General features: G+C 37.2%; 1 pseudogene; it reads right to left on the bottom strand.

Annotated features, from left to right (window-relative positions):
- Positions 1 to 13,892: 13,892 nt before the first annotated feature.
- LOC100686482 lies at positions 13,893 to 64,960 on the bottom strand (annotated as a pseudogene).
- Between the last annotated feature and the right edge of the window lie 7,129 nt (positions 64,961 to 72,089).

Here is a 72,089-nt window from a genome sequence, read left to right as displayed (position 1 = left end):
TATTTATTTATTTATGAGAGAGAGAGGGAGAGGGAGAGAGAGGCAGAGACACAGGCAGAAGGAAAAGCAGGCTCCATGCAGGGACCCCGATGTGGGACTCAATTTCGGGGCTCCAGGATCATGCCCTGGGCGGAAGGCAGGAGCTAAACTGCTGAGCCATCCAGGGATCCCTCTCATTTTTTTTTTACAATGGTGGAAGTTAGTACCTTCTAAAACATGACCAATATACACCCAGAACCAAATGGAACACTGTATTGGTTCATTCTGTGAAATTATATTTTCTCTTCATTCCCATTCTGCTCTCCTCTTTGATCTTGTTTATGTTTTTGTGGTAAATGTTGGAGCTTTCTATAAGTATTGTTGGTTTATATAAATTTGGGATTGAGCATCTTCTAACATACAGAACAAAATACACTCAGAACCAATAGGATCACCCTATAGAACCCCTTGGGTAGACTACATTCTCTCTCCACTACCACTTCCTCACCATCATGACCCCCTCCCTGTTTTTTCCTTTTTCCTCTTTACTTTTTTTTCTTTTTCTTTATTCTTATTCTTTGTTTTTGGTTTTTCACTTTTTATTTTTACTACTTTGTTTTAAAATTTGTTTTTCACTTTAGCGGTCCTGTTGTTCTGTTCTTTATCTTTTATTTTCTGGTCTCTGACATCTTCACAACCATCTAGGGTATGTTTTACTTAGGCTGTGGTTAATATTTTTGACTTAGCCCACTCATACAGCCACTCTGCACTGGACAAAATGACTAGAAGGAAGAATTCACCACAAAAGAAAGAACCAGAAACAGTACTCTCTGCCAGAGAGTTACAGAATTTGGATCTAAATACAATGTCTGAAATTCAATTCAGAAGTAAAATTATAAAGCTACTGGTGGCTCTGGGAAAAAGCATAAAGGACTCTAGAGACTTCATTACTGCAGAATTTAGATCCTAATCAGGTTGAAATTAAAAATAGATTAAATGAGATGCAGTCCAAACTGGATGTTCTAACTGCTAGGATTAGTGAGGTGGAAGAAGGAGTGAGAGACATAGAAGACAAGTTGATGGTAAGGAAGGAAGCTGAAAAAAGAGAAAAACAGTTAAGAGCCCATGAGGAAAGCCTTAGGGAAATAAATGATAGCTTGAGAAGGAATAATATACATTTAATTGGGATTCCAGAAGAGGCTGAAAGAGGGGGGAGGCCACAAAGTATATTTGAACAAACCATAGCTGAGAACTTCCCAAATCTGGGGTAGGACACAGGAATTCAGATCCAGATATAGAGAGGACCCCCTCCCCCCTAAAAATCAATAAAAATGACTTCAACAGATTGACATTTAATAGTGAAACTTGCAAATTTCAAAGATAAAGAGAAAATTCTTAAAGCATGAGAGACAAGAGATTCTTAATTTATATGGGGAGAAATATCAGATTAACAGCAGACCTCTCCATAGAGACCTGGCAGGCCAGAATGGACTAGCAAGATATATTCAGGGTCTCAAATGAGAAGAACATGCAACCAAGAATGCTTTATCCAGCAAGGCTCTCATTCAGAATAGAAGGAGAGATAAAGAGCTTCCAAGATAGGCAGAAACTGAAAGAATATGTGACCACCAAACCAGCCCTGCAAGAAATATTAAGGGGGACCCTGTAAAGGAAAGAGGGAACCAAAAGAAACAACCCACAAAAACAAGGACTGCATAGGTAATACGATGACACTAAATTCATATCTTTCAATAATTACTCTGAATGTGAATAGGCTAAGTTATCCCATCAAAAGACACAGGGTATCGGACTGGACAAAAAAGCAAGACCCCCCCCCCCAAAAAAAAGCAAGACCCTTCTATATGCAGTCTACAAGAGACTCATTATAGACCTAAGGACACCTCCAGGCTGAAAATGAAGGGGTGGAGAACCATTTACCATTCAAAGGTCCTCAAAAGAAATCTGGGGTAGCAACCCTTATATCAGATAAATTAAAGTTTATCCCAAAGACTAGTAAGAGATGAAGAGGGACACTATATCATACTTAAAGGGTATATCCAACAAGAAGACCTAACAATCATGAATATTTATGCCCCTCATGTGGAAGCTATCAAGTATATCAATCAATTAATAACCAAAGTAAAGACATAGATAATCATACACTAATAATGGGAGACTTCAACACAGCACTTTCAGCAAATGACAGATATTCTAAGCAGAACATCACCAAAGAAAAAAGGGCCTTAAAGGATACACTGGACCAAATAGATTTCACAAATACATAAAGAGAACTTTCCATCCAAATGCAACTGAATACACATTCTTCTCAAGCGCACATGGAACCTTCTCCAGAATAGACTCCATACTGGGTCACAAATCAGGTCTCAGTCAATACCAAAAGTTTGGGATTGTCTCCTGCATATTTTCAGACCACAGTGCTTTGTAACTAGAACTCAATCACAAGAAGAGATTTGGAAGAAATTCAAACACATGGAGGTTAAAGAGCATCCTGCTAAAAGATGAAAGGGTCAACCAGGAAATTAGAGAATAATTAAAAAGATTCATGGAAACTAATGAAAATGAAGATACAACCATTCAGAATCCTTGGGATACAGCAAAAGCAGTCCTAAGAGGGAAGTACATCTCAATACAAGCCTCCCTCAAAAAATTGGAAGAAACTCAAATACACAAGCTAACCTTGTACCTAAAGGAACTGGAGAAAGAACAGCAAATAAAACCTACACCAAGCAGAAGGAGAGCATTAATAAAGATTCGAGCAGAACTCAATAAACTAGAGACCAGAAGAACTGTAGAACAGATCAACAAAACCAGGAGGTGGTTCTTTGAAAGAATTAATAAGATAGATAAACCATTAGCCAGACTTATTAAAAACAAAAGAGATAAGACTCAAATTAATAAAATCATGAATGAAAAAGGAGAGATCATAACCAATACCAAGGAAATAAAAATGATTTTAAAAACATATCATGAGGAGCTATATGCCAATAAATCAGGCAATCTAGAAGAAATGGACACATTACTGGAAAACCACAAACTACCAAAACTGGAACAGGAAGAAATAGAAAACCTGAACAGGCCAATAACCAGGGAGGAAATTGAAGCAGTCATCAAAAACCTCCCAAGACACAAAGGTCCAGGGCCAGATGGCTTCCCAGGGGAATTCTATCAAATGTTTAAAGAAGACACAATACCTATTTTACTAAAGATGTTCCAAAAGATAGAAAGGGATGGAATACTTCCAAACTCATTTTATGAGGCCAGCATCACCTTAATTCCAAAACCAAAGACCCCACCAAAACAGAGAATTATAGACTAATATCCCTGATGAACATGGATGCAAAAATTCTCAACAAGATACTAGCCGATAGGATCCAAGAGTACATTAAGAAGATTTTTTTAAAAAAAAGATTTTATTTATTCATGAGAGACACAGAGAAGGGCAGAGACACAGGCAGAGGGAGAAGCAGATCCCCTGCAGGGATCCTGATGTGGGACTCGATCCTGGGATGGCAGGATCACGCCCTGGGCCAAAGGCAGGTGCTCAACCACTGAGCCATGCAGGCGTCCCACATTAAGAAGATTATTCATCAGGGATCCCTGGGTGGCGCAGCGGTTTGGTGCCTGCCTTTGGCCCAGGGTGCGATCCTGGAGACCCGGGATCGAATCCCACGTCGGGCTCCCGGTGTATGGAGCCTGCTTCTCCCTCTGCCTATGTCTCTGCCTCTCTCTCTCTCTCTCTCTGTGACTATCATAAAAAAAAAAAAAAAAGAAGAAGATTATTCATCATGACCAAGTGGGATTTATCCGAGGGATGCAAGGTTGGTTCAGCACTCATAAAACAATTAATGTGATAGATCATGTCAACAAGAGAAAAAACAAGAACCATATGATCCTCTCAATAGATGCAGAGAAAGCATTTGACAAAATACAGCATCCATTCCTGATTAAAACTCTTCAGAGTGTAGGGATAGAAGGAACATTCATCAATATCTTAAAAGCCATTTATGAAAAGCCCACAGTGAATTTCATTCTCAATGGGGAAAAGCTGAGTGTCTTTCCCTTAAGCTCAGGAACAGGACAGTGATGTCCACTCTCACCACCGTTATTCAACATAGTACTAGAAGTCCTAGCTCAGCAATCAGACAACAAAAAGAAATAAAAGGCATTCAATGGTGAAAATTAATAAGACAGGAAACAACAAATGTTGGAGAGGATGTGGAGAAAGGGGAACCCTCTTGCACTGTTGGTGGGAATGTGAACTAATACAGCCACTATGGAAAACTGTGTGGAGGTTCCTCAAAGAGTTAGAAATAGATCTGCCCTACCACCCAGCAATTGCACTGCTAGGGATTTACCTCAAAGATACAGATGCAGTGAAATGCCGGGACATCTGCACCCCGATGTTTATAGCAGCAATGTCCACAATAGCCAAACTGTGGAAGGAGCCTTGGTGTCCATTGAAAGATGAATGGATAAAGAAGATGTGGTATATGTGTACAATGGAATATTACTCAGCCATTAGAAATGACAAATACCCACTATTTACTTCGATGTGGAGAGACCTGGGGGGTATTGTGCTGAGTGAAATAAGTCAATCAGAAAAGGACAAACATTATATGGTCTCATTCATTTGGGGAATATAAAAATTAGTGAAAGGGAATAAAGGGAAAGGAGAGAAAATGAGTGAAAATATCAGTGAGGGTGACAAAACATGAGAGACACCTAACTCTGGGAAATGAACAAGGGGTAGTGGAAGGGGAAGTGGGCAGGAGGTTGGGGTGACTGGGTGACAGGCACTGAGGGGGGCACTTGGGATGAGCACTGGGTGTTATGCTATATGTTGGCAAATTGAACTCCAATAAAAAATAAAGAAAGAAAAGAAAAAAAAAGGCATTCAAATTGGCAAAGAAGAAGTCAAACTCTCCCTATTCACAGATGACATGATACTGTATGTAGAAAACCCAAAAGACTCCACCCTAAGATTGCTAGAACTCATATAGCAATTCAGCAGTGTGGCTGGATACAAAAATCAATGCCCAGAAATCAGTAGCATTTCTATACACTAACAATGAGACTGAAGAAAGAGAAATTAAGGAATCAATCCCATTTACAATTGCATCCCAAAAGCATAAGATACCTAGGAATAAACCTAACCAAAGAGGTAAAGGATCTGTACCCTAAAAACTACAGAACACTTCTGAAAGAAATTGAGGAAGACACAAAGAGATGGAAAAACATCCCATGCTCATGGATTGGAAGAATTAATGTTGTGAAAATTTCTATGCTACCCAGAGCAATTTACATATTCAGTGTAATCCCTAACAAAATACCATGGACTTTCTTCACAGAGTGGGAACAAATAATCTTAAGATTTGTGTGGGATCAGAAATAGCCAGGGGTATATTGAAAAAGAAAATGAGAGCTGGGGGCATCACAATGCCAGATTTCAGGTTGTACTGCAAAGCTGTGATCATTAAGACAGTGTGGTACTGGCACAAAAACAGACACATAGATCAACGGAACAGAATAGAGAACCCAGAAATGGGCTCTCAACTCTATGCTCAGCTAATATTTGACAAAGCAGGAAAGACTATCCACTGGAAAAAAGACAGTCTCTTCAATAAACGGTGCTGGGAAAATTGGACAGCAACGTGCAGAAGAATGAAACTAGACCATTCTCTTACACCACACACAAAGATAAATTCAAAATGGTTGAAAGATCTAAATGTGAGACAAGAATCCATCAAAAACCCAGCAGAGAACCCAGGCAACAACCTTTTTGAACTTGGCCACAGTAGCTTCTTACAAGATACATCTATGAAGGCAAGGGAAAGAAAAGCGAAAATGAACTATTGGGACTTCATCAGGATAAAAAGCTTCTGCACAGCCAAAGAAACAGTCAACAAAACTAAAAGACAACCTACAGAATGGGAGAAGATATTTGCAAATGACATAGCAGATGAAGGTCTAGTATCTAAGATCTATAAAGAACTTATTAAACTCAACACCCAAGAAACAAAAAAATCCAATCATGAAATGGGCAGAAGACATGAAGATAAATTTCTCCAAAGAAGATATAGACATGGCCAACAAGCATGTGAGAAAATGCTCTGCATCACTTGCCATCAGGGAAACACAAATCAAAACCACAATGAAATACTATCTCACAGCAGTGAGAATAGTGAAAATTAACAAGACAGGAAACAACAAATGTTGGAGAAAATGTGGAGAAGGGGGAACCCTCTTGCAGTGTGGGTGGGAATGCAAACTGGTACAGCCACTCTGGAAGATAGTGTGGAATTTCCTCAAATGTTAAAAATAGAGCTACCCTATGACCCAGCAACTACACCACTAGAGATTTACCACAAAGATACAGATGTAGTGAAACACTGGGACACCTACACCCCGATGTTCATAGCAGCAATGTCCACAGTAGCGAAACTGTGGAAGGAGCCATGATTTCCTTCAACAGATGAATGGATAAAGAAGAAGTGATATATAGATCATCAGCCATCAGAAAGCATGAATACCCACCATTTGCTTCAATGTGGATGGAACTGGAGGGTATTGTGCTTGAGTGAAGTAAGTCAATTGGAGAAGGACAATCATCATATGGTTTCACTCATACAGGGAATATAAGAAATGGTTAAAGGAATTATAAGGGAAAGGAGGGGAACTGAGTGCCAAAAATTAGAGAGGGAGACAAACCATGAGTGACTTCTAACTCTGGGAATGAACAAAGGGTTGGGGAAGGGGAGGTGGCGGTGGGTTGGGGTGACTCGGCGGGGGGCACTGAGGAGGGCACTTGATGGGATGAGCACTGGGTGTTATACTATATGTTGGCAAATTGAACTTCAATAAAAACAAATGAAAAAATATGGTCAGTTAAACTTTGACAAAGGAGGAAAGAATATACAAGAAAAACAGTCTAACAAATGGTGCTGGAAAAACTGGACAACTACATGAAAAAGAATGAAACTAGAGCACTTTCTTACACCATATGCAAAAATAAACTCAAAATGGATGAAAGACCAACATGTGAGACTTGAAATCATAAAAATTCTAGAAAATAGAGGCAGTAATTTCTGTAATACTGGCCAGAGCAACATTTTTCTAGTATGTCTCTTGAGGCAAGAGAAACAGAAGCAAAAATAAGCTATTAGGACTACATCAAAATAAAAAACTCCCGTTTTCTTTTTTGAGAGAGAGAGAGAGAGCTCCATGCCCAGCACAGAGCCTGATACAGGGTTCGATCTCATGACCCTGAGATCATGACCTGAGCTGAAATCAAAAGTCAGATGCTTAACCGACTGAGCCACCCAGGTGTCCCCAAAATAAAAAGCTTCAACATAGCAAAGCAAAATATCAGTAAAGCTAAAAGGCAATCTACTGAATTGAAAAGATATTTGCAAATCACATAGCTGATAAAGAATTATAAAGAAGGGATATAACTCAACACCCAAAGGACAATCCAATTAAAAATGGGCAGAGGACATGAACAGGACATTTCTCCAAAGAAGACATTTAGATGTCAACAGACACATAAAAAGATGCTCAACATCACTTATCATCAGGGAAATGCAAATTAAAACTACAATGAACTATCACCTCACACCTGTAAGAATGGCTAATATCAAAACTATCAAAACTACCGGAAACGACATATGGTGGAAAGAATGCAGAGGAAAAAGAATACTCACACTATAGGTAGGAACACAAACTGGTATAGATACTTTAGAAGACAGTATGGAAGTTCCTCAAAAAGTTAAAAATAGAACTACTGCACAATTCAGCAATTGCACTACTTGGTATTTTACCAAAGAATACAAAAACACTAATTCAAAAGGATACATATACCCTGATGTTTATAGCAGCAAAATTTATAATAGCCAAACTATAGAAGCACTCCAAGTATCCATCAATAGATGAATAAAGATATTTTATATATATATATATATATGTATATATGTATACATACAATGGAATAGTGTTAAGCTACAAAAAGAATGAATTTTAGTCATTTGCAAAGATGTAGATGGAGCTAGAATGTATAATGCTAAGAGAAATAAGTCATAGAAAGACAAATATCATATAGTTTCACTCATATGTGGAATTTAAAAAACAAATGAGGGCAGCCCCAGTGGCGCAGCAGGTTTAGCGCCTCCTATGGCCCAGGGCTGTGTTCCTGGAGTCCCGGGATTGAGTCTCAAGTCAGGGCCCCTGCATGGAGCCTGCTTCTTCCTCTGCCTGTGTCTCTGCCTCTCAATCTCTCTCTCTCTCTGTTCTCTCTGTCTCTGTCTCTATGAATAAATACATTTTAAAAAATCTTAAAAAAAATAAACAAAGGGAAGAAAAAGAGAGAAAAAAACCTCCAAGAAACAGACTTTTAACTACAGAGAACAAGCTGATGTCAGAGGGGAGGTGGGGGATGATGGGTGAAATAGGTGAAGGAGATTAAGAGCACATTTATCATGATGAGCACTGGGTCATATGTAGAATTACTGAATCACTATTGTACACTTGAAACTAATGTAACAGTATATGTTAACTATACTGGAATTAAAATAAAAAACTTAATTAAATTTTAAAAAGAAAAAAAATATGGAGTAATAAGTTTTACCCAGAGCTACCGATTTTGAAATTCTGGATTCTGGAGAAAGTGCCTAAGAATCTGCTTACTTGAGACTTCCAAGTGCTTCCTATTCATGCTAGAACTTTAGAACTAGTGAGCTACACAGCAGCCTATGCTAGAGAGTCGCTGAGGAGAAGTGCAAGCCTTCTGCCCCAGTGGCCCTGGAACAAGTGTCAGCATACAGAGAAGTATCTGGAGATGTCTGTTGCAAAGAATCTTAGCTCAGAACCAGGTAGTATTTGTAATCACTTCAGAACATAAACTGGCAAAGTGCAATAGTGGCCTTGGGAACCAGAGGAACATGTTTCAAATGATACTACATTTTTGTGAAAACATAACACACAGAATGTTAAAAACAAAATTCAAAGTGCACAAAATATTACAAGAATTTTCCACTTATTCCAATGCTCCCACTGTCTTTCCCTAGAAACAACCAATGTTTTATATTTCTGTTATTCTGTCCAGAAATCTATGCAAACATGTATACATGTTATTATTCTTCCCTGCCCTGACAAAATAAATTGTACCTTCTGTGACATCTTTTCCCTGAAAATTGTTGCCATTGACACATATAGAGGTTCTTTGTTCTTTATAATGGTTGTTCTCCTGAACTCATCTATCTTAATTTACCTATTTCTGACCATAGAGGTTGCACCTGAGTTTTTGCTATTAAAAGCAATGGTGCAAAAAATATGCTTATCCTTTGATATGCATCTGAATGTATCTGTGGGGTAAATGTCTGCATATAGCACTTGCCACCATGTTTGTCTCAGTCCCTTCATCTAATGATTTCCGGGGGCCATCCTAACTGTGGATTTTAGCTCTCTTCATAGGGCATCCTGCTTCAGCAACATTAGAAGATGCAAACCTTTGTTGCTAAAGAAAACATCTGACTAAATTCATGCCAGCATCTGCAGTGTATCCCCAAGTACCACACAATACAGATCAGGACAAAAAGAGGTGTTTATGAAGTTAGGGAAGGTAAAGTGATTAGCGTAAAATATCCCCAGCCATGGATGATAAGCATTTACATTCCTTTTTTTCCCACATTGCAATTGCTACTTGCTTTTATAAAACCACAAGGGGAAAAAGAAGCATTAATTTTCCCTTCCTGGTGTTGTTGAGCTCCAGGTGTTTCTAAGAGTTCTACATTTCCTCAAGTTTACTTATGGCAAACAAAGTATAGTTGGGTGGTTTCTATTTGTAGGGGTTTTAAAAAAAATAAATGTTTGTGCTTTTTTTTTTTTCCTAGACATGAGCTCACAGCATTCAGCAGGATCTACATATTCACATGTCTATATACTGTCACACACACATCGCCACTGAGATTGTGTGAGAAAATTCCACTACAAGAGGGTTATGGACAAGTTTTTCTTTGCTTCTTGGAAGATGGAAGACTCCCTGACAAGGATTTTATTTTCATTGTAGCGGGCTGTCAGCATGACCATTTATCATAGCCTGAATTAATAAGGAAAGAACAGAAGAAAGATGGCTTGCTGCCAAACAGCTTGGGGATGCTCGGGGCTGCACAGATCAATCAGCTGGACACCCGGACTATTGTCTGCTCATCAATTCATTTTCATTGAGTTTCAGAACAGATAACGCCAGGCCTTTTTCTGAGGCATGATCCTAAACTGACCGCCTATACTTGTTTTCCATTCTAACCTTTTATTCTCATAGGACACTCATCAAGGTGGCATATTGTGTTTAGATTAAATGCCTTCTCTGCAAATCAGCTAGTGGCAGAGCACTGCTCCTTTCCACTGCCCAAATGCACAAAAGTCTTAACAATCTTTTGAAACTAATAAGCAAAAGAGATTCACATCAAGCACATCTGAGATGCAAAGGGAATCCTTTGTACACTTCTGACAGCGTAATAAATTAAACAATAAAACGCTTTCTAAAGTACTAGGAGACACACAGGCCACAGAGGGAAACTACAATATAGACTTTTAGAGGGCTGGGGTAGTGGACATTCTGTTGTTTTCTCAGGATGCATTCCCCTTCTACCAAAAACAGTTTTCTGACTTTTTCTCAGCAAAGCATGCCCTCTGCCACTTTCAGATCTTATGTTTCTGATTAGGCTTCACACTTATTTTTAGTGTTGGATAATTTGAACTAGGTATGGCTCTCATTCCCCAGGTCATGGTAATTCATTCGTGAATGAACGTATGACCCAACAGAGCCAGTGAGACATAAGACATAAGTACAATTTCAAGGATTCTTGGGCATTTCTTTCTTTCTTTTCTTTTTTCTGTTGGTGGCTTCAGGATACTAACTACATAAATGGTGAGTCTCCAAAAGCCACTGTGGTTGAGAACTCCTGCCTACATGGCAGAAGAATGCAATGAGAGACTGAAATCAGTCCTGATAGAACTATTTGAGCAGTCACATGAAACCCCTCCTGAAGCTAGTATGCCTCTAGATTAAGTCAACCAATATTCCTAGTTTTTAAAAAGTCAATTTGAATTGGGTTTCTATTATAATAAAAGGAATCTTAACTAATATAGGCAAAATTTTATTGAATGTAGACCCCTGAATTCTAAAACTGAAATGTCCCAAAAGTTTCTTTTTCGATAGAACCTAATGAGTTTTTCACCAGGAATTCCCTCCCTGAAATTAGTTCTACTTAATGATCTGAAAAGTGAGGAATAGGGACTTTGACTTCTGATAATTATGGGCAGGGCAATAAGAACCAAATATTTTGATGATGATAACTATTAAAGCTACAGAAAAATAAAATAAGGGCATTGGGAGGCTAATAAAGGAGGGAAGATTTATTGGCCCAAAACCTGAGAGAAGGAGGTACTTGAGAGATGCAGTGTAAAGATTTTGCTATTCTAATGGAGGAATCTAAGAGTCTGAGCAGTGCTTCTAGAAGGTTTTGGGAAGGATAAAAGTCCAGGTTTGCAAAGGGGGACGTCATGACAAATTCTTTGAAACTTGTGTTGAGGCCCTGAATGCCTGTAGTGTAGGAGAAAGAATAAATTGGAAGAAAAATGCTTTTCTCATAGGCTGATCTCAGCTAAGATATATGTGGATAATCTAGAAAAATAATCACTTCTGAAACTGAATTAAAGTAATCCCAGATTAATAGAACCACACCACATGGGGCAGAAACAAACAAAAATCTTCTAAGGAGGAAGATAACATCACCACAGACCACAAATTATTGCTGTAATTCTTAGAAACAATGTCGCACACAGGCATAGATAACAAGACATACGAAGAAATTAAATGGCATGAAAGAGCTTAACCGGGGGAAAAAGCAAAAAAAAAAGAAAAAGAAAGTAATCCATAGCATCTTCAGATATTAGAGCTCGACTTTAAAACAATTATGCTTACTATTTCAAGGAGCTACAAGAGAAAATACATTGACAGATACTGAGATACTATATAAATGACAGAGGTGATCTCAAAAGAACCAAATAGAAATTCTAGAATGGAAAAAATGAACTACTGAAATTAAGAACTCAGTGGAACGAATTAACCCATTAGACTCAATTGAAAGGGAAATTAGTGTATTCTGAGGAAAATGATTTTTTAATTTTAATGTAGTACAATTCACAGACATTTTCTTTCTGGTTAGTGCTTTTTGTGTCCTTATTTAAAAAATGATGCCCTTCTGGGAGGTCATGAAGATAGTCATCTAAATTATCTTCTAAGGTCTTTATTGTTTTACCATTTATATCTATATTAGCAATCCACTATAACTGTTTTTTTTGTGTGTGTGTATGGTATGGGATAGAAGAGGTTTTTTAGTCCCACATTGTATCCAGGTATTCTAGCACTACTATTGAAAATAACATCTTTCCCTATTTGCAGAATAATTACTGCAAAGATCACTATCACTCAGATCACTATCTCCATGACTTCAGAGAAGAGGATTACCATGGAGTAGTAGAGGGTATTTTTAAAATATATAAATGAGGGCAGGCCGGGTGGCTCAGAGGTTTAGCGCCACCTTCAGCCCAGGGTGTGATCCAGGGGACCTGGGATCGAGGCCCATGTCAGGCTCCCTGTGTGGAGCCTGCTTCTCCCTCTGACTGTGTCTCTGCCTCTCTCTTCCTGTCTCTCATGAATAAATAAAATCTTAAAAAAAAATAAAAAAGAATATATATATATATATATATATAAATGAGAGGCACTTGGGTGGCTCAGTCAGTTAAGCATCTGATCCTTATTTTAGCTTAGATCATGATCTTAGGGTCGTGAGACCAATCCCCACATTGGGCTCTGCACCCAATAGGGAATCTGCTTGAGATTCTCTCCCTCTTCCTCCGCCCCTCCCGCCACTATCTTTCTCTCAAATAAATAAATAAATAAGTCTTTAAGATATATGTATATAACTGAAAAAGGACTAATATATAAAATGAGTCTCAGTCATACAACAATAGACAACACAATTTAAAAACTGTGCAAGATACTTGAAGAGGAAATTGACAAAAGAGGATAGCCAAATGACTCTGAATATATGAAATACTACTCAGCTCATTATTAATAATAAAAACCACAGTGAGCTACTGCTAAACAATTTGTCAGAGTGGCTAAAATTAAAAAGAATACTAATTAATGTATAGTATGAGAAATTCTTAGATACTGCTGGTAGAAATATTAATTGGTATTACTACTCTGGAAACAGTTTGGTGATATCTACCGAAGCTGAAGAGATGCAATTCTATAGATCCAGCAATTATACTTCTAAACATATCCAACAGAAATTCATGGATGTGTGTAACAAGTGACAGAGGCAAAGATATTCATGGCAGCATATTTTTAAGTCTTTAACTGGAAATGGTCCATTAACAGTGGAATAGACAAATACATGGTAATAGAGATCTACAATGAATATATAGCCAAAAAAATGACCAGCCTAGTTACATGATCAAAAACTAGATGAATCTCTCTTCAAAAGAAGTCATAAAAATAATATATGCTGACTCCATTTACACGAAGTTCAAAAACAAGAATACCTAATCTACACTGTTTAGTTGATGCAATTTTACATGGTAAAACAATTAAGATAATTACAATAAATGTCAGGATAGTGATTATCTTGGGTAGAAAAAAAAGTGGAAAGAAAAGGGCTTCTGGAGTAGTGGCAATGTTCCATTTCCTTTTTTTTTTTTTTTTTTTTTAGGGTTTCAAAAGTACTTTATTGCTTCAATCATGCCATATTTTAATGGATACACAGTACTTTTACTTGGCATCAAGTAGGAGTTGGTTTTAAAACAATTCAGTTTTATACCATCTGGGATGATTATTGATTTCTCCATTCCTTTGGGGTGACTCTGCCAACAGGGACAGGTTCTATTCTGCTTCAATATGTGTTGTTGTGTATGCCCACACAGCAATACAGAAATGGCTCTGCTAGCTTATACAGCATTACCATATTTGTCAGGGAAATCAGTTGTCTATTTCTGTTGGCTCTGCCTTGCCATTGTTTGCTGAATGTCTAAGAGACAACTTAGAGCATTTTTGGCCATGGGAAATATCGTGAAGCTAAAGACAGAACAGTGGCAACTGCAGCTGTTGATTTGCTACAACTTCATGCCAAGTTCTCTTGCAAAGAAGCAGTGATCCATTTCTTGATGTAGGTAGCAGGTACATGAACTTTTCCTGTATGATAGCTTATTAATCTTAATTATTTTTATGAATTTTCAATATATATGTTATATATCACAATTAAATACATTTCAAAATTATAGCAAATGTCAACTGATCTATGCAACCTAATGCCATAGGTAAACACCCTGTAGCATCCCAGAGAGAGGTCTCTAGAGTCAGAAGCCTGGGTTTAAATTCGAGGTTTTTGCTATGAGATGTGTGGACATAGGTGAATTTTTTTTTTTTAAAGTAGGTTCCATGTTAGGCAACATGGAACTCAAACTCACGACCCTGAGACTAAGACCTGAGCCAAGATCAAGAGCCAGATGCTTAACCAGCTGAGCCACACAGGCACCTCAAATTTAACATTTTAACTTTATTTCTCAATGTGTTGGAAGGGTGAAATTAAACAAATCATACAAAACACTTAGCCTGGTACATCAGGTAAATTCAATTTTTAGTCATTCATCTAGAAAAATGTTCCAAATGTGAGTCAAATTCGTACCTGGGCATGACTGGTTTTATTTCACACCATTCTCTGACCAGTGCTTGCCTCTTTAATACTGCTGTCTAACATGGACAGTGACAGAAATGGAGATAATCATAGTTATATAAAATGAAAGTTGTGGGTGCTTTATAGTTTCGCAGTCACTGCTCAACAGATGGGCCCCTAGATCACTTGGCTTTGATAGCCAATAGGGCTTGCAGCCATGAGCCCCACAGTATTATAAGAAACAAAGAAAAAGACATTAATAGGCACAGGAGCACCCCCCTGTAGGTATTCACACAGGCCCATCACGGAGACAGACAAAAAGTGCATCTCTGAATTTCTTCCAGGAAAGGCCCTAACTGTACTCTTCCAGCAGCTGCTTGAAGATCCATTTTCCAACCAGCCTACATCTACGTTCTGAATGTGAACCTCCCCTTTGGGACAAAGACAGATTTCAGCATACTTTCAAATACTAGGAGTTACTAATAACAAAGAGTGGCTTAGAAAATCACAAAGGTTTGAGGGACAACCAAGAACTCAGGCTGAACTGATAGATAAGGTTAATATCCTACATGAGAACACTCTGTCATTACTGAGAGAGTGAATGTTCAATCTAACACATAGAAATCAACCCAGAGAAGTCAAGGAAAAAGAAGGAACAGAAAAATATGTCTTCCAAAAAGGGACAAGAGAAAAATCTAGAAACAAACCTTAATGAAATGAAAATAAGTGATTTGCCTGACAAAGAGTTCAAAACAATGGTCATAAAGATGCTTTCTGAGATAAGAACAACACATGAACAAAGTGAGAATTTCAACAAAGAGGTGGAAAATATAATAAAGTATCAAAAAAAACCATAGAAATGAAGAATTTAATAACTGAGCTAAAAAATTCAGTAGAGGGATTCAACATTAGACTATATCAAGTAGAAGAAAGACAGTGAATTTAAAAACATGGCAGTAGAATTCACCCAATCAGAGAAGCAAAAAGAAAAAGAATGGAAAGAGAGAAGATAGCTTAAGGCACTATGGGACACCATAAAGCTGACCAACATTTGCATTATAGAGGTCCCAGAAGGAGCACAGAGAATGAGAGGGGAAGAAAGCATACTCAAAGAAATAATAAGCATACTCAAAGAATTCCTTAACCTTGAGAAAGACATTCAGATCCATGAATCCTCGAGAGCTCCAAATAAGATGACTCCAAAGAGACCCACACTGAAGCACATTGTAATTATCAAAAGTTATGGCCAAGGAGAGAATATTAAAAGTAGTGGGGCAAAAAAAGAACTTGTTATATACAGGGGAATCCCTATGAGACTCTCAGTCAATTTTTCAGCAGAAACATTGCAGGCCAGAGGGAGTAGCATGAGTGCTTGGGAGTAGCACCAAATGCTAGAAGAAAAATAATGCCAACCAAGAATCTTTGATCCAGTAAAGTTGTCCTTCAGAACTGAAGGAGAGACAAAGAATTTTCTAGACAAACAAAAGCTGAAGAAGTTCATTACCAATAGACTGGCATTACAAGAAATGTTAAAGGAAATTCCTCAGGTTGAAATAAAAGGGTATGAATAAGTAAGAGGAAAAAAATAGAAGTATAAATCTCACTGGTAAAGGCAAATAGACAATGAAATTCACAATATTTTAATGCCATAACGGTGGTGGTTAAATCACTTATAAAGGCAAAAGTATTAAAAAGATCTATAACTACAATAAGTTGTTAGTGGAAGCACAAGGTAAAAGATGTAAATTAAGATATCAAAATATAAAATATGGGGGCAGGTAGTAAAAATTTAGAAATTTAATATGCATTCAAAATTAAATTGTTATCAGCTTAAAATAAACTATTATAAATAGAGAATATTTTATCTAAGCCTCATTGTAACCATAAAACAAAAACCTATAGTAGATATGCAATAAATAAAGAGAAAGCAGTCTAAGTAGTATGCCACTACAGAAAACCATCAAATCAAAAAGTAAGAGACAAACAGAAGAGAGAAGGGAACTAGATGACCATCAGAAAAGATGAAAAAATGACAACATTAAGTTCACATGTATCAATAATTATTTTAAGTGTAGATGGACTAAATTTACTAATCAAAAGGCAGAGAATGGATACAAACAGTGGCCCCAACTAATGTTGCCTATAAAAAACTTACTTCAACTTTGGGAAACATATGTACCCTAAAAGTGAAGGAATGGAAAAAGAAATTCTTTGCAAATGAAAACCAAAATAAAGCAGGGATAGCTATACCTTTATCGGACAAAATAGACTTTAAGACAAAAACTGTAAAAGATGGTCATTATGTAATAATGAAGAGGTCAATCCAGCAAGAAGAAATAATGTGCAAATATTATTTACATATTATTTAGGAGAACTTAAATATATAAAACAAATATTGACAGATCTGAAAACAGAAACAGCAATACAGGGGACTTTAAAACCCTACTCTCAACAAAGAATAATCAACCAGGTAGAAAATCAATAAAGAAGCATGTCTTAAATGACACACTAGATCAGACAGACTTAATAGATATTTACAGAACTTTCCATCCAAAAGCAGCAGGATACACATTTTTCTCAAGTGCACATGGAACATTCTCTAGGACAGATCATGTGTTAGACCACAAAACAAGCCTTAATAAATTTAAGATTGAAATCACATCAGGCGTCTTTTCTGACTACAATCATATGAAACTAAAAACCAGTTATGAGAATAAACCTGAAATGTTCACAAATATGTGGAGATTATACAAATTACACAATATACCAGTGGACAAACAAGTCAAAACAGAAATCAAAGTGAAATAGAAAAATATCTTGAGATAAATGAAAATGAAAATACAACATACCAAAACTTATGAGATGCAAAACAAAAACAAAAACAAAAACTGTTCTAAGAAAAAAATTTACAGCAAAAGTATCTACATTAAGAAAAAAGGCTGTTTCTATAATTTGGATATTGTAGGTAATGCTGCTATAAACACCGGGGTGCGTGTATCCTTTTGTATTTGGGTAAATACCTAGTAGTGCAATTGCTAAACTGCAGGGTAGTTCTATTTTTAACTTTTTGAGGAATCTCCATACTGCTTAGCCCAAGTGTCCATTGACCGGTGAATGGATAAAAAATTAGTGGTATATGTATATATATATACAGAAGAATATCACTCAGTCATAAAAAAGAGTGAAATCTTTCCATCTGCAATGACATGGGTGGAGCTAGAGGGTGTTACTGTACACGAATTAAGTAAAAGACAAATACCATATGATATCACTCATATGTGGAATTTAAAAAACAAAACAAATGAGCAAAGAGGGGGAAAAAGGAGACAAAGAGGCAAACCATGAAACAGACTCATTTTTTTTTTTTAAAGTCATTGATCAGGCCATATTTTTTTTAAACTTTTTAAAAATTTATTTATTTATTATAGTCAGAGAGAGAGAGAGAGAGGCAGAGACACAAGCAGAGGGAGAAGCAGGCTCCCGGTGCAGGGAGCCCGAGGTGGGATTCAATCCCGGGTCTCCAGGATCGCGCCCTGGGCCAAAGGCAGGTGCCAAACCGCTGCGCCACCCAGGGATCCCAGACTCTTAACTATAGTGAACACATTGATGGTTACCAGTGGGGAGGGTGGTGGGGGATGGGTGAAACAAATAATGGGAACCAAAGAATACATTTGTAATGAGTATCAGGTGTTATATGGAAGTTCTGAATCACCATATTGTACATGTGAAATTAATATTACACTGGTATGTTAACTAACTGGAACTTAGATAAAAACTTAAAAAAAAGAAAAGAAAAAAGAAAGCTCTCAAACAACCTAACTTTACACTTGTGGGAATTAAAAAGAACACACTAACTAAAAATCAGAGCAGAAATAAATGAATTAGAAATTAAAAAAAAAACAGTAGAAAAGATCAATAAAACTAAGAGCTAATTTCTTGAAAAGATAAACAAAATAGACAAACTATTAGCTAAAATTCCCAAGGAAAAGAAAGGAAAGTCAAATAAAATTAGAAATGAGAGAGGAGACATTACAACACATCTGCAGGGAAGTCCCCGTTGGCGCAGCGGTTTAGCGCGGCCTTCAGCCCGGGGTGTGATCCTGGAGACGTAGGATCGAGTCCTACGTCCGGGTCCCTGCATAGAGCCTGCTTCTCCCTCTGCCTGTGTCTCCGCCTCTCTCTCTCTCTCTCTCTCTCTCTCTCTGAATAAATAAAAAAATAATAATCTTAAAAAAAATCTGCAAAGGATCATATGGGACCAGTATAAACATACAAACTACCAAGATGAAATCATGAATAGAAAATATGAACAGATCAATTACCTGTAAGAAGATTGAATTAGTAATCAAAACCCTTCCAACAAACAAAAGTCCGGGAGCCCATGGCCTTACTGGTGTATTCTACCAAAAATTAAAAAAAAAATTAATAACAATCCTTCTCAAACTTTTCCAAAAAATAGAAGAGGGAATACTTCCAAACTCATTGTACTAAGCAAGAATTAACTTGATATTGTATATCAAAATCTATATCTATCTATCTCTAAGAAAATAAAACCGGGATATCAAAGAGATATTTGTACTCCTATGTTTATTGCAACATTATTCCCAATAGCCATATCAGATAGATATGGAAACCAACCAGATAGATATGGAAACAGTCAATATGTCTGTCAACAAATCAATAGATAAAGATGTGACATATAGAATATTATTCAGCCATGAGAAAGGAGGAAATTCTGCTATTTTGCCAACATGGACCAATCTTGAAGATAGTACACTAAATGAAATAAATCAGAGAAAGAAAATACTGCATGATATCACTTATAAATAGAATCTGAGGGATCCCTGGGTGGCGCAGCGGTTTGGTGCCTGCCTTTGGCCCAGGGCACGATCCTGGAGACCCAGGATCGAATCCCACGTCGGGCTCCCGGTGCATGGAGCCTGCTTCTCCCTCTGCCTATGTCTCTGCCTCTCTCTCTCTCTCTCTGTGTGACTATCATAAACAAATAAAAATTTTAAAAAAATAGAATCTGAGAAAAAGTAAAATTCAGAAAGAAAAAGTGGAAGAGTAGTTGCCAGGGGCTGGTGGAGGTAAATAGGGAGAGTTTGGGAAAATGGTACAAAATGCAACTATAAGACAAAGTCTGAGAATCTAGTGTATAAGATGGTGACTATAACTGATAACACTACACGGTGTAGTTGAAATCTGCTGAGAACTTCTATTGCTCTCTCACACACATAAAAAGATAAATATATGAGATGATGGATGTGTTAACTAGATTAGAGAATCCTTTTCAATGAATATATAAATGTATCAACTGTGTACCTTAAGCATCTTACAATTCTATTAATCACTTGTATCTCAATAAAGGTGAAAAATTTTAATGTCAGATGATATTGTGATACTATTCTTCAAGAGATAATAAGTTATATGTCTTATTATTAAATTGTTGTTCTGGGTACAATATGTTGACCAAGGTGCCTTTGCTAACTTGCTAACCTTTATAAGCAAAGAAGTTCTATAACTCTCATGGAGTGTATTAGCTCAATTTAAAAGCAGCTTAGAGGGATCCCTGGGTAGCGCAGCAGTTTAGTGCCTGCCTTTGGCCCAGGGCAGGATCCTGGAGACCCGGGATCAAATCCCACATTGGGCTCCCGGTGCATGGAGTCTACCTGTCTCTGCCTCTCTTTCTCTCTCTCTCTCTCTATCATAAATAAATAAAAATTAAAAAAAAAGCAGCTTAGAAATTTATCCTTGACCCAAGAAAAAAGATATTTATCTCCTTAATCTAGAGTAAGCAAAATCCTTATATTGGGAGTATACCTATGGATACAGCATGCAGGGCTATAGCCTTATTTCATGGCAAAAGATGTAAGTTCTCAGTATTTTTTTTTTTAATTAAAGAAATCAGAGATACATTATAGACTGGGTATAAAGTCCCTGACTTTTTTTTTTTTTTTTTTTTTTAGATTTTATTTATTTATTCCTGAGAAACACAGAGAGAGAGAGAGAAGCAGAGACACAGACAGAGGGAGAAGCAGGCTCCATGCAGGGAGCCCGACATGGGACTCCGTCCCGGGTCTCCAGGATCAGGTCCTGGGCCGAAGGCAGCGCTAAATTGCTGAGCCACCCAGGCTGCTCAAGTCCATGACTTTTTAAAATGAAATAGATACTGTCAAAGACATTTCAGATTTATGCTAGCCAACTGTAAGCTAAGTCTCCAGAACTATGAGAAGTAATCAATTCTTTGGGCTTTTTTGTTCTTACAGACTATTTGGTGAAGAAGTTTGAGATGTGGTAGATAAATGATCAAAAGAAACAATCCCAAATGGTACAGACTAAATCAGAAAAACAGGAAGGTTCTCCTTCATGAACTCAATATTGCCATTCTCCTGTTGTGTTGATCATTTGCTTCCTGATGTTGCAATACAGGGAAGAGTGTTGCCCTGATGGGGGATGGCTCCCAGTCAGCTGTTCTGGCCATTTGGAACAATACTCATGATACAAAGCAGCAGCTCCTAAGTAATGAGAAGGCAAGATGGGTAATGCTCCCTTGGTTTAACTTAACTTCTGGAGAATGGTTTATCTGTTAGCATTGCATGCATCCTTTTACAGAGCACAATCATGACGAGCTAATAGTTTTAAGAATGCAAATCTTGCCTTTTAGCTTGATCAGGAGCTCCCTGAAAGCTCAAAAGTTTTGTATTTGCCATATGGCCTAGAATAGTGTTGGGAATAGAATTTTTTTTTACCTCTCCAAGCAGATAGCTAGATCCATTTTATTTTCCAAAAGTATTTAAGGTGTTCCTAGACAATATAGACATTCCATACATACAATTAATTTAAATCTCTCTTTTTTTTTTTCTGGCTTTAGATAACAAGATGTCACCTACATTTTTTGGTACAAATTTTGACTAAGTCATCAAAACTTAGAACAATGGATAATAAGCACATATTCTAAAGAGAGATGCTTGATAATTCTCTATGAGAAATTACCAAAAGATAACAAAACCAATCTAGTGACTATCTTCCCATCTAAGATGGAAAAAAAAGTTAGATTGATGAAAGGGTTTTTTTGGAAATAAATTCATGTGAGAGGAGAAATGACAGAGGGAGTTACTGGCTACCCTTTCCTTTTCTTAGTATTTGGAGCACCTGTGAGAAGGATACCTTATTCATTGAGTAGACCTGTCCATTGTATCTTGTAGAAGGAAGAGTGGTCAGCAGGTATATTCTGCAGTTCAGAGGGGCAGACAAAAGTGAAATCTTGAGAACCAAGTGAACTCAATCATGCTGAGAAAATGTTAATCAATACCTGCCTGCCAAAGTGTGGGGACCTCAGAGGATAGAAACTGTGGGTATACCACTGGAGGGCGTATACTAACAGCCAGCTGGAGGATCTATCAATTGGGTCAGAAGTGCCCTTTGGGATTTCCAAAGAACACACGTAAGAATCCCACAAAAGAGCCAGATTTTGGGTGACTTGCCAAGACAGAATTTGACAGGTGAGAGAGAACAATCAGACACAATCAGCTGAGTAGAAAAGACTTTACTTCTTTTCCTTTCATCCTTCTTTAACTCCTTGTCTTCTCCTTTCCCCTTTCCAGGTACTCTACTAAACCACTCTTTGAAGATCCGGAGACTAAAAAAGAAGTGAGAAGCAAGGAAGAAACATGAAAGAAAGGATAGACTCCTTTTTTTTTTTTTTTTTTTTTTTTTTTTCCAACTTTGCGCTGGGTATTGGGTGAAGGGGATAAGCTTTAATTGTTCAAGAGATTGAAGTTTTGATTTAGACTGGACCAAGCTTTTTAATTTCTCCATGTGAGAAAAACATGGGGTCAAAGAGTAGGGAAGAAAGATTCAATTACTGAATATAATAAATGAGCAGTTCAAGATGTTTCCTGAGTGAATCCTACTAAACTGAACTGATTCAACATATGAATTATAGTTAATGGTTCTAAAATGTTACAATCCTTTGGTGATTAATTAATTAAATATCCAGGGAAATATATTTAACTCCTCCCAAAACCTAAAATCAGAATAGCAGACCTTCTTATAACTGGGGAGAAGACTCATATACCTTATAGTGGACAAACATTACAACTTGCAGTTTGACAAGAGCATTTTAAGAGCAAGAAAAGATCTTTCACCCTCTATTATTAGGAAATACATAGAGTAAAACTTATAATGACTTTAGAGAAAGGTTAAATATGGAGTTTTCACTATTTGTGATCACCCAAATACCTACCAACAGTAAATAGGTCCATAAATTGGGGTATAGACACACTGTAGAATCTGAATGAACCAATGATTATCCAACAAAGTACAACAATATGGATTAGTATCAGAAGTGTAAGTCAGAAACAAGAGTGAATACCACGTGATTCAGTTTACGTAAAGTTAAAAAATAGGTATCCCTAACTTAACTGAGACTGATAGAAGTCAGGGACAGTGGTTACCCTTAATGAGGAGCTGGAGTTGCAAGGGGCACGAAAGACCTTCTGGGACGGTGGTTAATATTTTGTTTCCTTGTCTGGATTTGTAGGTGTATTTAGTCTATGAAAATGCAAGTTATATACTTATCATTTGCATACTTTCATATACATGTGTTATAATTCAGTAAAACATTCAAAAATTTTTTCTAACCCTCTTGCCCTTGCTAAGTAAACCAACCGTTAGAAGTACAGATAGAGATTAACTTTAAGTAAACCAACCGTTAGAAGTACAGATAGAGTTAACTTTAAGATTAACTTCTAGTGACTAGAAGGCAGCCTGGGGAGGCTCCTGAAGTTCCTTGGATATATTTACTTTGTACATAATCATTGAGCTGCATACTCATGCAATGTGTACTTTTACATATGCATATATATGTTATATACATACATATGTGTGTTTATAATTTGATAAATTTTATATTAAAATACTTGAACCTGAAATTTCAAATTTTATGTCCTGAATAAGACCTCCAAACAAAATGACATGTATCAGAGCTTTATTTTTTTTACTTTATTATTTAATAAAATTCTCAAGTTAGCCCTTTGCCAAGATAAAACCTATCAGCAATAATGAAATTTTTATTGATCAGAGGTCTAACTTCAGACCTATGAAACACTTCTTTGTTTCTCCAATTGTGCTTTCCCATTGGCCTGCTGGGATATTAAAATGACCATTCTGTTTGGGTTGGTGACAACAATATCTCACTTTGCATATATTTAAAACACTGGTAGTCTCTACATGTGATATATCCACATGGCTCACAGTTTCCCTGCAAGTCTTGCAAATATATCAAATTGGAGCCTTAGGCACAGCATCTCTATGATGACAACTCCCAACTATGCAGATGAGTTGTGAGACAGCTGACTTCACAGGTCTTAAAAACCATGGAAGCACCTGGAACAACAGATGATCCATCAATATGACAATGAGAGACAGTTTTAATTTTCTGGGACTAAAGATCCCAGGCCCTAATCTACTAACTACATAGAGATAAGGAGAGCAGTGAGAGTCATTTTACCAGATAATTTATAAGATTTGGTAAATACGATCATTTTACTAACTACATATAAGAATTATGCTGGCAAAAAAAAAAAGGATTTAAGATGGTGACAAATGTATCTATTGCTATTGAGTAATCATTTTAATTTTGCTTTTTAATGAAGAAGGTAGGGAAATTAAACCATTCAGAATATAGATGGGCTTTAGCAAACATGGATAGGGAAGAGAAATACTGCATGTATCTTACTAACTTTTCCATCAGCAAAGCTAAATCTATTCAATATGTTCCATTTAAAATCAGAAACCACTGCACACACATGAAAAATGCTGGGTAGTAGGTTCTATTTCATTCACAATTACATTGAAACAATTGCAGAAGGACAAAATGGTACATTGTCATATAGAAACAGTGCTGTTAATTACTGAGCAGTAAATAATAATAAGAAATAATGGAAGGAAAAAGGGTAGGAAAATTCTTTTGGTTTCTGCCTTAAGCAAAAACATGCTTGGCAGGCAGCTGGATAAAATGTTTGATGCCAACCACATATAGCATGCCTACTGGAATAGTCTCAGTAAGGAAGAAGCAAATAAACAGCTAAGAGTGTTACCCTCACCACTGTGATCTTGAATTTTTCTTTTTAGATAAAGTTGTTATAGTGGGTTGCATGCCATTATAAGGAACTGTTCTCAAAAGTTCACTTTCAAGTTTTGATGGTAAGAAGATTAACTGGTCCCTAAAGTGTATTATTAGAGGAAGCATTTTATTGTGATGAGAGAAAAAATGACAGGAGAAAACCCTTTTTCTCAAGTTTTCAGAGCTATCCAGCTCAGAGGCAGGCAATATTTCAAGCAGTTACTATGTCTATTATCAGGGAAGTCAGTGAGACATGAAACAAGGACGAACCCCATTTGCCTGGGCAAAGAGCCCAGGGAGGATGTAATTGCTAGGTGGGGGCACAGCTGCAGAGAGAGGTTGATCAAATCCAAAAATCAAATGCTTATTTCATTCTGATGAAAATCATTAAATCATGAATCAACTTACCCCAGGCTCTTCTACTCTCAGGAAATGACTATGTATACATCTGCATATAACTGTTTCTTAATACATTGAAATGTTGACAGTGGCTTTCATTATGAAATACCTAGATATAGACAATTTATCAAAGTGCAAGGAGTTGTCATTCACATTTTATTTACTTACCAGAATGAGAATCCATGTTTGGACTCAGCAGAGGGCATTTCAAAACAAACCCAAAATGTGGAAGAACCAAGGCTCCAAAGTCAAGTTTGCTACCAATTTTTTAAAACACAGTATTTCTGGGGATCCCGGGGTGGCTCAGTGGTTTAGCGCCTGCCTTGGCTCAGGGCATGATTCTGGAGACCGAGATTGAGTGCCACATCAGGCTTCCTGCATTGAGCCTGCTTCTCCCTCTGCCTGTGTCTCTGCCTGCCTCTCTCTCTCTGTGTATTTCATGAATGAATAAAATAAATAAATAAACAAACAAATAAATAAATAAACAAACCAACCACAGTATTTCTCATTGGGCTCTCTTTATTCACATAGTGCTGATTATAGAAAAAAAAATCCAGAAGTTTATTATAAATTATATGATGTAAATAGACTAGTAAAGTGATAAAGAACCATTTAAAAATTAAAGACTATTTCTTTACTGTAAAAAAATTCATAAAATGTCTATAAAGAGGTATCTGATGCCTTGAGCTCTAGGAAAGAGTAGCTTAAAAATCATTCTGCATTATTTTTTACCTAAAAAGTTTAAAATAGTTGGAAAGTTTAGAGTTTCTTCCCCCTAAAGACAGGATGAGAAGTTTTGGTTTTATAACACAGAGTTGGAAAAAAAAAATACATATATATGTATATACATATACACACAACAGTAAAGTGATTCCACTTTGTTTTATGCTATCAGCTTTAGTTACTACCAATGATAATTGGTAATAATAATTTGCAAATCTCTCTCTACAGTCTCCAGGCTCTTCCAATAACCAGATTTTACTGTACATTTCCTCTTGAGTATCTCAAAGATGCCTCCAACTCAACCTGTCCAAGAATGAACTCAAGGCCAGTCACACCTTTCATGTTTGTCTTTCTTCTTCCTACCATAAGAACTTTGCTCACTCTGGCCTCTGCTTGTTCTTCCTTCGCTTACTTAATGCCTACTCATTGTTTAGTCCTCAGCCCAAATGTTATAACCTCAAAGAAGCCTTTTCCAACTCTATGAAGAGGTTAGATCCCTTTATATATACAGTCATATATCCAAAATGTCTTCCTAACACTTATCACAGTATCATTTTACATTTTACTGTTATTTACATTTGACTCTCCTATTAAATTGTCATTGTCTCTTTTACAGACATATAGAATAAATGTTTATTGAATGAATGAAAATGGGTGAATGCCTACATGGATGAATTATGCTATCTTTCAGTCTGTGTAAAATGCCAAGCTGAAACTGATCTACATTTGGTCTCTGTAGTTACTATGAAAATATGCTTCTTGACTATGAGTAATAGCACAATGGATGGAAGGTTCCAGATAGTTGGCTCTAAAATCCCTCACTGTATGTGCATCCAGGTCATGCCTCTACCAGGTAGTTTCCTGGCAATGACAGACCATTACAGGGAGACTAAGGCAGCCCCCATTCCTGGGAGATGCAGAACTCCTCCTATAGGAGGGCATGTCTGGAGGACTCTGCACTGGCCTTGCCAAACTATCATACAACCTTTCTTTCCTCTGCCCTTCACAAGTGTCTGACCTAAACATCATCTGTCTTTCCTAGTCTCTTTTCCCATTTTCTCTCACAGATGTTTACCCTGGGAAATAGCTTGCATGTCTAACTGCATCATGGTGCAGGTTTCTCATAGAACTGAGATTAACACAGTTTGACAAAGACTGTGTGCTTGGTGGGAATGCAAATGTACTAACACCATATGGGAGATGCAGTGTTGAAGGCATTAGGCCTTTGCTCTAGTCTATATTTTGAAGAATATTCCTCTGTGGTATTTATTCAGTATTTCACACATTGCTACTGTGTGATACTGAATTATATTATCCTACTGAAAGGTAACAACTTTGTACCTCAAGCAGAACATACACAGTAGTGTGCAAATAAATGAGATACTTAATGAAAAACTTAGTATGATACCCAGCACATAGTAACAGCACAATAAACATAAGCTATATTGTCATATGCAGGATTATTCCCATTATTGCCACTCTCCGCTTCAGAAGGTTCTGCCCTCCTTCAAACCATGGAGCTGGGTATGCAAAAGGATATTATTCATTTTATTGTTAGGCCTCCTGAAAATAGTCCATAATTATTTCTGATGATGGAAACAACTTTGGTCAATACCAATCAAATATTTTTTCTTTTTGCAAACTGTCTTTTTTTCATTTTATTATTGATCAAATACAAGCCTAGTCAAACAGATTTATTCCCCCACTTTTTGCCAACTTGAGCTGATCAAAATTTATGGCTAAATTAAGCAGATGATAACAGTCTGGACACAGGAGATGAAGTCCTGTTAAGATTCACCTTGGTATAGAACAGTTTTCCTGTGATTTGACCCTGACTTTTGAGAAGTTGCATATTGCTTTTGGAACACTTGGTCGCTATGGATTATTTCCAAATATATCTCTCTGACTGTGCAGGAACATTGTTCAAGAGCCGTAGTTACTAAAACTTGCTTCTAATTTTTGTAATCTATTTTAGTAATGTCAAGAAGAAAAATTGGAGCTCAGATAAAAATGTCAAAATGACCATTATTTCAAGTGAAAGAATCTCAGTGAAAATATTTCGGTCTTTTAGTGTTTTCTGATCTTTCTGCTTCTGTGTCCTTAGAGCTCTCACTTCCAAAGGCTCAGTGAAGTTGGCACCAGAGCATGGAGCTATTGATCAGAAAGGAAAGATTTGCTTTTTACTATATCCCTGTAGAATATGAAGGTATTACTTGAATCTCATCTTCTTAAAGTCCCAGGGAAATGAAAACATTTATAATAACTTATTTTTCTAATTGAGAAGATGGTGACATGGAACATCCAGGAGGAATAACTGGATTTGAAAAGTATAAAGAAACAAAGATTTAAGAGATTTTTCTTCTTCATTAGAAATATGATGCATATGTTGTTAGTTAAATCTTTAAAATGTTAAAATTATTATCTATGGATGGTAGAGAAGTGGGAGTTTTTTCTTCTTTCTTTCACCTTTTGATATTTTAACATATAAGTCTGGGTGGTAGCATTTTAAAGATTAAATGAAAAGAATTTGTAGTGGGGCTAAAAACTAGAAATTAACAGGATTCAGGCTGTCACATTAGCTTTCTACTCTTTTGAGAGCTCTGGAAGGATAAAGTCTAATGTCGAGTACAGCCTCTCTGAAACAGTTGTCCAAATCTCCATAGTTGCCCTGTGGCCCATGATATGTGTTTTTATCCTGTAAATGCTTTAGAACTGTGAATTGTATTTGCATTGAAAAATCAAATTAAATTCTGAAGAGTGGCCAATTTATATGAATGGATTTTAACTCAGGATGTGTTTTGCAGGTGGAGAAAATATTTCACTTCTAATTTTTTAAAAAATAACATTCATGTTGGTATTATGCAGACATAAAATTTGTGCTACTAATTCACAAGGTTTTGTGCATACTATAATATTCATTAATTAGGAGAAAGGATCATAAATCAGTAAATGTTTAATTATTGGTCTCTGAGAATAAAATATAACCAAAAAGCACTTAGAAAATGCAAAGATTTCTCATTTAACTCTTGACTCAGTAGGGAAATAGAAAGAAAATCAAAGATTATGTGGAAAATAATGATGATAAGGAAAACAAAGGCTATGAATACAAATAAGGCTATGCTTGGAGGAAAAATTATAGACAAACATGATTAAGCAAAAAGAAATAAGAGAATCAAGCTTTTAGCATTAAAAACTTAGGAAAAATGGTCATAAACTAAACCTAATGAAAACAAAAGTAGGGCAGCCCCGGTGGCTCAGTGGTTTAGCGCCACCTTCAGCCCAGGGCATGATCCTGGAGACCCAGGATCGAGTCCCACATCAGGCTCCCTGCATGGAGCTTGCTTCTCCCTCTGCCTGTGTCTGTGCCTCTCTCTCTCTCTGTCTCTCTTGAATAAATAAATAAAAATCTTTAAAAAAAAAAAAGAAAACAAAAGTAAAGGAATTATATTTTTTTAAATATAAAGAAGAAACTAAAGAGGAAGACAACTCAGGAAGAATATAATTTTTAATAAAATATCCAAGAACTATTTTTTATTTTATTTTTTTGGTATATTTTTTATTGGAGTTTGATTTGCCAACATATAGCATAACACCCAGTGCTCATTCCATCAAGTGCCCCCCTCAGTGCCCGTCACCCAGTCACATCACCACCCCTCACACCTCCCTTTCCACTACCCCTTGTTTGTTTCCCAGAATTAGGAGTCTCTTGTGAAGAACTATTTTTTTAAACCAAACCAAGTAACACTGACCAGTAAGGAGTCAAAATGAAATTAAGCCAAGCCACTGGGATACAAAGATTTTAAAATGAGAGAAAGCATCAATTTTGGAAAATGGCCTAAGATATAATGCAAACAGAATTATATATATATATCTTAAACTTCTAAGCAAAAAAAAAATAGTACCTGTCTAAAATGAATGATTTTCCAATAAAATATAATATGTAAAATTAACACTAAGAGAAGTAGACAAGTTTAACAGTCCCATGATGATAGATATAATTTAGAAACTGTCAAGTGCAAAAATCTCAAAACAGTAGCAAGTAGACTTCAGCATTAAATTTAAAATATGATGATTCACAGTCAAGCAGGTTTATCTCAGGAATGCAAGATTAATTCAATCTAAAGAAATTTAATGATATAGTTCCTTATATTAATGGGCCAAAAGAGGAAAATATATGATCATCTCACAAAGCCCCAGTGGCTTATTCAATTAAGCATCTGACTCCTGAATGAAGCTCAGGTCATGATTTCAGGGTTGTGAGATTGAGCCCCAAGTGGGGCTTTGCATTGAGCATGGAGCCAGCTTAATATTCTCTCTCTCCCTCTCCTTCAGTCCCTCTCCCTTCCTGCTTAAAAAAACAAAGAAAAGGCAATTGACACAGTTCAACCACTATTCTTGATTTAAGTGTGTGTTTAATAAATTACAAATTTAATGTTTCCCAGTGAAATTATCATTTATATACTTTTAATAAAGTAATACTAAAGATCATCTGTAAAATAAAAACATGATAATATCCAGAAAAGTTCTATAAAATAAACAATAGGGCTTTGTCCTATATTACAGAGTTGGATAATTAAAATAGTTATATGTTATGGAATGAACAAGTTGAACAAGGAAAGTAAAAAGAGAGTCAATAAATAAGCATATCCAGGAATTGAGCACATGATTAAAGTGTAATTTCAAGTCAGATGTGAAAAGATGAGTGTGGTCTTTGATTAAATAAGGGGAAAAATTTACTGCATCTCTCCTTCAAAATCAATTCCATAGAACCAAAAAGATATTAGGGAAAAACTCTAAGACATAAATAAAAATGTCAACGTGAATTTTAAGATGCTTTGAGTGTAAATAGGGTTTTCAGAATAACTGAATCACTAGTTCTCTGATTTTAAAAATGCTACTCAATTAATCTTAATTGCTAATTTAAAAACATGGTTCTTCCTGAAGCCTTTAAGACCAATGTAAAATAATCCTGTTAGTTTATTAATTAAATAAATACATTTTGAGAAAGTTGTTGCATACAAACTTAAACTTCATAACATGTTAAGCTGAATTTATAAATTTGATATATTGAGCTACATTTTTAGAATCTTAAAAGTTTTATTAGTAGATGAAATTGTCCTGAGTTCTTAACTAAATCTTAGAAATATAAGTTAAAAATTTAACTGCGTAAAGTCATATGCTATTACCAATGGTCCAAATGATTTTACTATGATTTCTGCTTATGATCAAAATTCCACATCAATGGATGACTTAACTATTTTATTGCAATCACAAGGCTAGTTTATGACTCTCCTAGGCCAGATTCATCAAGTGAGTCCTTAAAACAACAGCATTGCTATTTTAGAATATATTTGCTTCATCATCTCTACATTTAATTTTACAATCCCACAGAATTTAAACATATTTTTCTACTAGGGAAGCAACGTGTCAATCTCAACACCTTTGGGACAGCCTAACCAAGAAGAATTTTAGGGGATATTGTTTCAGTTAACTGAAGATGAATATTGACCAGAGATTTGGGAGATCTGGAACTGCAGAGACCCAAGGCAATTTTTCTTAGGATTATATGGAAAAAATGAAGCCCAGTGTAAAAATCTTTAGGCCAAAAGAAAACCCAACTTCATGCTCTCTCTAAATGAGTTGCTCTGCAGCCAATGTCCCTAAAATTCAAGGCATCCAATATTAAATTCTGAAGTTGTGATGAGGTGGTATTCCTTCAAAAAAGCATGTTATCTGACATTCTTCACCCCTTATATTGGACTGTACATTTCTCTAGGTCTCTAAAGAGACCTATCACATTCTCATATCTCCCTAGCTTTGTGTGGTTTCAGGCCACCTTTTTTAGGACTCTTATTCTCTGGTGCATGTGCTTTCCCACTCTATTGGAGCGTCATTTCAGACCTTTTTTTTTGTTTTGTTTTCAAGCACTCTGCACTTCCTCTACCTCTACCAGCTTCACTCAGAGCTAAAGATCTTTCTTCCTACTCCCTGAGAAAATGAAGTGATCAGATGAGAACTTCCTCCCTCCAACACTACACTACCCACTTTCAAGTCCCTGCTTCCCAAACTCAAATGAACTACCCATGATCTTATTCAATGTTAAACTTCCTCTTGTCTATTCAAGCAACACTTCAGGAATTCTCTCTTCCCTCTTTCTCACATAATGGTTTCTCTCTTCACTAGATATTTTTCCATTAGCATCTAAAATTATTATTTTTTCCTACCTTAAAAAAAAAAAAAAAAGAAATGATCTCAGCCCTATTTCCATTGCCACGGCAGCTACTTCCTACCTAAGGAAGTTTTGCTGTAGCAAAACCCCTAGAAATAATTGTTTATATTTGCTATTTCCATTCCTTCTCCTCTTATTTTCTTTTCAATCCATTTCAATCAGGTTTTTGCCCTAAACATTCCATTTAAACTTCCCTTCTCAGGTAATGAGCGACCTTCATGTTGCCAAATTCATCGAACAACTCTGTCTTTATCAGCATTTGACAGAGCTGATCACTCCTCTCAGGTACACATTCCTCCTTTTTTTTTTTTTTTTTTTAAATACCTTTGGTTATCATACCTTTGGTTATCATTCCACTTTACTAGTTGCTCTTTCTCAGTCTCCTGAGCTATTTCTTCAACTGTTCCTTAATCTCCTAGTGTTGGAATAGCCAAGTTCCAGTTCTTGTCTTATATATACCTACATCCACTTTCTGAGTGATAGCATCCAGTAGCCTGACTATTCCAAAATATTTTTCCAGTCCAACTAGTCTCCTCATCTCTAGATTGATCAGCCTACATGCATCTTTGGGATCTCTCCTAACCATAGGACTAATAGAGGATTAAAACTCATCGTGTCCAAAACTGAACTCCTGATAAACTTTTTGCTAACAATTAAAACATTAAAATAATACTTTAAATTAATATTTTAAGAATATTTGTAAAAGAAATGTAGAGCTGATAAGAAATTAATGAATTATCAGGCCTAATTCTAAGCAAAGGCAGGAATCTCAGAAGGTGAGCAGAGCACTGATACCATTTGTTCTGCAGGTTTGTGCCAAACCTAAGCAGTAGAGCTTAGATTTTTGACAATCTTACATGGTTTAGGGTAAAGTGATCAAAGATCAGAGCAGTAAGGTTGATTCCCCAAGAAGTAATTGACGTAACAATAACCTGTAATAAATCTCTACAACTCTACCGCAATCCTAAGTGACTACTAGGAAGACTGTCTTGAATCTCACAAAAACTTCAGAAATTGTTGTGAGGTATAACTTCCAAATATCAGACCAGGAAATATTTGAAAGTCTGATAAAGCCAAGAGTTGATGAAATTGAGAACAAAAAGGCATCCTCAGACAATACAAATTGGTGACATTTTTCTGGAGAGCAATTTCATACTAAAACAATTTTATTTTTATTTTTTTAATTTTTATTTTTATTTATGATAGTCACAGAGAGAGAGAGAGAGGGGCACAGAGACACAGGCAGAGGGAGAAGCAGGCTCCATCCACTGGGAGCCCGACGTGGGATTCGATCCCGGGTCTCCAGGATCACGCCCTGGGCCAAAGGCAGGCGCAAAACCGCTGCGCCACCCAGGGATCCCCTAAAACAATTTTAAATTTATATCCTTTTGACTAAAAAATCTCATTGCTAGAAATTTATCCTCATGTCTACAGGATAAATGCACAAAGGTGTTTAGAACAATGTTTTTTCTAGTTTTTGATTAAAAGAATAGATGAGTCAAAATATTTAAATAAAGTATATCCATGCAGTAGAATTCTCTGTAGCCATCACAAAGAACGTGGTAGATCCACATATACTCTTAGAGAAAGTTCTCCAAGACATGAAAGCCAAATACAAAAGATTAATTCCATTTTTTATAAGGATGTATGTAGATATCAGTATAAACATACAGAAACATGTGTACTTATACTAGAATTTGAATTCTATTCAATTACACTTACAATTACACTTAGAAGTGCTAATAGTCCTATTTCCCATGAAATGCCGATGATGGTAGGGGGAGAACTTTCATTTTTTCATTTTTATACCTATATGCAATCCTTTTTATTTTTTTTATTTTTATTTTTTTATTTATGATAGTCACAGAGAGAGAAAGAGAGAGAGGCAGAGACATAGGCAGAGAGAGAAGCAGGCTCCATGCACCGGGAGCCCGATGTGGGATTGGATCCCGGGTCTCCAGGATCGCACCCTGGGCCAAAGGCAGGCGCCAAACCGCTGCGCCACCCAGGGATCCCCCTATATGCAATCCTAATTTTATTATGTTTATTAGTATTTTAATAAGCTTAAACTGTTTAATAAGTTTAAACTGTAATGTTAAAGAAGAAATGCAGAATTAATCCTTCTCAATTTTTATGTCAAGTGTTTTGTTAGGTGCTGAGAATGTACCAAATAATTGATCATGGTGCCTGGCCTAAGAAACCTTCTATTCTACTTGAACAAATTGAATGAAATTATGATTAGGAAAGATTTATCTTATGGCCAAGCAAACAGATGGTTTTAAAGAATATGAAGATCATTTTCTTTATGTAAATATTCTTTTTAATAAATGAATTTTCTTATACTATTCATTCTTACAGTGGGGTTTTTATTAAATGTCAAGGATTGATAACATTCTATATATTTCTTATCTACTGTTATAAACTTTGGAGAGTCTAAGTATATGTGGTTTTACTATATAGATGAATGAGAGATATAACATCCCCAACAACAATTTGCTTGCCATATGTCCCTATCCTAATGTTGGCAGTGAGCTTGGCTTTTACATCCATCCAACCCTAATCAAGAGATGAATAGAAAATGACTGCCGATTATAATCTATTGTTTAGTCACATCCTTAGGGTCTCTGTTTCAGCTGGCTTCAATCTGGATATCCAAATTAGACTTGTTATTTGGTTTTCTATAATTATTTACAAAATGTCCTGCAAGCTAAATAATCATACAGTTAAACTTTCATATGTTAGGATCAGTATTACAAGAATCTATTGAAGAGATTATGTTATTGAAATTGGTAGTTTCCTATTAAAGACATCAAGGTTCAGGAGGTTGAAGTTCTTTGTCCAAGGTCATTCAATTGGTTCTAGGTAGATTCAAGTGTACTAACTCCCAGTTCAGTGGTCTTCCTCCCACAGCACACTACCTGTACTACTGGTATAAAATCAGGTGGAGTTTCTATTTATCAGTGATTCAATTTCTTTTTCTCTATAATATTAGGAATATTCCTCACATAGTACATGCTTTCTATGTATGTGGAATTATCTTCTACTTTTTAATTAGTCTATTCAAAACATAATTACTCTGTCATTTTCTCTTTCTATTTTTGTGCAGGATCCAAACAGATAATTATAGGTACAGATCAAAAAGCTCAAAGGGAAGAAAGCACATAATTTTCTTAATACCTTCATACTTATGGGCAGATTTGTGATGCTACTTGAAGCCTACTACTAAGTAACTCTGTGATTTGGAAAATACGGGACAAAAATCTTTATTAATAAGAAAATGCTAAGTTATGGAAATGGAAGAAAAAAACCCAAAGTTGAAATACTCCTTTATTGTTTAATAACTAATTAACAAAGTCATCTATTTCCTGACTTGATATTTTAACTATGTAGAACATATTCAATTATTTATATTTATTTTAAATATTATATGTAATTTATATATTAAATGACAATGAAAAACAAGAATTTTTAAAAGAAATTCTAAACTTAACATTTTCCTCCCAACCTTTGATTTTGACTTGTTATACTTAAGTTTTAAATAAAAACATGAGAAAGAATTTTTAAAAAATCATTTGACTCACAGAATTATGTTTAAAGATTCTCAAGGTCAAATAAGGTAGATAGTGAAGGGTTATTCCTGCATATCGTAGTGATAAAAAGGTTCATTGCACTACCAACACAGATTTGTTTCTCTCAAATCCAGGTTCACATTCTTTCTCTGTACAATTATGAAAAGCCTAAATTTGGGAGAGAGAAAAAAAGGAAAATTAAAATTAAAAAAGCAAAACAAAACAAAAACACAACCACACCTGAGTTGTTAAACTAAGCAATCAGTGCTCTTCAAAGAACCTAAGTTGTTTGCTGAACACTTAAGTAGCTTGGTAGATCCATACATACTCTAGTCTCTACAGATGGAAAGTTAAATATAGCAAATTACTCAGTGTAAGGCCATTGCACTGAAGATATTAGCATTCACAGTTCTCGCCCCATCCTGTTTTCTCTCCCGTCATTCAGAAAAATCATTACTTGGTTAGAGAATTAAAGATTTAGAAAAGAAGCACTGCCTTTAATATTTCAGCTCCACCAATCACTCTCCCCACCCTTTGCCCAACCCCTCCTCAAAAAACTTCAGAAGGAGATGAATGAGCCCAGGTGTGTAACTCAAATCTCATCACCACCTGCATTTTGTCTCTATTTGACACACATCCTTTCTTTCTCTTGAGTTTCCCTATCATCTCTAATGACTGGCAGAAAGCAAATAGCAGCAATGATTGGGGCTGAGAGGTACCAGGTGTGCTAGTTCATTAAAAAGAACTAATGAAGGATTGTAACACACAATTCATATGATTGTAAATAGCCAACGTATGATTATAAAGCATTAGAAAAATATTGAGTTTTCTGGATGCAAATGCTAATGTAACTTAACTTCTTATATATCTGGGAGACCATTTTAATGCCAACTTGCATTCATGAATGCCTTTTCCTCAGAGACAGGCACAGCAGTGCTTTTGGATAATGAATGACACAAATCTCACTTTCTGCCTTCTCATTGGCTTAAGGAAACAGCAGGAATGAAAAGAAATAAAGTCAGATTTTTTTATGCTCTAGAGGTTTTAAGATAACATCAGGGGATCCAATCTGTGAGAGGAAACTATTTCTTCCCAGAACACTAAATCAAAGAATTATGGCATGTCTCGAGTCACAATCTCTATTAGTCATGAGATTACTCCTCAACCAGTATTGGATGGTTTGTGTTTCATCTCCAGAGGTAAAGACGGGATGATGTCTTTGTTCTCTGATCATCTCTATTAGGATGTTAAAGGGAAGGGAAATAAACTTGAGTCAGTACACATGATAAAAAATGGTAAAATTTTTAGACTTTTGTGTGCAAAAGTGTCCTTCATATATAGTTATTAAGATGCAGATTTCTGGGACCCACATGTCATCTGATAGTGTGCATAACAAATGATCACAAAATACAGTAGGCTTACATTTTTATTTTGTTCACTGTTTTGTGGGTCAGAAATTGAGGAAGGGCTCAGATAGGAAATTCTCATTTAAAGTTTCTTGCATGTTTGGAATTAGCTGAGACTATACTCATTTGAAGGATCAAGTGTACTAGACATTCAGTGTTGCTCATGTACATGGCCAGCAGTTGAGGTTGACTGCTAGCTTAGCTGGGGCTGTTAAACAAAAACCCTATGGGCTTCACCAGCATGGTGGCACCAGAGTAGACAGACTTGCATGGCAGCTTGCTTCTGACACAGTGACTTTTGTCCCAACAGAATCAGGTGGGAGCAGCAAAGTCTTTTCTGGTCTATCCACAGAGGTCACATAGTGTCACTTCTGGTACAATCTGTTGGTTGAAGTAGTAAAAAAAACCTGCCCAGACTCATGAGGAAGGGACACAGAGCCTACCATTCAATGATAGGTTCTTAAAGATTTTGTGCCTCAGACTTCCCTCTGAGATAAATTTACATTCCTCCCACCTGCAAAATAGACATTTGTCTCATAACCTATAGTCCTAAAATACCCTCTTATTGTGACATCAATTTGAAGTCCAGGATCTTGTCATGTGATCAGGTCTAGAATAATGGTCCTTACATATTATGATCTTTGAGTATGGGTCCTTTTGTTTTGAAAACCTAGGAACTAAAGATTGGTTAACTGTCTCCTTGTCCATCCCCATATAACATATAATTGGGAATAGGCATAGAATAACCAATATAAGTACTCTTATTTAAAAAGAAGGAAAATGGGAGGCAGAAGCAGTCTTTGGTCCATAGCAATTTTGAAATCAACCGGGCACCTGCTTCCAGTTTCTTGAATTAGGCTCTGCTATTTTCCAGGAATCTTCACTCTCATTGTGGATTCTTGGTTCACCTTTCTACTAATCTTTCCCTTTCTATAAGAAATGGCCTATGTTTTCACTTGAGTATCATATTTGCTCTACTTTCTGGCCTTTTATTTTGCGCTCTCTCTTTCCTTTTCAGCACTAGCTGATATAATATCTTTAAATGCAGGGTGGCCTTTCCATTTAAAAACAATTCCATTTAACAAAAACCACACTCAGAAATCTCTTTGAAATAAATATCTTTCTTTCTGTGGTTCTTGTGAGTGTCATGGGATAACACCATCAATATTCTTAGGAGCCCTTTGTTTAACAAAAAGTATTTTCCTTAGGTAAAAGGATCTTAAGAAAGTCTATCAGATACCACTTAAGTCTTTCTATCTTCTTTTTTTTTAAAGATTTTATTATTTTTATTTATTTATGATAGACATAGAGAGAGAGAGAGAGAGAGAGAGAGAGGGGCAGAGACACAGGCAGAGGGAGAAGCAGGCTCCATGCCAGGAGCCCGAAACGGAACTCGATCCCGGGACTCCAGGATCACACCCTGGGCCAAAGGCAGGTGCGAAACCGCTGAGCCACCCAGGGATCCCCAAGTCTTTCTATCTTCTTAAGAAATTATTTTAATCACATACTTGTCATCAGTTTTGATAAGACATTTTACTCAGAGTTCTATGACTTTGATATTTTCCCTGTGGCCCTTTATTATTTCCTCTCTGAATTAATATAACATGACTCAAAACCTCAAAAGACTTTTGTCATTTTTCATATGCAATATTCAAACTTTATTAAAAAATAACTAAGCATGCCAGGGAAGAAGACCTGTTTATGAATACAGAAAAAGTGAAAAGATTCTGCTTTGAACTAAGCACTATAAAAGAGAGTCAAATAGAAATACAGAAATTAAGAATTCAAGGTATGGGTTTCACAACAGTGTGGACACAAGAGAATAAGGGTTAGTGAACCAGAATATAGGTAAAAAGAAAATGCCTAGATAGAATACAAAAAGAATAAAGGTTTGGGACATCTGGATGGTTCAGTGGTGAGTGTCTGCATTTGGCTCAGGACATGATCCCCGGTCCAGGGACCAAGTCCCACATTGTGCTCCCTGTGAGGAGCCTACTTTTCCCTCTGCCTATGTCTCTGCCTCTCTTTCTCTGTGTCTCATGAATAAATAAATAAAGTCTCAAAAAAAAGGAAGAATAAAGGATTAAAAGATACAGAAAAGAGTGTAAAAGATATACAGAATACAGTAAAATGTAACACATATCCTTGGAATTTTAGTAGGAGAGAGCACAAGGACAGAAACATGAATAGAATAATGACCGAGATTTTTCCAAAATAGATAAAATACATAAAAGATTGCTAGGGACCCCATACGTTCAAGAAGTGCTGGGGACCCAAACTAGAATACTTTGTCATATCACAGTAAAATTGCTAAAAAAAAAAACAAAAACCAAAACAAACATACAGAAAGAAGTCTTTTTTTAAAAGGTTTTATTTATACATATTATACATTATAAATATACATATATTTATTTATACATGAAAGACACACAGAAAGAAGCAGAGACATAGGCAGAGGAAGAAGCAGGCTCCACGCAGGGAGCCTGATGTAGGACTCGATCCCAGAACTCCAGGATCACACCCTGAGCCAAAGGCGGACGCTCAACCGCTTGAGCCACCCAGGTGCCCCAAAAGAAAAAAAATCGTAAGGGCAGTTAGGAAAGCAACAAAATCTAATCTTCAAGAAAGGAATGATAAGACTAATATATGATTTTTCTCAACAGAAACAAAAGATGCTAGAAGGCAATGGACTGATATTTTAAAAATGCTAAAATAAAAGAAATCTCAACACAGAAATTTAAACTCTAAAATGAAAACGAGTAAGACATTTTTAGACAAACAACACTTGGAAGAATTTGTCACCATTAGACCTACAGAGAAGGAAATATTAAGGGAAGTTCTTCAAAGAGAAGGAAAATGAGGTGGAAACATAGACACATAGGAGAGAATGAGGAGACACAAAGGGTAAATATAAGGGTAATTGAATATAAGGGTAATCTGCATAATAGTTATACCACTGTTAAGTATAATGTTCTATGGGGTTTAGAATATATCTAGAATGAAGTGCATAAAAACTATAGTACAAATGGTCAGGAGAGGGTAAAGGTCCTCGCACTGTGTGGTAAATAGCAAAGTTTCCAATTTATATTAGACTTGAATAAGTCAATATGAATGTTGTAGTATTTAGTGTGATTGCTAAAAGAAGAATAAAGTGATGGATAACTAAAAGCCAATAGAGGGAAATGTGGAATGTTAATAGACCAAAAATAATATTTCTGAACTGGTGTGACATATGGAAAACAAGTAATAAGATGATCCACAAAATGAAATGTATCAGTAATTACATTAAAGGTAAATAGGATATTTTAACTTATTTATTATTATTATTTTTTTTTAAAAAAAAGCACAAGCAGTGGGAGTGATAGGCAGAGGGAGAGGGAGGAGAAGGCTTCCCATCTAACCCAACGCAAGGCTCCACCCCAGGACTCCGGGATCATGACCTGAGCTGAAGGCAGATGTTTAACCCACAGAGCCACCCAGGTGTCCTGCTGCTTTTTAAAAGATTTTATTATTTATTTGAGAGAGAGAGAGAGCACAAGCAGGGAGAGTGGCAGGTAGAAGGAGGAGAAACAGGGATACTTCAATTTAGAGACAAGACTGAAAAATTCAGATTGAATTTTTATTTTATTTTTTAACTAAATTTTAAAAAATCTAATTCTATGTTGCTTACAAGAGCATGCTTTAAACCTAAAGATACAAAAAGGTTGAAAGTAAAAGGATGGAAAAATATGTCATATGATTTCAAAAGAGCTATATCTAAAATAAGTCTTACAGTGATACTAAGTACAAAGCAAAGGAAAAGGGAAGAAGTCTTAGTGGAGACAGAGAGGCATTTCATAATCCTGAGGCCACTCACTAGGAAACTGCAAGCATTTTTGACTTGTAGGCACCAAATGAAACATTCTCAAGAGTAAGCCAAAATTGACAGAAAATGAGAGACTAAAAAGGATAACAAACACTTCAACAGTGACGTACACCTTTATCAGTACCAAATAGAACAAAAAATCTTCTAATTAGTCAGATATAAAATATTTAAATAACACAATTAACAAATTGCTATAATTGTCACAGAGATTGTTTCTTCAAAAACTGCAGAATATGTATTAAAGTACATGCAAAATACATACCAAAATTTATAATATGCTGAGCTTTATGGCAAGGATCAGCACATTTCCAAGGACTAAAGCTTCCAGCTTATTTTCTCTGACTATAGAAGAATTAAATAGAAATAAATTATAAAGATAATGAGGAATTCTCTAAATTTTTGGCAATTAAGCCTTCCACTTCAATACTATTAAATACAACAAGAAATGACAGAAACTAGAAAACATTTTGAAATGAATGATAATAAAAAACAAAATATAAAAAGTTAAGAGATGCAGTAAAATTCCACAAGTAGAGGGAAATACATAGCTTGGCTACTTATATAAGAAAAGAAGAAAAAATGAGGATCTATTATATAAATCCTAAGAAATTGTATAAGGAATAGCAAGTTTATAATCCCCAAGAAAGTAGAAGGAAATTAGACATTTAAGTACAAAAATTAATTGATTACAAAATTGCTTAATTTATTAGAATCAATTAATCTGAAAGGTAGTTCTTTGAAAGAGCTTAATAGAAATGACAGTCCTGAGGGACACCTGGGTGACTCAGTTAAGCATCTGCCTTCGGCTCAGGTCATGGTCCGGGGGTCCTGGGATCAAGCCCCACATTGGGCTCCCTGCTCAGCGGGGAGCCTGCCTCTCCTTCTTCTGCCACTCCCCCTGCTTGAACGCTCTGTCAAATACACAAATAAAATCTTAAAAAAAAAAAAAAGAAAAAAGAAATGGCAGTCCTGGTAAACTGGTCAAGATCAAATAGACAACAAAGAGCTAGCATGCATAAAATATAAGGAATTCCAATAAATATCTAAGAGAAAAATATAACCCAATAGAAAATAGACAAAATATTTGAAAAAATGCTTTATAGAGGAGTATATTTAAATAGCCAATAAGCAAATAAAAGATAATTAATTTCATTAGTCATTGGAAAATGCAAATAAAACCAGAATGGTTTATCACTTTAAATATACCAGAAAACTTTTGAAAACAAGTAAACAAGAATGCTGCCTGAGTATACCAAATGTTGGCAAGGATGCGGAGCAATTATATTTTGGAGGTGGGAATTAAAATTAGCACAATTGCTTTGGAGAAACAATTGGCAATATTTGCTAAATGCTGAACATGTGTATAACCTCTGACTTCTATGTTTCACTCCTAAGTATATAAACAAAAGAAATTGTACATATGTGTACATATTTATGCCAAAAGACAGGTACTAGAATGTCCATTGAAGAATTATTTAACCACCTCCCCCCATGAAAACAATACAGTGGTCATCAATACAACGATTTAAAAAAATTCTATGATATAGTTTATATATATGACATACATCTATATAATAGTTTAAAAAAAAACTCACAAATTTACAGGCACTCCTTACTTTGTGTTGTAGTATAGAACTGTAAAAATTAAAGTCCTAGCTAAAACTGTATAACCAAAGAAAATAATCGATGGAAAAAAATACAATTATTCTATGACTTTAATGGTTTTTCCAGAATATTAAACACTCTCTGTTGGTTGTAAATAAATAAAAGAATTTTAAATTGGTGTTTATTTAGTACACTGTAATTTGAAATAATAGAAAAATTAAAGTCTTGCTTCTTTGTAGAAATATTATCAAGGATCCCTGGGTGGCGCAGCGGTTTGGCGCCTGCCTTTGGCCCAGGGCGCGATCCTGGAGACCCCGGATCGAATCCCACATCGGGCTCCCGGTGCATGGAGCCTGCCTCTCCCTCTGCCTGTGTCTCTGCCTCTCTTTCTCTCTCTGTGACTATCATAAATAAATAAAAAATTAAAAAAAAAAGAAATATTATCAAGAGTAGTTTGAATATAGCATGACACCTGCTTATGGTATAATTTCATTACAGAGCAAGCATTTCTTCTATGGCTTGGTGAATTATATACTCTCTTCCAAGTTCAGATCAGCTTCCAAGTATCTTATGAAATATCTCTGAGAGGTTCCCTCCCTCCCTCCCTTCCTTCTTTCTTCCTTCCCACCCTCCCTCCCTCCCTGTCTTATTTTCTATGGAATGTTGTCTTTCTTTTTTCAGTTTTTATTGTAATCACCCAGCCTCATCACAACAAGTGCCCTCCTTAATCCCCATCACCTATTTCACCTACCCTTCACCCACCTCCCTCTGGTAACCATCAGTTTCTTCTCTATAGTTAAGAGTCTGTTTCTTGGTTTGTATTTTTCCCTTTTTCCCTTCCCTGGTTTGGATTTTTTTTTTACTTTATTCCACATAAGTGAAATTATATGGTATCCATCTCTGATTGAGTTATTTTACTTTTTTACTCTCTAGCTCCATTCACTGTAAATGGCGAGATTTCATTCTTTTTTACAGCTAATATTCCATTTTATATATATAACACATTTTCTTTATTCATTCATCAATTGATGGACATGGGCTGCTTCCATATCTGACTATTGCCTATAATGCTACAGTAAACACAGGGGTATATGTGTCCCTTTGAATTAGTGTTTTTGTATTGTTTTGGTAAATATCCAGTAGGGTGACTGCTAGTTCATAGGGTAGTTCTATTTTCAACCTTCTGAGGAACCTTCATACTGTTTTCTACAGTGGATGCACCAGTTTCCATCCCTACCAGCAGTGCAAGAGGGGTTCCCCTTCTTCTTATGGGTTCCCAATATCAGTTTCTTGTGTTTTTTATTTTAGCCACTCTGACAGGTGTGAGGCAATATTCACTGTAGTTTTGACTTGCAATTCCCTGACAATGAGTGATGCTGAGCATCACTTTTATAAGCATCTTTTTATGTGTCTTTTGGTCATCTGTAGGTCTTCTGTGGAGAAATGTCTGTTCATGTCTTCTGCCCATTTTTAAATTAGATTATGTGTTTTTGGGTGTTCAGTTTTGTAAGTTCTTTATTGGATATTAACCCTTTATCAGATGTATCTCTTGCAATTATCTTCTCCCATTCCTGGGACATCTTTTTTTCATCACAACTCCTTTTCTCATTTATGTTGACAATATGCTTTCATTAAATTCCTCCAGCTGTGTTTCTAGAGTCAATGTTCTCATAGTCAGCATTTTCTTTTATAGCTCCATTGATATTTATTTTGAATTTTACTTCTAGCATTATCACTTTTATGTACTCTACCACATTTCCCTATACATTGGCCAATTTTCTCTTTTAAACACCTGTTTTCATAAAATGTCACATGGGTTCATCCCTTGAAGGTAAGGAGGCAACCCAACTACATGTTTTGCTATATGTGCATAGACTGAATAACAGATTCTCAGTGACAAATCTCAAGGTGGCAAACTTTAAGAAAGTGACATGATTGGTTACTAACCATGTTGCATATCTGTTATTTACACAGTGGACCAAGGATCTAACAGAAAAAATTGCACTTCATGCGATTACTCACTGTTTAATATACCATGAAATGCAAACCATACTATTAAGGGAGTTATTTAAGTAAACCTGATAATGAAAATTTGTGCATATTGGAACTATGCAAAGAGTACCTGTAATTAGAAAATTTCCCTTTTTTTGTTCCTTCTGTGAAAGCTTCACTATGTTTAATTTTAATTACTTACCTATAGGTCTATCTCAGTTGTTATGTCACATTCATGTCCCCTGCATTGTACTTGGCACATATCAAATGCTTAATAAATATTTGAATGATTGATGTAAGACTTGCATACCCACTACAATAACCTCATAAAGAGAATAGATGGGAGAAGTGAATTCCAGTGGTTCTATAGATCTTAATTCATTTTATTTGTACCAAAATAGTAATATAACTTCAAAATATCAATATAATAGACTTTTATTAAATGCCAACTATGGTTCAGGAATTTTACTAGGTGATAGAGTCACAAATCAAGGAAACAAATATGACCTCTTTCCTCAGGGAGCTTACTAATTAGTTGGGAAATTGCTTTATTACCTTGAACTACAGAATGAAGTCTGCTGACATTTGCTTTTATTCATTATTAGCATTCATGTCACTCATGTCATGCCTCTTAAAAAAATCAGTCATAATTTCAGTCCTTGCTGATTTACTACCCAATGGAATGAAGCATGATGTTCTTCTGTTCTTACTGGCCATGGAAACATCTTGCAGAATGTGAAGCCACTGTTCATTTATAACTTTGCTCCTACACTCTTATTCGCTTATAGCTTTCTATGGTCTCATCTCACACTCCTGAGTTGCCTTTCTTACTGAAAGATTATTTGGAGCAAGGGGATGAGAGCTAGAAAGTAAAGTTCTAATAATACATGTCACACAGTCCTAGGTTATGCTGTTTCCTCCTCCTTAAAGGCTTTTCCATTAGGGACTTTCAACCCCTTTCACCTAATTAATGCCAACTTACTCTTTAGAACTCAGATCTCTGACCCTCCAGTCTACATCAAGAATTCTCCCAGATGCTATTATAGTATCATATAGGTTTCCTTCCTAACATTATCAAAATTTGCAATTACTTATTATTTGTGTGAAGATTTGATTAATGTCTCTCTCTCTCTCCCAAAAATACTCAGCTCCATAATTCATAGTACCTGGCACACATAGTAGGCACTCAACAAATATAGCTGAATAAGAGAGCTTGGCTTGTGGTTAAGCCAAATTTTAGAAATAGGAATGTGATAAAAGAGAAATTGTTCTTTGACTTTCAAATTTACTCTCTGATTATTGGCATTCAGCCAGAGTAGAGCTGATGTCTGAAGAGATTTTTGTCATTACATCATTTCTGGCCTTTATCCCATGACCTTATTTCTTTCCCTCTTCTCAGGAGAACATATTGTATAAGGTCAGTAAGATGGATCTGGAGCCCCAGTTTAATGTCTTCGCTTGCCAAAAAGATTGCTTCTGCTCTGGGGCACACACCTGCTTCTTCCTTCTCTGCCAGTTCTGTGAGGTGAGGCAAATTAGATGTGCCCTTCTTCCCAGGCTGGGTGGGATAAAGGCCTCCAGCTCTTCATACCTCCATCAAATGGCAAGTAGTCAATAAGCACTTATCATATGCAGTGCACAAAACCAAACACAACAGGTGATGGAGTTTTATCAGTCATGAACTTAGTATATGGGAGGGGCAAGGTGAACTGCTATCAATCAACAATCCTGTTGATTTCAGTTCCCAGACATCTTGCCAATCAACCCACTTCTGTCTGTATAATCACTACAAGATCAAGCCACCATCTTTCTTTGCCTCTGTCTCTTAAGACATGTCCCCGTGTCCACTCTGTCCAGCTGATCTTCTCCTCCCTGAAGCTTAAGTAATGGTCAAATGGTAAGTTGGATCATTATGCCTCTCCCTACCTCCTACCCCTAACACTTATTCAAAGCCCTACAATGTTCTGCCCTTGCTCTTAGGATAGCAAATACCCACACCATACCCCATGAGGCCCTGCAGGGTCTTGCTCCTGTCTACTCCTTCAGCTTTATCTCATGCCACATTCACCTTTACTCTCTGTGCTCCAGCCACTGTGCCTTCTTCAGGTTTCCTGAAGGAGCTATGTTCCCACTTACCTCAGAGCCTTTGCACATGCAGATTCTTCTATCATAAACATCCCTCCCGCCCCCAGTTTTTCAGCTAGTCAATTCCTTCTTCACTTTCAGTTATCATCTCAACTGTCACCAATAAAGATAACAATTGGACTTCCAATCCAGGTCTGTTTGTCTCTAAAAACTGGTGCTATTCCTACCATAATTGTTTCCCCCCAGGCAAAGAAACAGAACATGGTGGGCAAAACACAGGGGCTGCATGCTAGTTCAAAACTTATGAATGCTCTTTCTCAGGATTCAGTTTTATTTTCTCCTAAGAATAACAGTTGTTAGAGGAGCCACTTCTTCCTTCCTTTAGCATCTTCTTTTCCACCCAAGAGTTTCTGGATCATGGCAAAACTGAGGTTTATGAAAAGACCTCAAGACTGGGTGTCAAGTAAAGTGGGTCCAGGCATCAGCTCTGCCACTCATCAGTTGTGTGAACATGCTCAAGTGACAGGATCTTGCTCAGTGTGTCAGATTGAGTCCTCCAAGAAACACACCGAGACAAAGTTCGATGTGCAAGAGGTTTACTGAGGAAAATGCCTATCCAGTTTAAAGGGGAGGAAGCATAGTACAGACACTCTTCAATACAAGTCTGACATCCATGGAAGAATAGGGGAAAGGAAGGAGAATTGCACCTGGGTTATAAGAAATTTTAGGCTGGGCTGATGGGGAGATCTCGAGCCCAGGCACTTGATAGAGGGGTACAACACCTCAGATGAATGGACTCTCACTATTATTACCTCCTGGATGAGATATTGGGTGAGAGCAGCCTGAGGAAGCATGGCTTTAGCATGAGCATGGGGTTAGGTCTGGGAACAGTGGCTGGGGATCAACTACACTTCCCTCAGAGGGAGATGTGAGTGGCACATTATCACCTTCAGCCTCAGTTTCCTCACAAACCTTAAAAAGAAGTCCTGTTTTTTTCCTTCTTTCCTTGATTCAACTTTTAGTATTAAAGTAAGGACTTTAAGTCTTATGTACCCTTGTACCTATTACAATAAATGCCATATAATGCTACCTAACAGAAACTAATTCATTTTTCCTTGACTGAATGACTGTAACTGAATGGCACTAGGTCTGATTTTAAATACAATCATTCACTTAACTCCTAGATTTTCCTTCTGGGAAAGCATACCATGTAAATAAGCCTTTTCTCTTATTTTGGCAAGGAGAGTTCCTAAATCTCTCCCCTCAGGTGCATGTTCACTTTCCTTATCCCTGTCTCTTTTAAAGGCTCAAGGAACATTATTTTCCAATTAGAAAACCTCCTACCAAACTCAATATACTCCAATTTTCCTCCAGAAAAATAGTATTTTTTTAAATAGAAGCTTTTTTAAAAAAAGTAGATTTTATTTGTTATTTGAGAGAGAGAGCATGCATGTGCAGCAGAGGGAGAAGGAGAAGTAGGCTCCCCACTAAGCAGGGAGCTTGATGCAGGGCTGGATCCCAGGACTCCAGGATCATGACCTAAGCTGAAGGCAGATGCTTAGCCCACTGAACCACCCAGGCACCCCTAGAAAACTATTATTTGATCGTCTCCCCACAATATGGTCCCTGTTCTCAAGGAACTCATAGTCTCCTTGGAAAATAAGACCTGACTCAGTAACAAATTTAAGATACATCATAATCATGACCATAAACACAGCAGCACCTATTGCCAAACATTGTATGAAGTGCTAAATAAAATTTTAGTGTACTAAATAAATGAGAAAAGGCAGTTGGAATGGGATGGATGGATGCTGGAGAGCTTTGTTTCAGCTGAGTTGGGGTGGAGAACAGCCACGATTCTGCCTATAGGGAGAATGCAGATCCAGTGTTACAGATCTCCTTTCTAGGGAGAGGGTAGAAACAGGAAGTCAGGATTTCAATATGTAGCCATTCCATTTTATAATAATGGAACTAATTCAGAAATTTTAAAATATGGTGCTGGGAAAATAAGCTCATTTGATAAGCAAATCTGGCCCATGTATATATTGGGGTCTGTGGAATAAATGTCACCATTTAATTATCAGAGTGCTACATGTAGAGTTCACATATTGGAGAAGTTGATAAGAGGAATTTATTTTGTCAGAGAAAGTTTGGTAGAAGAGGCTACTACTTAAGATGATTCTTGAGAAATGAGTATCAGTTATAAAGGGAGAAAGGACATTTTAGGCAAGAAGAAATAGATGTGTGACAAAGCTCTAACTAGCAGAAATGAGCAGGACATCTTTCTAGTGATGAAGAAAATAAGACTAAGTGGATCAAATTGGCGAAAAATAAGAAAGTCACTGTCACTGTAGCCTATAGAAGGTCACCTTTGGAAATGATGGTCTGTGAAGCACCACACATGGGCTAGGTTCTAAGGGCTAGAAGTATGGGACATATCTGAAGCAGATAGAAATGTTGAAGGGTTGAAGGGCATTGTTCTGCCAGAGTACCAAGGGAGTAGGAACTCAGCTCTCCTAAAAGGAAAGGCGTCCTTCACTCTAGATCCTCAGCCAGTATTTCTCAAACAGAATGTAACCCAGGGGTAGTGAGGCACAGAAAACAAATTGTCCTCTGGGATCACTTAATAACCTCCTTCAGGTTTGTCAGTCAAGTGTTTTTGTAGCAAAAATGACGGAGCACAGGGAGAAAAGAGGGAGACTATGAGAATGAAGAAAACAGCAGGGCAACATGAGGGTGAGTAAAAGCCAAGTTTCCAGTGGTGATCACTAAGAACTGGAGATGAAATATAAGAGGATAATCTGGCCTTTTAATATGTGCACGTGAATACATCTTATAGTTAAATCCAGTGATTCCTGTATGTGTACTGGAGAGCAGAGGGAGGGAGGGAGGAAAAAGGGGAGAGGAGGACAGAATAGAGATGGAAAGAAAGAGAGAGAGGAAGAAATAGGAGAGAGAGGAAAAGGAAAGAGAGAGAGAATGAAGAGAAGATACCAAATGGAGCCAGAGAGAGAGGGAAATTGAGAAGAAGGGAAAGAGGAAGAGAGAGATTGAAAGAGATACTAGTGGAGGTCATTTCGATGGCCATCCCACTGCAAGAGCTCATGTCTTAGGTGAACATAGCTGGTGAAACATCCATAGGCTATTATTTGCAGCTGAGTTTCATTACCCCTTGTTTCTTACACTATGAGCTTCTTGCCACATCACGTGTGAAACCACACAATGGCTACTAAAAAACAAGCAAGCAAATTAATTCATCTGGCATCCAAATGAGGAAATGACAATATCCTCCTCTAATCCTGGAGGATAATCTGGTTGCTTTGGTCTCCAATGTGAGATCGTCAAAGTTAAGTTTGACTCTACATGGCACTTGTTCTTTATGTAAGAACTGAGAGCACAATTCCTTTACAGAATGCAGCTCCACTGAGGAACTTTGGTAGAGCCAGCCGTGGAAACCTACAATTCTGATGAGCAATCACATGGAAGCAGCAGCTGGTCCAAAGTGGGCACCTAATACTTTCATATGAAATGGAGTCTGCCGGGAAATGAGGGCTGCTAAAGAGAGATAATTGCCAGGGAGAGAGAAGGGTTGAGGCAGGTGGGTAAATTCAAGAGGACTGACTCTAGCTGAGCTGCAAGGAGCCAGCAGCAAGCCTGTGAGAGCTCTACAGAACAGAAGAATTCCTCCAGACTGTCTAGAGATGCTGATGGGAGGCCAAGAAGAGCTGCTAGAGAGTGAGCTCATCCATCACTTAGGGTGGTTCCACACTGAAGGTCCAGGAGAAGCAGAGGAGTCATTTCCAGGGAGAGGAAAGTGCACTCTTTGGAGATGGAAAAATATCAAGCAAAACCTCACTTTTCAAAGGGAATAATGCATGTTACTTAAAAATAACGCAGCTGATGGCTTGTGCTGTTTGTTATGCAGCCCGCTGTCAGTTTCAGCAGAACTCATCTCTCTCACTGCTCCATCAGGCAGGAAGGCAGCCAGAGCCTTTCTCAAAGTTGATAGCATGGAACTTCTTCCATCTGCCAATTACTGTGACCTTAGAAATTCAACAGACTCTATCGGGGACACGCAAGCCCTTTAATCATGAGGAACAGAAGAAAACATTTGCACAACCAGAAGACACACTGCATATGAACATCTTATTTCAAACCACCAGGGGAAAAATGCATGTGTAGATGGACTTAAGTAGAGGAGAGATGACAAGCTGGTGAGTGGCAGAGATGGAGAATTTTAAATTTCGTTAGGTTGCAGGTTCCCACACCTAATACTGAAACAAATAAACAAGATTTTTTTATGGAGCACACAGCCTCATTTGTGACAATACAATGTGGCTCAGACTGGGCATAGTGTTGGACTGAAAATGGTCTCTGAAGCACATCACTCTCCCTCTCACCAACACAAGTCTCAAGCCTTAAGCTGAGATCTCCATAGAAGCTGGACTCCCTCAGCCTGATTCTCCTTGCCCTAAATCTCAACACTGCTACACTGATACAACAGGAAGGGAGACATAGAGAGGATTTCCAACATTATCTGCTGACAATCCGCTTGTGGTACAGATCACCCGGCCTACTTCATCTGCAGCCTTAGGGGTGATGGGGGAGCAGGGAACACATGTTGCTTGGGCTCAGTCACTTGCTTCAAAACTTTGAGGCCAGACACACTGCTCCTGCAACATCGTGACAAATTAGGAGCCTTATTTACACAAAGATGAAAGGCTCCTTGACTCAGTTCTGTTGTTAGTGCCTGAACTGCAGGGGCAGCTGCAGGGGAATGAGATACCCAGTGAGACACTCTAATTCCATGAAGGCTGCCAGATGTTGCCCATGACCCTTGATCTACTAAGAGAATGAATAGTCACCACATTTGGTAGAGCAGCACTTATGAAAAATAAAACTAGTTGGTAAGGATTTAGAAAAAAAAAATCCTCTATGATTGCACCTAAGAGTTGAGGAATGAATGAGTAGAACATTGAAAAAATAGAACACACCCATTTCTTAACAATTGCAAAACTATCCATTTTTTAAATCCCAGCTTAAATGCAACCTACTACAGCAAGCTTTAACCTAACTTCCTATCACAAAATTATTATGTTCACTCTTACATACTCTTGGACTCCTACATCATGCTGTGTTTACATCTATTAACACAGTTCCAGAAATTGTCTTTTACACTTGTGTCATTTTCTTGTCAGTTTCCTCTGCTACTGGTATACTCCTTGAGACAAACACTGAGTAATGAAAAAAATTGTGTCCATCTCTTAATATGGAAAACAGAGTAGTGCTCAACATGTTTTTTTTTTTAACGATTTAAGGAATTAATTTTGAAATAAAGAAGTTAATAGATCCATAACCAAAGAATTGTTACCTTGCTTACCACTAAAGGTACTAAATTCTATGATGAGCTACACAAGCTTTAGAAAAAGCATTCAGATCTTCTTGTTTACTTATGTTCAGAATGAGTATTGTTTTATTTAATCTTGCTTTGTTCACTGGGGCTTCTTAATTGGTGCTCCTACTAATGGTGTTTCTTGTTTTGGTTCACAAAGAAAAACAAACAACCTAAAATAGCCAGACACAGTGGAATGCCGTCTAGATTCTCAGACGCCAGTTTCCTCCAGGGAGCAATGCTCAGACGGATGTAACTATGGACAAAGAATCACAAACTCTTCCTGTGAGAAATGAGTGTTCCTGTATTAAAGGCCCAGTGAGAAAAAAGTGAATTCTTTTAGCGAGACTCATATTTAAAAAAAAAAAATGCATAGACAAAATGAATATAGAACTCCTTACTAAATCCTATGCTCAGTTAATCATAAATTTGCAGCACATATGCAGGGCTTTTCATCTTCAAAAAGAAACCTTGCTGCTGGATTTCAGAAATATCCTTGTTTTTAAAAGAGAAATCTGAAAGAAGAGTTTCCTAGCACTGCCACGCATATAAATGTCATTCTTTATGAATCTTAAAAATTTAGCTTTTCTACCCCAGAAGAATTTTGTTTGCTTGTTTCACTAAAAAATTGTTCTGTTATCATTAGTGTTATTGTTATTTTTGTTGTTCTCAGTTTTTCCAGCACCCTCCACCCTTCTTCTGAGAAAAGAATGCTTTTTTTTCTATAGGAAATCTATCCCATCTGCTTTGGGTGAGGCCAAACCCTCAATGTCACATCACATGCAAGATATGGTCATACTCAATGGGACCCAGGCCCAGCTAACCTCAATACTCTATTCCTCTGATCGTTGAGATGGGCAAATGATTTACACTGTAAATTATAAGCTTCTCTGAGATTTGCAAAGTAGGTACTTAGAGAAACATTACCTTCCTTCTTTTAATCATTGACCACGATCAGGTATGTTTGGGATTATCCAGTGTCCTATCACCCGTAGATGGAAATAATCTGTCAGGAAAAGGAAGTCAACCTGTAGAGGTGAGCAGGGTTGAGAAATGGAGAAAGAATCTAAGCTGTGAAGATAGCACATAATCTCTGCATCCAGTTGGGCTTGAGAATTAGTTAGCCCCATACTTCATAGTCCCGTCCCCAAAATATGATCTTTTAAGTAAATTTGATTTTGTACTCTGTGATAGGCAACACAAAGAGGTCTAATCAATAATCCATATTTTGCCTATTTTGTGAAAATGATGCAATAGTGAGGCTCTGAATACTCTACATCTATAGCTTTTGGTAGTGCTCTTCTCCCAGTTTGAAATCCTTCTCCTCTGCTCATTTTAGTCTTAAGGTCCAACTCAAGTCAATTTTTCCCATGGGCTTCTTTCCTTCATTTTTGGGGGAACTTCTTACCTTGGACATACTATCCCATGTAAGAATTTCTCAAACTAGGATCCAAGAATCCCCAGGATCCTCAAATTATCTAGGAAAGGTTTTGTTATTTTATGTTAACTGTTTATTAAACAATTACTTTGTGCCATCTTCAATCCTAGGTATTGGGAATAGAGAAATGAACAAGATAGGCAAGTTTTTCGTTGTAGTTCATATTCTCGTGAGGGATAAGTGATGTGCAATAAACAAACAGATATCTGGTGATAAGAAATAAATAAGTAAGCAAGTTTCAAATAGTGGTAAATGCCATGAAGATGATCAATCAGGAACATGTGTCACAGTGTTTGTGGGAAGAGGGGCTATTTCAGACAGGTCAGGACTGATGTTTAAACATACTTAAGCAGAGTATCCTGTCTTGTTAATTTTCACCATCCTCACTGGTGTGAGGTGGTATCTCATTGTGGTTTTGATTTGTATTTCCCTGATGGCAAGTGATGCGGAGCATTTTCTCATGTGCTTGTTGGCCATGTCTATGCCTTCCTCTGTGAGATTTCTGTTCATGTCTTTTGCCCATTTCATGATTGGATTGTTTGTTTCTTTGCTGTTGAGTTTAATAAGGTCCTTATAGATCTTGCATACTAGCCCTTTATCTGATACATCATTTGCAAATATCTTCTCCCATTCTGTAGGTTGTTTTTCAGTTTTGTTAACTGTTTCTTTTGTTGTGCAGAAGCTTTTTATCTTGATGAAGTCCCAATAATTCATTTTTACTTTTGTTTCTCTTGCCTTTATGGATGTATCTTGCAAGAAGTTGCTGTGGCCAAGTTCACAAAGGGTGTTGCCTGTGTTCGTTCTCCTCTAGGATTTTGATGGAATCTTGTCTCACATTTAGATCTTTCATCTTGAATTTATCTTTGTGTATGGTATAAGAGAATGGTCTAGTTTCATTCTTCTGCACGTGGATGTCCAATTTTCCCAGCACCATTTATTGAAGAGACTGTCTTTTTTCCAGTGGATAGTCTTTACTGCTTTGTCGAATATTAGTTGACCATAAAGTTGAGGGTCCACTTCTGGATTCCCTATTTTGTTCCACTGATCTATGTGTCTGTTTTTGTGCCAGTACCACACTGTCTTGATGACCACAGCTTTGTAGTACAACCTGAAATCTGGCATATGATGGATGCCCCCAGCTATGGTTTTCTTTTTCAATATTCCCCTGGCTATTTGGGGTTTTTCTGATTCCACACAAATCTTAAGATGATTTGTTCCAACTCTCTGAAGAACTCCATGGTATTTTGATAGGGATTGCAAAAATTGTGTAAATTGCCCTGGGTAACATTGACATTTTCACAGTATTAATTCGTCCAATCCATGATGGAATATTTTTTTTATCTCTTTGTGTCTTCCTCAATTTCTTTCAGAAGTGTTCTGTAGTTTTTAGGGTATCGATCCTTTACCTCTTTGGGTAGGTTTACTCTTAGGTATCTTATTTAAGCAGAGTATCAATAAAAATAACATAAGGCAGCACCAAGAGCAAGCACAATACTATTTTTTCTTATAAAAGGGGTCTCCAAAAATGCTAAACACAGAGTTCCAAATGGCCCAGCAATTCCACTGCTAGGTATATACCAAAGAGAAATATAAATATACATTCATACAAAAATGTATACATGAATGTATATAGTAGCATTATTCACAACAGCCACAAGTGGAAACATCCAAAATTCCATCAACTGATGAATGGACTAAGAAAATGAGGTATATTGGGGTGCCTGGGTGGCTCAGCAGTTGAGTATCTGCCTTTGGGTCAGGGAGTGATGCTGGGATCGAGTCCCACATCAGGTTCCCTCCAGGGAGTCTGCTTCTCCCTCTACCTATGTCTCTGCCAATCTCTCTCTCTCTGTGTCTCTCATGAATAAATAAATCTTAAAAAAAAAAGATAATTAGGTATAAGCATACAATGGAATATTATTTGCTTAGAAAAAGGAATGAAGTACTGATATGTTATGATATAGATGAACCTTAAAAACATTATGCTAAGTGAAAAATAGCCACAGAAGGCCATATGATATATAATTCCACTTATGTGAAATGTTCAGAGAAGGCAAGTCCACACACATAGAAAGTAGATTAATGGTTGTCTGGGACCATGGAAGCAGGGGTGAGAGTGACTGCTAATGTGTACAAACAAATCTCTTTTTGGGTCTTGAAATAGTTTAAAATTAGGTAGTGGTGATGGTTACACAACTCTGCACAATGAAAACCACTGAGTTGTATACTTTATTTTTTTCTTGAATTGTATACTTTGAATGGGTAAATTTTTGTGATATATGGTTTATATCCCAATAAAGCAATGAAGAAAATCTACCAAAAAAAGAAAGAAGTCTCTATATCATTTGGGTTTAAGGAACATTAGTGTACAGTTCTACTACATTAACTTAATCAAATATTGTCTTATGTTGTTACTTTGTGTTTCCTAGGGTTCTATCTTTTGGCCCCAATGAGATCATAAAGCATCAAGACAGTAAGAACTATGCATTTCATTTCTTTAATATTTATTTGAACCAACTCCAGAGGTGTGCACATGATAGGGTTTCATTAAATACATGCTTACTAAGGGGTCATCTGATGGAAGGCAGCAAGAAGCATGAAGATCTTGGAGTCATGGTTTTCTAGGGCTGCAATAACAAAATACCATAGATTGGGTGGCTAAAACAATTGTAATTTGTCTCATAATTCTGGAGGCTGGAATTTTGAAATGATGGTGTTGATAGGATTGGTTCCTTCTGAAGGGCTGTGAGGCAAATATATACTTCATGCCTCTCTCTATGGCTTGTAGATGGCTGTCTACATGCTCACATGGCATTCTATCTGTGCATAAATGTGTATGTGTGTGTTTAAATTTCCTCCTTTGATCAGGAAACCAGTCCTTTTGGGTTAGGACTCACAAGAGTGACCACATTTTACCTTGATTACCTCTGTAAAGACGCTATCTCCCACTGAGAACACATTCTGAGGGATTGGAGATTAATACTCCAAATAATGTTTTTAGTGGGACACAATTCAACTCCTAACAGAGTCAGATTTTAATTTCTATTTAAATTTTTACCCATGAAGTTCATGATTTTGTAAACTCCCTCACAGTTCCCAGACCAGAGTATTTCAGCCATGCCTCGGGTAGTGGACTATTATTATATCTCCAAAGCTGAACAGAAAGTGTCTCACTCCAGTGACCAGGCTGTAATTCAGTCTTTTTGCTAAGACTTTCTTATTTTGCAGTCCACTACTTTGCCCTATCACTAGATGAATTCATTTGGCTTAGCTTATTCTTATGTCCACCGATTTCTTAATGTCAAATAAAAGGGCAAGCCAAGTGAGGCGCTCAATTTTTCTGAAAGGTACAAAGCATTACTATTTCTCAAATCACTGGGAGGTAGGCCAGTCTGAATGACTAAAAATCTTGGAAAAATAAATAAATGTACACAAAGTTTGAACTGGATTAAATCCCTCTGTGTATATCCATGCATTCAGTACCATCTACAGGGACTGGGTTTAAACAAAATATTTTCTGAAAAGGACACTTTTTTAACAAATAGAGCAACATAGCTTTTTTTTTTTTTTTTTTTTTTTTTAAGATTTCTTTCTTTCTCTCTCTTTTTTTCTTTTTCTTTTCTTTTTTTTTTTTTTTGAGAGGAAGAAAAGGAGAGGCAGAGGCAGGAGAGGGAGAAACAGGTTTTCTGCTGAGCAGGGAGTCCAGATGAGGGGCTCAGTCCCAGGATCCCAAGATCATAACCTGAGCTGAAGGCAGATGCTTAACTGACTGAGCTGCCTAGGTGCCCCAACAATGTAATTTTTAAATCATCTTTCACTGGTTTTATTTAAGTAATGATCCTAAAAAAATCTCAAAAACAGAGGAAATTTTTGTTTTGTTTCTTTCTCACCATCAGGGAAATATTTACCTTTAAATCTTCTTGCACTCCTGCTTTGCTTAGCAAGCAGTATTTGTACAGGTAAAGGCCTTGGTTTTGTTAGAAATTTTGGTCTGCAAGTCAGAACATCTGGGTCCTGTCCCTGGATCTATCTCATCATAGGCAGGGAATGTAGACATGCCCCTTAACCTCCCAGAGTCCTATTTTGTACATCTTTAAAAACAATATGATACTACCTGGGTAGCTCACTGGATAATTGAGAACCAACTGACTCTACCCTGAAGAAACAGAAATTTGATAGTGTTTATGGTGAGGTTAAATTGTTCACTACTTATATGTTTATTGACTAGAGAAGTATCTGGCACAAAGTAGGTGGTTTTCAAATATAGGTTAAATGCATACAAAATCATAGACACCTCCCTAGAAAAACAGATTTGTAAATGATGTCAATGAAATGTTAAATTTCAAAACCAAATTTTTGACTTAAAAATACAATACTACCTAAGAATTTGGAATCATTTAAAAATAAAAACTTCAAATCTACAGAAACAAAACCAAGGCTCAGTGAAATACATGTATTCCTATGGAATGTTTCTAAAGAGAATGTCACCTATCGTGCACAATAAGCCATGAAAAACGTGAGGATTTGTGGCTTAGTGACACTACCTGAACAGGACAGATACAAGGTTCTGAAGAGAGGAAAGAAAAAACCAAAAACAATACAGAACAACTTAATACACACATACACACAAACATTGTAATGATTTATAGGAAAAGAAAAATTCTAAGAAGCTCTTTGGCTTCAGATACCTAAAATGGCTAAATAAAATTATACTTGGCACATAGATTACTTTTTAATGTTTAAAAATTTTTAACTGGGGATCCCTGGGTGGCTCAGCGGTTTAGTGCCTGCCTTCGGCCCAGGACGTTATCCTGGAGTCCCGGGATCGAGTCCCACGTCAGGCTCCCTGCACAGAGCCTGCTTCTCCCTCTGCCTGTGTCTCTGCCTCTCTCTCTCTCTCTCTCTCTCTGTGTCTCTCATGAATAAATAAATAAAATCTATTTAATAAATAAATAAATAAATAAATAAATAATTTTAACTAGTTTTTTCACATGATTGGTAAGTTGGGCTGTGATAGGATCCAAATTAAAAGGCAAAGGTTTTATCTGTAAGCTAATTTTATGTTCAAAGCATTTAGGGGAATTTCATTGTTCAGTTATATTATGAAGAACTTACTTGATATATAAAATATATAGAAAAATTGTTTTATTTTTACTGGGATTAACTTACTCTGATGGTTTTATTCCAATTCCAAGAAAATTGTAAATGTCGAAAGTTACAATGTGTTGTTATTATAAATGCCTTTGTCAAGAACACATTATAATAGCATTTAATTTTCTATTCTTAAAAAAAATTCTATTCTTTTCAAATAAATTCAGTAGTATGAAAAGTATTATGTAGGTGGTTAATTTTCCTCATTTGTAAGCTTTTCTCCAAATGATGAAAAATTAAAAAAATAATAACACCAGTGAAAAGTGGGGAAAGCTCTAGATTACAGATGGGCTCAGACAAGTAACCCTTCTACACTGCTGTTAATTTTGCAGTGAACTGCTGATATATTTGGGAGCCATCATCAGAAACAAGAATTTATGTGAATAAGAGTCTGTAAATATATGCTTCCAACAAATATTAATTGGTATCAATCACAAATCCAGTAAATAACATAAAGTAGAGCTATGACAGACAGATAACTAAAGAAAAGGCATAGGATACCACAAGACTACATAACTGGAAGGAGGGATGAAACACACTGGTTCAGAGGTTGAGGAGACTTTGGGCTCAGGTCTGAAGAGTAAGTAAGAGTTAACTAAGCAATACCTAAGAGAATTTGAAACGTACATCCACACAAAAACTTGCACATGCATATTCATGGTAGCATTGTTCCTAATAGCCAAAAAAGTGGAAATAACCTAAGTGTCCATCAGCTGAGGAATGAATAAGTGTGGTATAGCCACATGATAGGATGTTATTATTCTGTCATAAAAAGAAATAAAGTACTTATTCATCTTGTAACATGATTAATCTTAAAAACAAGATGCCTGAAAGAAGCCAGACACAAAAGGCCACATATCACATGATTACATTTTGTGAAAAGTCCATAATAGTCAAATCCACAGAGGCAGAAAGTAGATGCGTAGCTGTCAGGGGTTGGTGGAGGTCGATGGACAGGGCTACTCATGGCTACAGGGTTTCTTCTGAGGATGATTAAACACTGTCAATGAAATCTGACAGTGGTGATGGCTGTACAGCTCTAAATATGCTAAACATCCCTGGCTTGTTCACTTTAAGCAGATGAATTTTCTAGTATGTGAATTATATCCCCTTCCCCCCCCCCCACCCCCCCACATACACACAAAAAGAACTAACCAGACAAAGAAAAAATGTAGTGGAAAAAGCTTGACACGTAGAAGGAAGTGAAGGAAGCAGTGTTGCTTGAGCAGAGCCAAGAGGCTATGTGCAAGGAAGCTGGAAAGAAGGGAGGCTTCAGACCAGACACTGCCACATGACACGTCCATTACTAGGTGGCTTCTGCCTTCTTTTGGTGTATATTCCAACCTTACTCTATCTCACACACTTTGCCATTTTTTTCCCATAGATTACCCTTCCCCTCAATCAACCCAAGCTCCTTATTTCTGCTCTGAATCATATCATGTTCTTTTCCATGATGTTCTACACCTAAAATACTTCTGTCTGCCTTCCAGGAAAGAGACAGAATGCACCCCACTGGCGGGCAGCTCTCCTGCTTAGCACAATACCTGGATGAGCATGGTGGACAAATGGAATGATGTTTCTAAACATGGTGTTGATTTGTCAGGTAAAAGAGGAGCTAAATGCCTATGAAAAATGAAGTCACAGAGATTTGGCTTTGAAGTTTCCATTTTGATAATCTGCAGGTAGGAGTGAATGGAAGGGGCTATCAGACAGAATAGGTCTCGAAACAGTGAAGTTAGACAAAGAAGGGGGGGTTTGACTATGAGATGACCCCTGTGAAGGATCAGCCTTGTATTTTCCTTCAGATTTTGTGAACAGTCATAGTGTATATTCCGCTTCAAGTCCTTTTTTTTTTCTTTTTTCTACATTGTACTTAGTGTAGTTAATAATTAGACTCAAGTTTTAGTGAAAAAATCAGAGCCATAACTTACTCATTGATTGTTGGCTGGTTCCTGTGGTTTATTTCTTTTGTGGTTCCTGAAAATATACCAGTCTCTGTCAGAAGCATTCCAAAGGTAGAATGAAAGCAGTCTGGCTGATAGAGTCTAAAGAATAGAACACTATCTTTCATATAAAACATGTTTATGGGGATCCCTGGGTGGCTCAGCGGTTTGGCGCCTGCCTTCTGCCCAGGGCGTGATCCTGGAGTCCTGGGATCGAGTCTCACGTCGGGCTCCCTGCATGGAGCCTGCTTCTCCCTCTGCCTGTGTCTCTGCCTCTCTCTCTGTGTGTCTCTCATGAATAAATAAATAAAATCTTAAAAAAATAAAATAAAACATGTTTATGAGTACTGTCTCTGTGCCAGACCCATTTCTAGATTCTGGTGATTCTGGAGTATAGAACACAAATCCCCTGATCTGATGGGGCTTCCATGACATATGCCTCTCAAATATTTAATGAACATCTTCTGCTTGCCAAGTATTGTGCTGTGCAATGAAATAGAATAAAAGAAACTCACAAAAGCCTCCGGCAAATCTTGCATAGTAGTGTTGCCCATCGTTTGGTGAAAAACTACAGAGAGCATAGCATCATCTATCAACTGGGAGCTAAATCACCGAAAGTCCCTAAAAGAGCCGCTACAGTTGTCAATTCTGGGTCTTCTAGCAAAGGTACATGAAAAACTGTTCTTATCTTTTGTCAAATGAGAACAACCGCCTCCTATCTATCATTCCATCCCCACCCCTTGGTGGTAGAGGAAATTTCATCATCGGAGTCAGTGTTACTGGTGTCAGAAGTCAGTCTCCCAAGATGCAACAATGAGATGACAGATTCATTTGATTCAGGCATAGGCTGAGAACTCTAAGGGATTCCAAACAGCTCAAATCTGCAATGGGACTCCATTTCCTCATCAGAAATGTGGGTAAAAAGTAGGCTTTATAGTTTATAATAGGAAAATAGTGAACTTCTAAAAAATAATTTTTATTTTGAAATAATTTGAGTCATAAGAAGTTCCCATGTACCTTTCATTCTGTTTCCCAATAATAATATCTTGCAAAACCAAGAAACTGACATTTGTAAAATACTATTACCTCCAACACAGACCATTTTCAGATTTTGTCAGCTTTTACAGATACTTTTTCCCTTATGATATAGACCTCAAGGATATTTTATGACATATGCAGGTTCTGATAACCATAACCAAAATTGGGATACAGAACTATTCCATCACCACAAAGGATCTCTCTAATACTACCATTTAATAGCTGTACCCCGTCCATGACCCTCACTCCTGGCAACCGCTGGTATATTTTCCACCACTCTCATTTTGTCACCTTGAGTAATGGACTTTTTAAAAATACAAGGAGAGTGTCTTCCTTAAAGGAAAACAAGGATTTTTGGGGAAGGGGGCTTATAATTAATCCTGCCATAGAAACTCACTTCTTCTCTGCTATTCTCCCTTTCATATTTTCCATTTAAAAATCTCTGAAGAGAACTTCACACCACATGTAAGCTATCTTATGGATTTTAGATTTCTTTATTACTTTAGTATCTCCAACCTATCACTGGCCCCAGCATAGTAAGAAGGAAAAGATTAATGTATGCTTCTCCCAGGCCCCAGAGTTCAGCATGTTCATGCTAGCAATGAGGGGAAAAAGAAGAAAAAGATTCTAGACATTTCTACTTTAGGTCCTCTTCTGGCCACAGCAGAACCAAAGAGATTCATTTCGGGCTCTAGAGATTTTGGAAAAGTCCTGAAAGTTAAGACCATGAAGACAGTTCATTTGAACACATAGCTTGGTCCACATACTATCCCTAAGTTGATGTGGTATTTGATTCCTTAAAAGTAATTTTAAAATATGTGAATTGAAACCAGACCAAACTAAACCAAACCTTAGACTCTGAGTATTATACTACTGTGGCACTTCTAGTATGTTCAGTGGGAGTTATTGACTGCCATTCCATGGCAACCTTGTGGGAACCGTCATAATGTCCTGTAGTTGCTAGATGTAATCTAAAACAAGATGGTAAGGGAACAATTTCACAAAAGGCTATGTAGTGTCACAACTCTTCTGAACGTGGAGAAGCTGCCTGCCTGAAAAGAAATTAATGCTAGGGAATGCTGCCAAAAGTGTGCAGATCTAATACATTTCTCTCAAGTATTATTTAAGTATTCTGGAAGGCTCACTATGAAATAAACAGGCTAAACACAGTTCTTTAGTCCTGTTCTCTTATATAAACATGCTTCTAGAAAGTGAAGAATTAAATAAGCAAGCACCAAGATGTAGGGGTATAATGCCTTAAATTCTCTAAAGGAATTAGATCTTTAAAACTTTAGGGGTGCTTGAGTGGCTGAGTTGGTTAAGTGTCTCTCTTTAGCTCAGGTCATGATCCCAGGGTCCTGGGATCAAGCCCTGCATCAGGCTCCTTGCTCAGCAGGGTATCTGCTTCTCCCTCTGTTGCTCCCCATGCTCTCTTTCTTTCAAATAAATAAAATTAAAAAAAAAAAACTTTAACTGTACTCATTAATTCTCTAAATGAATTTTTAAAAATTTAATTGCCCTTTTAATGCAATTTTTTCAATCAACAAATCTGTCAAGCTTTGTTTCAATGCAGCTAAAACATGTGAGGAATGCCTACTTCCATGTATCAGATATCATGCTACACAACCACATTTCTCTGGAAGCAGAAAGGAAAGGAGACGAAAGGAGACTCTTCTGAGGGTCTATAAAAATCACTGCTGGACCAATAAAAGTAATGAGGTGAATATAGAGGGAGGGAATAGACCTTCCCACTCCTGGGCCATCTTGCCTAGAAGCTTGGGTTCCAAACTTCTCATGGAAGCAAAAACCTTTGCCTCATTTCTCACCCATTGTGCAAAGAACTAAAACTTCACTGTGGACAGTCTGTTCTGATCAGGGTCCTCTGAATATTTGCTGCCTCTTCTACCTCTGCCTTTTTCATCCCCACCTTCTTTCTCCATCCTTGATGATAGTATCTCCCATCTTCTTTGTGATCCAGCTAAAATCTTCAAAAAACAAACAAACAAAAAAAAAGCCTTTTCCAATCCTAAGAGCCTCAAGAAAACTTCCTTGACTTCCATCCAGCTCCCAGGTTCCTCCAAGGTCCCATGGGAAGGGAGGTGACAGCTACTGCATTTAGTATGGATTATCTACTGTAAGCCTCACTTCAGGAGAGGAAGCATTCTTCTCCTTAGAATGAACACAAAAAAATGCTCAGAAAAGCCATTCTGTCCTTATTTTAGTACAGCTGGGAGTAGACTAGCCACTTAATTCTAATTCTAAAGCCCAGGTGCTTTGGTGATGTCCCCTTGTTTTCTGCTTCTCTCAATTATGGCTTCTTTCCCCCATCTGGTATGTTTACTCAGGGTTTGATCTATCTCTAACTTGTCTTGCTATTTAGACTGTCAACCTCTTTGAAGCAGGGATGCCCATCTTTCCAAACCTTTATCACTCATAGTACCTAGCATGTCCTTTAAATAGGAATATTCAAAAAATGATTGCTTTGTTGTTGTTTCCCCCCTTTGTTCTTTTTTTCATTCAACTCCAGGTGTGCCTGACTGATTACTTTTTTTAAATAGCAAAAGAGGCTCCATTCTCAAACACAGGAAGCTATGGTGTGAAGTGGACCCAGTGAGAAGGAAATACCCAGCTGTTCGGGCAGGGTTGGTTGGGGGCAAGTGACACAGCCGACAGAGGCAGGTCAGGAAATGGGCTCCCCGGGAAGGCTTACTGTACTCTTCATTCTGACATCCACAAGAGAAAAGAGTTGCAGAGGCAAAGGGACTTTTGGAAGTCAGCCTCCAGTCCCCACCTTTTATGGATGAAGAGCCCAGAGAAGTAAAAGTGGCTCAGCGCACTCTCTCTACTGACTCCTGTCTCCTCAGGCTCTGTTCTCCAAATCGCTTATTTTCCCCCTAATTATAGAAGCATGTATACTCAATACCACAGTTGTGAAATATACTGAAAAGTATGAAAATGAGGAGAGAAATACACCAATGATCCTACAACACAGTGATCACCACACTGGGTGATGGGTGGTCTGGGTGTGGGTGACCTGGGGCTCCCGTGCTTTGACCCCTGCCCATATTCCTCACTTCATCTCACAGGCTCGCCACCTACTCCTACTCATCAGGCAGAAGAGCCTTGTTTCAGTGCTTTCCAAGTGCTCTGCTCTCACTCACCTCTTGTTCCTGCCTGAGGAACTGGTAGTCTTTGTCCTACTGCCTCTGGCCTGGCATCATTCCCACCCCCAGCTACCAGGGCTTTCATTCTCAGCGCAATCATGGTTTCTTCAGGGGCGCTTCCCCATCTCCCAGGCTCACCTAGCTTCCCCTCCTGCAAACGCTGTGCACCTTCTACTTCTCCTTGACCGAGCTCCTTGGTTCTCTCACTACTTCTTTCCTTTATGCCTTTCCTTATGATGCTGGTGGTCTTTTGACCTCTAGCGCCAACCTCTGTGCCCACTAGGCCTGCCAAATAGATGCTTGATAAATGGTTGTGGAAAGAATGAGTAAGTGTGAGGACTGTTATTTCTCTTCTTCCCCTATTGCCTCCTTCTTCCTCTCCCTCACTTCTTTCCTCTCTGCCTCCTGTCTCCCTTTGTCTCTTTTTCCTGGTCTCTTTACACACACACACACACACACACACACACACACACACTTAATTATGAACATAATTCATTCAATAAAACTTCACTAAGGCCCATGAAAATTTGCATACTATTTTTTTGTAGGTAACAGAGCATGAACAATTTACTATTTCAAAGGTTTTTTTTTTCTTTTTTGGTGAAAGGCATTTTTAAATAATTGCGTACTCTACTTATAGAAATGTAATGTAATTTACATATTTCCCCTTTATTGGCCATTTAAGGTTTTTAAAATTTTTCAAAATATAAATAATACTGCAATAACTGTGCAAACAGCTGTCTGCATTTCAGATTCTTTTTTGGATGGATTTCTAAAAGTAGAATAACTGGATTAAGGGAAAAAGCATAAAACAAAACAAACAAAAACCCCCTCTTGAAAACACAGTCAGTAGTCTCCAGAAGAGAATGTTATTCTTGCACCAGCATGCAATTCTTCATATTAAAATGTTTGTCCCTGAATGGTCCTGAAAAGTATAGCTGACTTTGAAATTTGCACTCAGAGGCCAGTCTCAGCCAAGAGCAAGCTCAATGGGTCAAAACTGTTGACCAAAACTAATGAAAGTCTTTTTGCTACCTCCCAAACTTGGTTCTTGCCATTCTGTCCTCTTCTTACTCAAGCACAAACATATCTCAAGGTATGGTTAAATCTTACTTCCTCAATCAAACTCTCATCTCGTTAGCATTTATTATCTGCATATCTTAGGTATCTTTGTTAAAGTTAAGGAGCAAATGCTTGAAGCTTGTCTAACACACTCTGCTATTTTCCTGTGGTGCTTAGAAGACTGTCTAGCACACAGAATTCCTTAAGACAGAAACGTTAATAGATGTTGTGGACTCCTGTTACTTTTAGAATAGCTACTACGTTCTCATTTGGGGACCTCTCCCTTCTCTGCCTGATTGGAGCTCATTCCTGTGGTCCTAGGTTTCCTAACTCAGGATGGGACATGTAGCAATTGTAATTCTGATTCCAGTTCCAACTTGTGGGCTTTTCTCCCTAGCAAGCCATTCATCTGGCTGTCTTAAAGTTCACTCAATTTTGATGCTGTCTTCCTGGGGATGGTGTCAGAGCCCACAGGTTAGGGGCTCAGTCCCACAAGATTGCCCTCACATCCACTTCAGGTGCCAATCACAACACTATACTTCTGACTAACCTGCTATAAACTAGAGGTACTAACCACCTTTCCTTGGTGGTTATTAGGGAGGCTCACAAAACTCAAAGGAACATTTTACTCACTAGATTATTGGTTTATAAGACAAGGATATTGATGGGGAACAGAGATAGCTATGGACAAATCACAAACCCAGGGCAGCACATTGACAAGTCCTTTAAACAAGCAGAGGGGGCAGCCCGGGTAGCTCAGCGGTTTAGTGCCACCTTCAGTCCAGAGGGTGATCTTGGAGACCCAGGATTGAGTCCTACATCGGGATGCCTGTGTGGAGCCTGCTTCTCCCTCTGTCTGTGTCTCTGCCTCTCACTCTCCCTCTCTCTCTCTGTGTCTCTCATGAGTAATAATAATAATAAAAAAAGAAATTAGGGATCCCTGGGTGGCGCAGCGGTTTGGCGCCTGCCTTTGGCCCAGGGCGTGATCCTGGAGACCCGGGATCGAATCCCACATCGGGCTCCCAGTGCATGGAGCCTGCTTCTCCCTCTGCCTGTGTCTCTTCCTCTCTCTCTCTCTCTGTGTGTGACTATCATAAAAAAAAAAAAAAAAAATAAGCAAGCAGAGGGACATTCCTCTACAGACTCAACTGCCTTGATGTTAATACTTTGCTAAGGGCAAAAGGCAAACTTAGCCTGACCCCCAGGATCCTGTGAGCCTACTTTAATGTATAAAAATTCCTTTAGAAATCTCCTTTATCTCTAAACCCTCCAATATATGTGTTGGCAATCATCCCTCAAGGACATGACTCACTGATATACATCTGAAGGATCTCATAACTCAGGTCTTATTAGATAGTAATAAGTGACTTTTTCCCAACAATAGCTAGGCCCCTCAAGGTCCTGGAAACCTTGCTTCCAAAATTCCTTAGAGAGTACACTATCCCCAAACCCCTTCCAACTCCTAGGTATATAATCAGCCACTCCTCACAAGCCCAGGGCAGCAGTTATTACTGCCCAGGAGTCCTGTCCCCATGCTTTAATAAAACTACCATTTTGCACCAAAGGTATCTCAAGAATTCTTTCTTGGTCTACATCTCCGGACCTTACTTATATTCCAAAACTTCATCAGATATAACTCAGAACAGTCAGATAGAAGAAATGTATAGGGCAAGGTATGGGGAAAAGAAAGAGCATCTGCACTCTCGCCAGACACATGTCTCCCCAACCTGTTCACCAACCTGGAAGCCCTCCAAACCCAGTCCGTTTGGATTTTTTATGGAGGTTTCATTTAGCAGGCATGATTGATAAACCATTAGTCATTGGTGACTAAACTCACCTCAAAGTTGGGAGGGGTCGGTAGCTTCCAACCCTCTAAACACAAGGTTGGTTCCCTTGGCAACCACCCTCACCTTTGGTGCTTTCCAAATGTCAACTTATTAGCATAACAAAAGACACCTTTATCACTCTCCTCACTCAGGAAATCTCTAGTGTTTTAGGGGCTTGGTGCCAGAAAAAAAAGGTAGGAAGACTGAATATATATTTCTTATTTTAAATTAAATCAGAACATGATATTCCGATGGGCCAATATGAGCTCTTTCTGGGATTTGTGGTTGAAGCTATTGAGCAAAAGCATTTCTGTTAGAACATGATCTAGGGGTTCAGTGTAGCTTGGAGCTGCTGGTAGTCAGATTTCCTCCCCATGGAGAAAATCCATTTGAGGATGAAGGTAGTAAGAAGGAAAGTAGAGCCAAGGGAAAGAATCTAGAAGACATCATCTGAGTACAAGCCACAAGCTCTGTCCTCTTATATGAAATGATAAGTTCTCCTTTCCTCCTTTTTATTTACTTACATTAGATTTGAATATTTGTCACTTGCAACTAAATGAGACCTTACTACCCCAACTCTACTTCTGATAGTAATAGACATTGAAATAAGCACGTTATCCTGTGTATTTAGTTGCCATTTTATATTCAACACTGCTCATCTTTGGAATGGGAGTTACATCCTAATTCCCAAGAAAGGTTAATTTTTATGAGTTCATAAGCCCTTAAGAATAACTTTTTATCTGATGTTTGCCTCTCAGCCCTGTTATTTCCCTCAAGCCATCTTGCTTCTGTTTGACTTTAAGAAAATGAAAGTTAGTGATTTCAAATTACATTTTAATTATTTCCTTCATAATAAACCAAATTGCATTTTAAAAGCTAAAGACATCTTCTGCTCTTGAACTTAGAGCTGTAGCTTTTAATGAAATCTGCTGTACTTTTAAAAAAGTTAATAAATTTTCTACATCTTACCATGCAGCCTATCTTTTTTTTTTTTTAAAGAGATGATCAATGTTTAATTTTGCTTATTATGGTGTTCTTTTTATTAGAGTCATAGAGAAACCTCTCTTCTGCTTAGGTATTTCCACGTAATACATGTTTAATTTCATCTCTGACAAACTTTGGTTTAAGCTTTACAATTCTAGCGAACTGAATCTCTCCCCTTAGAGACATTCTAAATTCACTGAAAAAATCTGAGAGAAGTTTATCTCTAGAAGAATCATATTAATTTGTGAGGTGCTTATTTTGAGAGGGAGAGAGAGAAAGCGGAGGGAGGGGGGCAGAGAAAGGGAGAATCCTAAATCACATACCTAGTGGGAAACCGGACTTGGGGCTCAATTTCAGGAACCTGAGATGATGACCTGAGCTGAAATCAAGAGTGAGTTGCTTAATTGATAGAGCCACCCAGGAGCTCCAGTGAGGAGTTTATTTTGCAATATAGTCTGTCTAATACCACTTTATCAAATGCAAGCTTGTGTCATTCCTCATAAATTTGACTTGACTTTATCTACATGAGGTAAGTTTATCCAAACTTGTTAATTACCCAAATGTTTCTTTTCAGATGTGAATAGAGTTTGGGTTTACTTTATCTTTAAATGGAAATACCTAAAACAAACAAAATAAAATAAAATAAAATAAATGGAAATACCTAAAATAAATTAAATATTTTTATTGCTTTTTCACTTACACATACTTTAAAAAAATCATAGAATATTCAAGTGTGTAAAATACATATAAAAAATCTCAAGGGGCCATTAAGTTTTGTGTATAACTTTCCTGACGTTTATGCATATTTAAACATATAAACATAGTTTGAATCAAATCTTACATACTAGTCTTTACTGCCCACCTCCCACAAAGGTAGGCACAATTAGCACATCATGGTTATTTTTACAATATGACTTCATGAAGATTTACCTTATTCTATATACGGTAGCTTAGTATCCTATTGGATGACTGTACATTAAAATAACAAATCCTCTTCTAGTGGAATTTAGGTTGGTTCTAGGTTTGTGCTATTATAAACATTGCCTAGAAAACACTACATTATCTATATCTTGACCCAATTATCAGACAATTCCCTTAAATATTCAACAAAATTTGTTTTAAAATTTTAGGTAAACCACTGCTATTCAACATAGTTCTAGAAGTCCTAGCCTCAGCAATCAGACTCAAAAAGAAATAAAAGGCATTCAAATTGGCAAAGAAGAAGTCAAACTCTTCCTCTTTGCAGATGACATGATACTCTACATAGAAAACCCAAAAGACTCCACCCCAAGATTGCTAGAACTCATACAGCAATTTGGCAGTGTGGCAGGATATAAAATCAATGCCCAGAAATCAGTGGCATTTCTATACACTAACAATGAAACTGAAGAAAGAGAAATTAAGGAATCAATCCCAGTTACAATTGTACAAAAAGCCTAAGATACCTAGGAAAAAATCTAACAAAGAGGTAAAGGATCTATACCCTAAAAACTTCAGAACACTTCTGAAAGAAATTGAGGAAGACACAAAGAGATGGAAAAATATTCCATCATGGATTGGATGAATTAATACTGTGAAAATGTCTATGCTACCCAGGGCAATTTACACATTTAATGCAATCCCTATCAAAATGCCATAGACTTTCTTCAGAGAGTTGGAACAAATCATCTTAAGATTTGTGTGGAATCAGAAAAGACCCCGAATAGCCAGGGAAATATTGAAAAAGAAAATGAGAGCTGGGGCATCACAATGCCAGATTTTAAGTTGTACTACAAAGCTGTGATCATTAAGACAGTGTGGTACTGGCACAAAAACAGACACATAGATCGATGGAACAGAATACAGAACCCAGAAATAGGCTCTCAACTCTATGGTCAGCTAATATTTGACAAAGCAGGAAAGACTATTCACTGGAAAAAGGGCAGTCTCTTCAATAAATGGTGCTGGGAAAATTGGACAGCCATGTGCAGAAGAATGAAACTAGACCATTCTCTTATACCACACAAAAAGATAAACTCAAGATGAAAGATCTAAATGTGAGACAAGATTCCATCAAAATCCTAGAGGAGAATGAACACAGGCAATACCCTTTGTGAACTTGGCCACAGCAACTTCTTGCAAGATACATCCATGAAGGCAAGGGAAAGAAAAGCAAAAATGAACTATTGGGACCTCATCAAGATAAAAAGCTTCTGCACAGCAAAAGAAAAAGTCAACAAAACTAAAAGACAACCTACAGAATGGGAGAAGATATTTGCAAATGAGCTATCAGATAAAGAGCTAGTATGCAAGATCTATAAAGTCCTTATTAAACTCAACAGCAAAGAAACAAACAATCCAATCATGAAATGGGCAAAAGACATGAACAGAAATCTCACAGAGGAAGGCATAGACATGGCCAACAAGCACATGAGAAAATGCTCCGCATCACTTGCCATCAGGGAAATACAAATCAAAACCACAATGAGATACCACCTCACACCAGGGAGAATGGGGAAAATTAACAAGACAGGAAACAACAAATGTTGGAGAGGATGTGGAGAAAGGGGAAACCTCTTGCACTGTTGGTGGGAATGTGAACTGGTACAGCCACTCTGGAAAACTCAAAGAGTTAAAAATAGAACTGCCCTATGACCCAGCAATTGCACTGCTGGGGATTTACCCCAAAGGTACAGATGCAGTGAAACGCCGGGACACCTGCACCCCAATGTTTATAGCAGCAATGACCACAATAGCCAAACTGTGGAAGAGCCTCAGCGTCCATCGAAAGATGAATGGATAAAGAAGATGTGGTCTATGTATACAATGGAATATTACTCAGCCATGAGAAACAACAAATACCCACCATTTGCTTCGACGTGGATGGAACTGGAGGGTATTATGCTGAGTGACCTAAGTCATTGGAGAAGGACAAACATTATGTAGTCTCATTCATTCAGGGAATATAAAAAATAGTGAAAGGGATTATAGGGGAAAGGAGAGAAAATGAGTGGGAAATATCAGTGAGGGAGTCAGAACATGAGAGACTCCTAACTCTGGAAAATGAACAAGGGGTAGTAGAAGGGAGGTGGGCGGGGGGTTGGGGTGACTGGGTGATGGGCACTGAGGGGGGCACTTGATGGGATGAGCACTGGGTGTTATGCTATATGTTGGCAAATCGAACTCCAATAAAAAAACATACAAAAAAAGTTTTAGGTAACATTGCTGGATTAAAGAGTATGCCTATTTAATATTTTAACACATATTGCCAGATAGTCTGCCAAGAAAATGATAAGAAATTACAACACCATCAAGACCACGTAAGAGGGCCTATTCTCACTATTGAAACCTCTAGGCCAGTATTTCTTAAAATACGGT

Source organism: Canis lupus, chromosome 20 (assembly GCF_011100685.1).
Source record: "Canis lupus familiaris isolate Mischka breed German Shepherd chromosome 20, alternate assembly UU_Cfam_GSD_1.0, whole genome shotgun sequence".
NCBI classification, from domain to species: domain Eukaryota; kingdom Metazoa; phylum Chordata; class Mammalia; order Carnivora; family Canidae; genus Canis; species Canis lupus.
The sequence above is the reverse complement of the archived record's forward strand: the minus strand, read 5'-3'. Positions and strand labels throughout refer to the sequence as shown.